This window comes from Chiloscyllium punctatum, chromosome 16 (assembly GCF_047496795.1).
Source record: "Chiloscyllium punctatum isolate Juve2018m chromosome 16, sChiPun1.3, whole genome shotgun sequence".
In the NCBI taxonomy this organism is placed as follows: Eukaryota; Metazoa; Chordata; class Chondrichthyes; order Orectolobiformes; family Hemiscylliidae; genus Chiloscyllium; species Chiloscyllium punctatum.
The window spans coordinates 46,626,833-46,698,921 of NC_092754.1; the positions used below are offsets into that span (position 1 = coordinate 46,626,833).

Below are 72,089 nucleotides of genomic sequence, written 5' to 3' on the forward strand. Positions count from 1 at the left end.
AACAATTAAACAACTCACTGGAGGAGGCAGTACAAAAATCCCCACTCTTACTGATGGAGGAGCATAACCCATTCATGCAAAAGTTAAGACTACAGCAGCTGCAACAATCTTCAGCCAGATTCATCCACAGAGCCTTCTATAGAGGGCCCTAACATCACAGATGCCAGTCTTCAGCCAATTCAATCAAATAATATCAAGAAATGGACAATTAGTGCAAAGGCTATGAGCCCTGCCAACATTCTGGCAATAGTACTGATGACTTGTACTCCAGAACTTGTTGCCCACCAAGCCAAGAACTGCTCCAGCACTAGCATCTACCGGCACTGTGGAACATTGCCCAGGTATGTTCAACACAAAAACATAGAACAAATCCAACCCAGACAATTTTCCTCCATCAGTCCACACTCGAACAGCAGTAAAGTGATGGAAGGCATCATCAACAGTGATGTTAAGCAGCACCTGCTCAGCAATAACCTGCTTAGTGACGTCCAGTTTCACCAGGGCCACTCAGTTCCTGGCCTTGTCACACACATGATTCACAAACTGACAAACAACTGAATTGTAGAGGTGATGGTGACAGCCCAGTCCCACACCAAAACTTAATTATCCAACACAGCCTCCCATGTTCAACCTCCCTGTAATCTCAAGAATATCTCAAACTCTGCTGCCCAAGTGCTCACTTCTGCCAAAACTTGTTCATCCATCAAAAACAAAAGGCTTTTATTTTAAGCAACATCTAAAAATTTGCAACCTTGATTTAATTCCTGGTTGTGATCATCCCCATCTCCCCACGCCACACAGCCTTTGAGACCTCAACAAATCATTTTGTTTCAGTCTCCAGCAATGCATTTATTCATTGCTTCACCTGTGTGGCTGCTTCAACAATTGTCAAGGCAACATGGTCTCAAATTCCCACCCAAAACACCTCAGGTCTGCTTTCCTCCTTTTAAGGTATTCCTGATAAGCTGCTTATTTGGCAATGCTTTTTGTCACCTGAGCTAATATGTCATTTCTGTGGCCTTATGTCAAAAGTTCACAATAATATTTTGTGAAATTATAAACATGATACAAACTGTTGTTGATTTGGACATATATTATCAACTCTTCACTATCGCTGGGTGAATTATCTGTAACTTCTTACCAAACTGCATGGCAGGAGCACCTTCACCACACGAACTGCAGCAATAAAAGAGTCAAACATCACCTTCTCCACGGGCTTTGGCAATGATCATTGGTATCTGTGGAGAAAGAAATACAGTTAATATTTCAATTACAGAGAATCAAAATGGTGCAGAATTTGACAGACAGAAATAGAAGAGAAAATGCACTCTCGCTGGAAAAAATAATTATTGGCTGAAAGTTATGTGGGAAATGAATCTGGTAAGAGAGCAGCATATGGTCAGGAGGCTAGGCAGCAGTGGAAAATTAATTTACAAAAGATCTGTGAAAATAATAGTAAAATACTAAACAGAGCTGCAGAACACCCATTGTTAGAGACTGAGGGAGTTAGATATTGACAAAGTGGCCATCAGAGAGCACAGTAGTGAATCAGACTGGTATTGGCTGTTATGGTCCCACAGTCTAGGAAAGAAATGCAGGAGGAACAAAGTTCTCCTGGTTTGACTTTGCTCCGTGTGTGAATCCCCCCCCTCCACCTCCACCACCACCTCCACCACTCTCTATTCAGCATCATCAGGGAAGGCTGAGTCAACGTCCCACTTGCAGCTTTCGCTCCGCCCCAGCTCCAAACAAAACGAGCGGCCGCACACATGTCCCACGAGTCATTCGAGTTTCAAATTCGTGTTTTCCACGTGTACTAATTTTTTGTAAAACCTCTCGGCTGATATGAATACCAGATTAGTGGTGCTGGAAGAGCACAGCAGTTCAGGCAGCATCCAACGAGCAGCAAAATGATTCACTCAACCTCAACCTGAGCTACAAACCTTCTCAAAATTCGCTAGTGACAGATCTTGTATCTGTAGGCTTACAAAACGTCACTGATTTCTACCAAACTGCTCCGAGGTAGCGTTGGGACAATGTAGTGATGCTGCAACAGGAGGGAGGACAGTGAGCGCCACACAAAGTTCTCCCCATTTCACCTTCAAACCGAGGGAGACCCAGGCACAGCGTCTCTATCTCGCACCATGACACCCTATCTCACAATGGCTGTGTCTGCACCCACAGAGACCCAGGCACAGCGTCTCTATCTCGCACCATGACACCCTATCTCACAATGGCTGTGTCTGCACCCACAGAGACCCAGGCACAGCGTCTCTATCTCCCACCATGACACCCTATCTCACAATGGCTGTGTCTGCACCCACAGAGACCCAGGCACAGCGTCTCTATCTCCCACCATGACACCCTATCTCACAATGGCTGTGTCTGCACCCACAGAAGTAGAAGCGGCACAATCTTTACTGGGTCTTTCTGAGCCTCTGACGTTCCGAGCTAAGACCAACAACATTTGAACAGTGAAACTGACAGGATGCACCAAGTAGAAGCAATAGGAAGCAGCTGAACTACAAACTGTAATTGTTCAAATGTGCGTGTGCATTATTTGGGGGGGGGGGGGGGGGGGTTGTTGATAAAATATTTCATTTCCTTTTTAAATAGATGTATGAAATGGAAGGATTGGAATTACTTCTGTTCTAACATCCCTAGGGACAGCTCACCCTGCCACTGGTTCACTGGTTTCATGCTGCAACTTTACTAGGTAAACAGGAAGACATGTTTTAACATTTAATTTGACAAAGCTGTCATTAGAATTTTGCACTTGCAGTACAATCGATAAATAAAACTTGGAAATTACGGCACAGTGGCTCAGTGGTTAGCACTGCTGCCCCACAGCGCCACTGACCCGGGTTCAATTAGAGTCATAGAGTCATAGAGATGTACAGCATGGAAACAGACCCTTCGGTCCAACCCGTCCGTGCCGACCAGATATCCCAACCCAATTAGTCCCACCTGCCAGCACCCAGCCCATATCCCTTCAAACCCTTCCTATTCATATACCCATCCAAATGCCTCTTAAATGTTGCAATTGTACCAGCCTCCACCACATCCTCCGGCAGCTCATTCCATACAAGTACCACCCGCTGCGTGAAAAAGTTGCCCCTTAGGTCTCTTTTATATCTTTCCCCTCTCACCCTAAACCTATGCCCTCTAGTTCTGGACTCCCCGACCCCAGGGAAAAGACATTGCCTATTTATCCTATCCATGCCCCTCATAATTTTGTAAACCTCTATAAGGACTCCAGGGAAAACAGCCCCAGCCTGTTCAGCCTCTCCCTGTAGCTCAGATCCTCCAACCCTGGCAACATCCTTGTAAATATTTTCTGAACCCTTTCAAGATTCACAACATCTTTCCGATAGGAAGGAGACCAGAATTGTATGCAATGTTCCAACAGTGGCCTAACCAATGTCCTGTACAGCTGCAACATGACTTCCCAACTCCTGTACTTAATACTCTGACCAATAAAGGAAACCATACCAAACGCCTTCTTCACTAGTCTATCTACCTGCAATTCCACTTTCATGGAGCTATGAACCTGCACTCCAAAGACTCTTTTTTCAGCAACACTCCCTAGGACCTTACCATTAAGTGTATAAGTCCTGCTAAGATTTGCTTTCCCAAAATGCAGCACCTCACATTTGTCTGAATTAAACACCATCTGCCACTTCTCAGCCCATTGGCTGATCTAGTCCAGATCCTGTTGTAATCTGAGGTAACCCTCTTCACTGTCCACTACACCTCCAATTTTGGTGTCATCTGCAAACTTACTAACTGTACCTCTAATGCTCGCATCCAATCATTTATGTAAATGACAAAAAGTAGAGGGCCTGGCACTGGTCCTTGTTGCACTCCACTGATCACAGGCCTCCAGTCTGAAAAGCAACCCTCCACCACCACCCTCTGTCTTCTACCTTTGAGCCAGTTCTGTATCCAAATGTCCCTTTATTCCATTGCTAATCAGTCTCCCATGGGGAACCTTGTCGAACGCCTTACTGAATTCTATATACTGCTCTGCCCTCATCAATCTTCTTTGTTACTTCATTAAAAAAACTCAATCAAGTTTGTGAGACATGATTTCCCACGCACAAAGCCATGTTGACTATCCCAAATCAGTCCTTGCCTTTCCAAATACATGTACATCCTGTCCCTCAGGATTCCCTCCAACCACTTGCCCACCACCGAGGTCAGGCTCACCGGTCTAAAGTTCCCTGGCTTGTCCTTACCACCTTTCTTAAACAGTGGCACCATGTTTGCCAACCTCCAGTCTTCCGGCAACTCACCTGTAACTATCGGTGATACAAATATCTCAGCAAGAGGCCCAGCAATCACTTCTCTATCTTCCCACAGAGTTCTCGGGTACACCTGATCAGGTCCTGCTGATTTATCCACCTTTAACCGTTTCAAGACATCCAGCACTTCCTCTTCTGTAATCTGGACATTTTGCAAGATGTCACCATCTATTTCCCTACAGTCTATATCTTCCATATCCTTTTCCACACTAAATACTGATATTCATTTAGTATCTCCCCCATTTTCTGTGGCTCCACACAAATGATGCCTTGCGGATCTTTGAGGGGTGAAAAATGTGTTGCTGGAAAAGCGCAGCAGGTCAGGCAGCATCCAAGGAGCAGGAGAATCGACATTTCGGGTATAAACCCTTTGATCTTTGAGGGGCCCTATTCTCTCCCTAGTTACCTTTTTGTCCTTAATATATTTGTAAAACCCCTTTAGATTCTCCTTAATTCTATTTGCCAACGCTATCTCATGTCCCCGTTTAGCCCTCCTGATTTCCCTCTTAAGTATATTCCTTTTTTTATACTCTTCTAAGGATTCACTCGATCTATCCTGTCTACCTGACAAAAGCTTCCCTTTCACCCTGAGAGGAATATACTTTCTCTGGATTCTTGTTATCTCATTTCTGAAGGCTTCCCATTTTCCAGCCGTCCCTTTACCTGCGAACATCTGCCTCCAATCAGCTTTGAAAGTTCTTGCCTAATACCCTCAAAATTGACCTTTCTCCAATTTAGAACTTCAACTTTTAGATCTGGTCTATCCTTTTCTATCACTATTTTAAAGCAAATAGAATTATGGTCACTGGCCCCAAGTGCTCCCCCACTGACACCTCAGTCACCTGCCCTGCCTTATTTCCCAAGAGTAGGTCAAGTTTTGCACCTTCTCTAGTAGATACATCCACATACTGAATAAGAAAATTGTCTTGAACACACTTAAGAAATTCCTCTCCATCTAAACCTTTAACACTATGGCAGTCCCAGTCGATGTTTGGAAAGTTAAAATCCCCTACCATAACCACCCTATTATTCTTACAGATAGCTGAGATCTCCTTACAAGTTTGCTTCTCAATTTCCCTCTGACTATTGGGGGGTCTATAATACAATCCCAATAAGGTGATCATCCCTTTCTTATTTCTCAGTTCCACCCAAATAACTTGCCTGGATGTATTTCCGGGAATATCCTCCCTTAGCACAGCTGTAATGCTATCCTTTATCAAAAATGCCACTCTCCCTCCCTTTCTATCCTTTCTGTAGCATTTGCATCCTGGAACATTCAGCTGTCAGTCCTCCCCATCCCTGAGCCATGTTTCCGTAATTGCTATGATATCCCAGTCCCATGTTCCTGACCATGCCCTGAGTTCATCTGCCTTCCTTGTTAGGCCCCTTGCATTGAAATAAATGCAATTTAGTTTATTAGTCCTACCTTGTCCCTGCCTGCCCTGACTGACTCACTTCTGTTCTCAGCTGTACCCATCTCAGATCGATCTCTTTCCTCACAATCTCCCTGGGTCCCACTTCCAAGCCTCCCACCCCCCAAGCAGTTCTCGCAAATTTCCCTGCCAGTATATTAGTCCCCTTCCAATTTGGGTGCAATCCATCCTTCTTGTACAGGTCACTTCTACCCCAAAAGAGATTCCAATGATCCAAAAATGTGAATCCTTCTCCCATACACCAGCTCCTCAGCCATGCATTCATCTGCTCTATCCTCCTATTCCTGCCCTCGCTATCTCGTAACACTGGGAGTAATCCAGATATTACTACCCTTGAGGACCTCCTTTTTAAATTTCTACCTAACTCTCTGTAATCTCCCTTCAGAGTCTTAACCTTTTCCCTTCCAATGTCATTGGTTCCAATGTGGACAATGACCTCTTGCTGGCCCCTCTCCCCTGTGAGAACATTCTGCACCCTCTCTGAGCCATCCTTGATCCTGGCACCAGGGAAGCAACACACCATTCTGCTTTTTCTCTGCTGGCCACAGAAATGTCTGTCTGTACCTCGGACTACAGAATACCCTAACACAATTGATCTCTTGGAAGCCAACGTACCCCTCATTGCATTAGAGCCAGTCTCAATACCAGAAACTTGGCTGTTTGTGCTATGTTCCCCTGAGAATCCATCACCCCCTCCATTTTCCAAAACAGCATACCTGTTTGAAATGGGTATATCCACAAAAGACTCCTGCTGTAGCTGCCTACCTCTCTTATCCTTCCTGGAGTTAACCCATCTATGTGACTGTTTCTGAGACTTTCCCCCCTTCATATAATTGCCATCCATCACATACTGTTGCTGTTGCAAATTCCTCATCGCTTCTATTTGTCTTTCCAACCGATCCACTCAATCTGATAAAATTCACATCCAACAGCATTTATGGCAGATATAATCTGCAGTAACCCTTAAACTCTCTTTAGACTCTCACACAGTGGTTAGCACTGCTGCCTCGCAGCGCCGGAGACCCGGGTTCAATTCCCGCCTCAGGCGACTGACTGTGTGGAGTTTGCACGTTCTCCCCGTGTCTGCGTGGGTTTCCTCCGGGTGCTCCGGTTTCCTCCCACAGTCCAAAGATGTGCAGGTCAGGTGAATTGGCCATGCTAAATTGCCCGTAGTGTTAGGTAAGGGGTTGATGTAGATGTAGGGGTATGGGTGGGTTACGCTTCGGCGGGGCGGTGTGGACTTGTTGGGCCGGAGGGCCTGTTTCCACACTGTAAGTAATCTAATCTAATCTAATCTAATCTAATCTAATCTAATCTAATCTGACAAGAAGTACATATCACTGCAAAGGCCATTTTTGCTCCTTCACAATCCACAGACCCAGAAAATAACACCGTCTTATTCCTCTACAAACACTGCCCCACGTTAAATTAATAGCTATGGCTTATATTTTAAGTTTAATCAAGAGACTTACCTCCAAAAACATATAATCAAGAAAGAATCCACTACACTCACTACTGCAGCCTTTCTCTTGGACAGACTTAAAACAACAATTAACTTATCTGATTCTGTGATGTGAACGTCACTCAACAGTTCCTCCAAGATTAGTTGTGAATTTCCTGTCTGTGTGGAGTGCACATTCTCCCTGTGTCTGCATGGATTTCCTCCAGGTGCTCCGGTTTCCTCCCACAGTCCAAAATATGTGCAGGTTAGGTGAATTGGCCATGCTAAATTGCCCATAGTGTTAGGTGCATCAGTCAGGGGTAAATGGAGGGGAGTGGGTCTGAGTCGGTTGCTGTTTGGAGGGTCGGTGTGGACTTGTTGGGCCGAAGGGCTTGTCTCCACAATGTAGGGAATCGAATCTAATCTCGATCGGAAAGATGCCAAGTTAAAGATCCTGGGATTGCAAGTTGGGTTTGAAGATGCAGTTAAAAGCTAAAGACAACTCTTGAACCTGTTTTGTCAGCAATTTAGAGAAATGTTGGTGAAATAAATAACAATTGCAGCCCTCAGGGAAGAGGAAATCAGAATAGTGATGACTATGCAGAATATAATGTAGTTATGTGAGGTGAGTGTTGTTCATGCAGACTGTTACTGGGCACAGGGAAGGTTCATCAGAAAAGATCAAAGATAGAAAAGATCTTCAAGAAAGGTTTATGCAATGGAAAGCAATCAGAATCAGAAGATGAAGGGCCAAGAGAGAGAAAAAAACTTGAAGACCAAAGCTGCAAAAACTATGAAAAGTCGTTTTGCTGTTGTACTGTCCAGTTATCGACATAAGCAGTGTAACCTGCATTCAAATGGAAATAGCTGTCTGGGTTTATCACTGTATTTTTTTTGACAACAGATAAACTTCTCCACACTTTGTCTAAATAAAGTTGTTAATTGATTGACAATCCAGCTCTGTTGCCAAATGTACTCCAGCCTGAAAAGGGCTATTCCTGATGAAGGGCTTTTGCCCGAAACGTTGATTTCGCTGCTCGTTGGATGCTGCCTGAACTGCTGTGCTCTTCCAGCACCACTAATCCAGTATTTGGTTTTCAGCATCTGCAGTCATTGTTTTTACCACACATAAAATCAGACAATGCTGAATCCATGCTGGGAGCTATTGGGTGGATAAGAAGGAATGTTCAGTTCACAGGGAGGGGGATTTACTGTTGGGAAGTTTTCATTCTGAAGACTCCCACATGAAACAATGACCACTAATTTACTATTTTCTCACGATGTGCAACCTGCTATGCTTTCCCCATTTTTGGTTCTTCAGTTCAAATTGTGGAGGTTTGCTCAGTGTTCAGATCATAAAACCATAATCAGGCCACTCAATCCATTGGGTTTCCTTCACCATTCAGTCATAGCTGATATGTCTATCACCCCCATTCTCCTGCCTTCTCCTTATAACTCTTAATCCCCTTATGAATCAAAACTCAATGACAGCCTCCACAGTCTACTGCAGAAAACAGTTCCACGGACTAACTACACACTGGTTGAAGAAATCCCTTCTCATTTCAGTTCAAAAGAGTCATCCCCTCACTCTGAGGCTGTGCCTAGGACCCAAGCCTCCCCTACTTGTGGCAACATCATCTCCATGCCCACTCTATCCAGCCCCTCAGTATCCTTTCAGTTTCAATGAGATTCCCACTCATCTTTCTAAACTCTGTTGAGTACAGACCCAGAGTCCTGAAATGTTCTCACATGACAAGACCTTCATCCCTGGGATCATTCTTGTAAACCTCCTCTGGACCCCCTCCAATGCCACCACATCCTTCCTTACATACAGGGCCTAAAACCCAATCTTAATATTCCAAATGCAATCTGACAAGAGATTTATATGGCCTCAGCACTAGACCTCTGCTCTCCTATCTAGTCCTTTTGAAATTCATGTTAACGTTGCATTTGCCCACCTGACTGCTAAGTGAATTTACATGTTAATCTTAACCAAATCTTGAACTAGGACTCTAACATCACTTTGTGCTTCAGGTTTCCAAAACCTTTCCCCATTTAGAAAATATTTCACACCTCTATTCTTCTTATCGAAGTGTGAAACTTCAGTTTCCCCACACTGTACTGCACCTGCCACTTCTTTGCCCAACCAGCTGTGTTCTTTCTTCCAGATTATTAATATAATAACATTAATGGTTGTGGTTCCAAACACTGACCCTCTCATCTGATCTCGACTTGTCACCAGCTGCCATACTGAAAAAAAAACACCTTTATCCCCACTCTGCCTTCTGTCAATCAGCCAATCCTCTACCCATTTCAATACCTGGCCTCAAACACCATTTGTTATTTAGCAGCTTCCTGCATGATGCCTTGTCATAGGCCTTATGGAAATCCAAATAGCTGACATCCCCTCGCTCTTCCTTCTCAATCTCACTCATTACCTCCCCAAAGATGCTGACAGATTTGTCAGGTATGACCTCTCCTGGACAAAGCCATGTTGATTCAGTCTTATTTTAACATAAGGTAATGCTAATTGGCTTTTTAAATTCTCATGTTCTACCTTCCTCTCTTCTTAAACATGGGGATTACATTTGTCATTTTCCAGTCCTCGGGGAACCTCCCTCAATCCAGTGATTCCTGAAAGATCACCACCAGTGATTCTACAATGGCTGCAGCTATCTCCTTCGGAATCCTGGGGTGTACTCCATCCAGTCCATGTGATTTATCCACCTTCAGTTTCCCCAGCAACTTCTCCTTAGTGATGGCCACTACCTCATCTCTGTCCCAAACTCTGTTCATGTTCTGGCATGCTTCTGGTGTCTTCCACTGTGAAGTCTGATACAAAGTCCCTATTCTTTTCTTCTGTCATTTCTTTGTTCCCCATTACTATTTCTCCATCCTCATTTTCCAGTGGTCCAATGCCTCTCTCAACTCTTGCCTCTCTCAACTTTTTATGTACCTATATCTCTTGCAATATTATTTTGTGCTACTAGCTCACTTCAATCTTAATTTTCATTTTCTCCCCCCACTTATTGCTTGTTTAAGTCACAATCTGCTGTTTCTTTTAAAGGACTCTCAATCCTCTGGCTTCCCACCAGTTTTCACCACTGTATCACTTTCCTTTAGTTTTTGTGCTGTCCCTGACTTTCCTTGTCAGACTCTGTTGTCTTGTCCTCCCCTTAGTAGATTTCTTCTTCCTTGGGATGAATTTCTTCTAAGTCTCCTGAATTACTCCCAGAATTCCCTGCCATTGTTGCTCCATTGTCTTCCTTGCTAAGTTCCCCTTCCAATGAACTCTGGCCAGCTCATCCTTCCTGTATTTGCTCAAATGTAATGCTGTTACAGCTAATTCAAGCTTCCCCTTGTCAAACTGCAGAATGAATTCCATTGTATTATAGTCACTGTCCCCAAGGGTTCTTTCACCTTAACTTCCCTAATCAAGTCTACAGCTCCATAGATCAAGTCCAGACTTGCCTGTTTCCTCGTGTGCTTGACAAGCTGCTCCAAAAATAAATCTCATAGACATTCACAAATTCATTTTTGTTGTATCTACTACCCAACATAATTTTCCCTGTCTACCTGCATATTCAGGTCCCCCGTGATTATTGTAGTAGTATCTTTCTTGTGTGTCTTTTCTACCTTCCGATTTATTTTCAGCTCCACATCCAGACTACTGCTGGAAGGCCTATACATCTGAATGTCATTGATCTTTGTGGAATGAAGAAAGGTTTGTCTGTTCTGTCTTTGGTAAAATAGCTCAGGTATAGGTCTGAGCATAAAAGCATTGAGATATTCATTATCCTAGATCAACCACCCCTGGTATTCAGTATTGGCACCACACCTGAGGAAGGATAGTCTGTATTGGTCACAAGTGAATGCAGAGCAGATTTATCTGAACGATTCCTCGAAACTGGGCAGGGTAAGATTAAGAAGAATCGTTCATAAATGATTCATAAATTCCTTTTGTCAAGAGGCCTTTTCACTCTTCAAACCCATGTTAGCTCTCTGTACAACAATTTATCTTGTGTCATGAACTGAAAATATTGAAATCAGGCCCAAGACGTTGAGGCTTGGTCAGTAACATATATATCAGGAAAAGATAACACGCAGTTCCTTTAGATCCCTTCCACCTGACAAAAAAACAGTCATTAACCAGTCATCTGTTTCCTCTCAGTCAGTCTATTTCAAATCCATGTTGTTTGTGTCCCTTCAAATCCATGGGAACTAATGTTTGTGCACAATTCTCTCATGTGGTATCTTATTAAGTTTGACTTTTTCATTTCAATTCCCTTTCTTACAATATCCATTCAACAAATGTACTCAATGAAATACTAGTTGATGAGAAAGCATTGCACAGCCAGTGTACTGCTCTGTTGTGCCAATGATGATTCAGTGGGATGTATTTGGAGACAGGGTGTTCCCATTTCTCAGCCTATTTTTCCAGCTGATCAAGGTCCTGCTGCGATTTCTGATAACCATAAGACCATAAGACATAGGAGTGGAAGTAAGGCTGTTTGGCCCATCGGGTCCACTCCACCATTTCATCATGGCTGATGGGCATTTCAACTCCACTTACTCGCACTCTCCCTTAATTCCTTGTGAGATCAAGAATTTATTAATCTCTGTCTTGAAGACATTTAACATTCCAGCCTCCACTACATTTTGTGGCAACGAATTCCAGGGGCCCACCACTCTCTGGTTGAAGAAATGCTTCCTCATTTCCGTTCTCAATTGACGCCCTCAATTGACCTGTGCCCACAGGTCCTAGTCTCCCCGTCTAACGGAAACAACTTCCCAGCATCCACCCTTTCGAAGCCATGTATTATCTTGTAAGTTTCTGTCAGATCTCCCCTCAACCTTAACCATACCACCTATTTTCTTGTCATCAGCAAACTTACTATTCATGCTTTGTTCCATCTACTAACAATTTGATTCCTCTGCACCTTATCCTTCATTCCTGTTTACATTTTTTTTCAATTTAGGAAATCTATCGCATTTTTATGTTTGTGGTTAATTTCCCTCGATTTATTACCTTTCCATTTGAATGAAAGAATGGTGATGGGTGAACAAGACTTGGTATGAGTTCACAGACGGACATCAGTGTTTTAGATGAGCTCAAGTTTACAAGGAGGTTGAATGTGGGTGGCTGGATAGGAATGTGTCATAACAGTTAAGTCTAGACGTAACAAATGAATAGGTGAGCGTTTCAGCAACAGATAAGCTGAGTCTAGGGTGGGGCTGGGTGATGTTACTGAGGTGGACAATGGATATCGTGGTGTTGAACTATTTCCCGATGGTTGTGAACAGTCTGGTTCAACCTCAAAGTTATCAATAGGATGATGAGATGAAGTCACTGCTGAGGTTGTGGAGACCAGAGATAATGGCTTCAAGCTTCCCAATATTTAATTGGGAGGAAATGTCTACTCACCCAGTACTGAATATTGGACAAGTCGCCGTGACTGGGATGTCATTGAGTTCACTTGGTCCTTCTTGTTGGCAAAGGTAAAGGTTTGGGAGAATTTTGTCAAAAACATAGTTGAGTTGTTGAAATAAAAACTTTTAGAAACAATCATTTGGAACATTATTGACATCTACATGGACAATTACTGTTTCATTAAGGGAAGTTAGCATTAATTTCTTCAGGCAAAATCATGTTCAACTAATTTGTTGGAGAGCTTTGAAGAGCTAACAGATTGTGTTGGAGTGAGTGCTAATATGGTGCACTTTAACTTACAAAATTGCATGCCCAACCTCTTCACCACCACAACCACCACAATATTAATTTCTCTCTGTCCTTCCATTGAGGTTCCTGCCTTCTGTAAATCCAGACCATGTGGCATCTTCATTGCTGGAAGGATATTCATGAACTAGTTGGGTTTTACTCTAAGCCAACAGCTTGTATTACCATGTTTTCCCAATTTCAGCACCACAAATTACTTGATTCATTCAGCTCAGCTTCACAACCTGTCATTATGTCTTTATGGATTCTATCTGACTGCCTTCTGTTCCATTTTCGTTTCATTTCACATGATATAAGAAGAGGTAGATTTGCAATCAGGAAACTGAAATCAAACATCACATAAGTACCTAGCAGAGCTGCCCAATTTTATGTGAACAGAATATCATCAGATTTTCAATAATGAATGGGAAAAAAAACACTGTTCCCAGTAGGCAGAAACCGTACATGTGGTGTGTGTGGATGAGAATTCAGCTGACCATCTGATCTGTCAAAACACAAACTCAGTCACCAACTGGAAAATCCATGGAAAAGCAGGGACTATGGGAATGGATTAAATTCCCCATTGAATCCAGAAATTCATCTGTGTATTCACACTGAGGAGAGACCATTTATCCACTCCAAGTGTGGGAAGAGATTCACTCAGGCATCCACCCTAATGGGCACACCAGCATATTCACACTGAGGAGACAGCACTCAAGTGCTCTCACTGTGACACTGGGTTCAAGGTCTCATCTCACCACACTATAAACCTGAGGGTTCACACTGGGGAGTGGCCATTCAACTGCTCCTCACATGGGAAGGGACATACTTAGTCAGCCCACCTGCAAATTCACAAATAACCACAGTGATTGGACACTTAATTGCTGGGTTTATCATTTATTATTAGGAGGTATTGGATAGGTTGTCCATCCTTTCATAAGGCACTGACTGGTTGAGATGCAGCCCAACTGAGGAAAGGGGGAGCTGAAATTGCACGTTATGTTTGTCATAATATATCAATGTTCTTTCATTTCAGAGTGGTGTTGGAGAATTGAAGGATTGAAAAACATTATGCCTTAGTTGTGAAATAATAGTGCAAAGATTAACCTCGCTGCTACAAGCCAGTCAGGTTCACTTGGGTTGAGAAACTTTTAGAAACACACAATAATTCCAAACATTACTAACACCCGCATGGACAATTGCAGTTTAATTAAGGGAATTTATTTCGGCAAAATCAATTTCATCTAATTTGCTTGAGCGCTTTGAAGAGCTAACAGAAAGTGTTGCAGTGAGTACCAATGTGGCACATACCAGCTTCCAAAAAGCATGAGACAGTGCCACACAACAGACTTGTGAACAAGGTCAGAATTCCTGAAACAAAAGAGACAGCAACAACATAAATATAGAAGTGACTGAATGACAGGAAGAAGTCAAAAATTGATGTTTTACAGGTGGAAGAATATTTGTCGTGGAGTCTTCTGGAAATCAGCATTGGTGCAGTTCCTTTCTGCATATACACTGTCAAAAATAGATCGTAAAAAAAATTAATACAGAGATACTCAGTGATTGTTGAACATTATATCATCATATATGTCTTCTATAATTATAGGACTGGACCTAATGACAACTTTTCAGAAATGTTTTTCTGAAGTTAAAGTTAGCTGGAATACCTACATCTCATGTACCTGCCAAAGGGACTGGAATGTTGAACTATTGTGTTGTAAACTGCCACAGACAGATGGTCAAGTTTTAATGGCTCCATTCCCGCTAACCACACTGACCAAAAAGCAAACTTTTTCACGACTCCAATAGTGTTGACCTCAACTCCCTTCAACAATTTTGAAATAGCTCATGGTTAAATGGACAATGAGACTTCAAACAACAACTGCAGTTGAAATCTAAATCTCTAACTCCAAGCAATGACCATGAAGCTTCTTGCCTGTAAACAGCAGCAGGAAATCTGTACAAGCAATCAACATCCTTTCATGGAAACAGTAAAATTGAATGCATATTTCTCAGATGTCATTCGAGGGAAATTTAATGGGACTCCCACAAAGGAATTCCAGACTGCTAACTCCAGTTTTGTAATTTTGAACACTACATCAAAAGCACAGACGTTTTGAAACTGATGGTCTTGCAAATTGAATAATGGTTTCATTCTTTAGATTTGTATTTATTCTGGCATATATATGAGTGTACCTTCAATTTAAACAATTCCTTCAGTATCTAAGAGTGTGTTGCATGAACCACATTTCTAGGTTAACTTTACAAGTGTCATTGCAGTCCTGACAAAGTCAGTGCCTACAAACAGAGAGAAAGGGGAATTACAAGGAATTTCATCAGCATTTTCTGACTGGAGATTTTAAACTGCTACAGATCCAGAAGATTAAACTCCAGCCTAGTGATAGGAATCATTAGCATCAGTAGAAAGTAACCCCCCCGATGGCCGGGATTCGTATTGTCATGCCTAGCATACTGAGAGAGTTCCTGGCGCTGTGAATCTGCCCGTTAATTCTGGCCATCACACTGTCCATTGTCAGTCTGGAGGCAGTAGGATCAATAGGGAAATGACTCAGGAACAATGGAGGAGGTCACCAGCTCCCAAGGAGGCCTGGGGCAGACAGCATGTCCTGCAATCCAACACCATGACCAAAAATTAAATGAAGCAATAAAACAGAAACCATGCTCCATCACTCACCCCATCATTTTGCCTGCACTTCATCCATGTCATGCAATACCTAATTGATTTTAACCCTCTCCCTACCCACATTCACCCTCACCTGCTACACTAATGTAATGCTTACATCCATTTAGCATCATTTCCCCATCACGCACCATGCCAGCTCATCTAGTATTCACAAATACCCCCATGCACACAACAGAAAACAAATTCAGTTCAATTACTCAAGGTTCAACATTGCAGATGGCACACTGTTGAAGAAAGTGCTCTCATTGATAGAAACACTTCTTGATAGGTCTTGGCATGTTTGCAGGATTTGACAGTTGTAAGTATTTTGTGCATCTTTTATATACAGTACTATCTTCTTCATGGTGAGCAATTCCATGTGGTATCTTACCCTCCTATCAACAGCAGAATCCAGTGCTGAGTGTCACTGGTGAGCTCGCTGGTGTCTCCGCAGGTGGGATGAAGTAGTGAATCCCTTCCAACACATGGAGCAGATGAATGGCCTCTCCCCAGTGTGGACTCGTTGGTGTGTCAACAGGGTACCTAACTGACTGAATCCCTTTCCACAGTCAGAGCAAGAGAATGGCCTCTCTCCAGTGTGAACTCGCTGGTGTGTAATCAGGCTGTCAGAATGCTTGAAATTCTTTCCACACTCACTGCAGATGAATGGTTTCTCATCTGTGTGAACTCGCTGGTGTGTCAGTAGATGACCTAATTGAGTGAATCCTTTCCAACAATGGGAGCATTTAAAAGGTCTCTCCCCAGTGTGAACTCGCTGATGTGTCAGTAGGTGAGGTAACTGGGTAAATCCCTTCCCACACTTGGAGCAGGTGAATGGCCTCTCCCCAGTGTGACTGCGCTGATGAATTTCCAGCTTCGACGGGGAAGTGAATCCCTTCCCACAGTCCTTACATTTCCATGGCTTCTCCATTTTAGTGCCTGAGAGGTCAGAAGATTGGCTGGAGCTTTTTCCCCATGTACAGTTTCTCTCCACTGTGAACAGTGCTCTTTCCTATCACATTCAAAACCCAATGATGATCACATCTCAATATGCTTCCTGGTTCCATCAGATACCGATGTAATGCTTGGTTTGGAGATTTGTGACTGTCAATCCTCTCATTCTAAATTCCTGTGGAATTGATACCAAACAGAAAAAATGGGAATGAGTGCGAACCTACAAAAACATGGGTGGCAGGTTGTGAAATTAAGGTAAGTGAATCTTAAAATGTGTGGGGCTGATACTTTCAAAAAGCAACCATAGAAGTGGTTTGATTATCAGAATATCCAACTGGGACACTGCTGTTTGATATAGACAGGGTCCTGCCACTGCCTCCATCTCTCTCTCCCTAATAAATGTCGAAACTGAATCAGACTGTTCATAACCATGGCAAAGTTTTTCAACAAAGTCAAGCATCCAATCACATAACTTCATCATCACCAAGACCGACTATTTTCACCTCAGTAACTTCATCTGACTCCACCTTCATCTCAGCTCACCTGCTGCTGAAACTCTCATCCATTCCTGTGTTATCTCTATACATTAATATTATAACACAGTCCTGGCTCACCTCCCCCATTTAACTGCTGTGTAATCTTGGAGTCATACAAACCTCTTCTTCCTCAGTCTTCAGTTTTATCTCTTACATTGTTTTACTGGACAGCCTCATCATTGAGGATGGGGATATTGGTGGAACCTGAACTAAGTTGTTTAAATTGTCCATCACAATTCACGACTAGATGTGACTGGTCTGAGGAGCTTAGGTCAGTTTCATTGAGTGAGGGTTTTGTCACTTCACCAGGTTGACACCTCATTTTTAGGAATGCTCAATGTTGCTCCTGGTATACCCACCTGCACTTTAAGGCAAATCTTTGATCTGATAATAATTGTCACATGTACTGAGATACAGCAAAAGGATTGTATCACATGCTAACCAAATAGTATCTTTCATCAGGGTCAGGGTAACAAAACAGAATGTATAATAGCATTACAGGTACAGAAACAATGCAAACAAATACAAACTCAAATATATGAGAGATTGGTTTGTTGAGAATCTGTTGGTACAAGTCCTCAAACTTCTGTACCTATACCTCCACATCAGCACAATTGATCCTGATGGGGGGGTGTCCTCTACTCCCTTTCCTGAATCAATGACTAGCTTCTTCATTTTGCTGACTAGAGGGAAATATAGTGGCATTGTGTAAAGACAATAAAACTGTCTATACTCTGTCATTTTTGTTTGAGATCCATCCCACTATGGTGGTGTCATCAGCAAATTTGGAAATGGAGTTAAGGCTGAATTTGGCTACACAGTCAGGAGTGTACAAGGACTATAGTCAAGGGCTTGATACACAGCCTTGCAGGATTCCAGTGTTCAGGATTAGTGTGGATGAGGTGTTGTCACCTATAGTTCAGTCAGGAAATCAAAGGATCCAGGTACAGAGGGGGAAGCAGAATTTTGGAATTTTTTCTTGTAAAGTTTTCTAATCCCTTCACGATTTTGCCTTCTCCATCTGCATGTATGAAAAAAAATCTTACACAAAGAAATGGGGAAACAAACCTGAAACTTCTACACAAAAGGTGTAGGATATTCGAAAGTGATGAATCGAGTGGTCCCCGAATGAGATGTGTTTCTGAGTTTCCTGTCTGCAAATCTTCCGCTTTTAATGTGCTGCAAACAATTTGTATTTAAAAAATCCTTTCCAGTCAATGAAGGCAAGCATGCAGGTACAGCAGGTCGTGAAGAAGGCTAATAGCATGCTGGCCTTCATAACAAGAGGAATTGAGTATAGAAGCAAAGAGGTGCTTCTGCAGCTGTACAGGGCCCTGGTGATAAGTCTCCGGGACCTGATGGCCTGCATCCCAGGGTACTGAAGGAGGTGGCTCGGGAAATCGTGGATGCGCTGGTGATTATTTTCCAGAGTTCAATAGAATCGGGGTCGGTTCCTGAGGATTGCAGGGCAGCTAATGTTGTGCCACTTTTTAAGAAGGGTGGGCGGGAGAAAGCAGGAAATTATAGACCAGTTAGTCTGACCTCAGTGGTGGGAAAGATGCTGGAGTCTATTATAAAGGATGAAATTACGACACATCTGGATAATAGTAACAGGATAGGACAGAGTCAGCATGGATTTATGAAGGGGAAATCATGCTTGACTAATCTTCTTGAATTTTTTGAGGATGTAACTCGGAAGATGGACGAAGGAGATCCAGTGGATGTAGTGTATCTGGACTTTCAGAAAGCTTTTGATAAAGTCCCACACAAGAGGTTAGTGAGTAAAATTATGGCGCACGGTATTGGGGGCAAAGTACTAGATTAGATAGAGAATTGGTTGGCTAATAGGAAACAAAGGGTAGTGATTAATGGCTCCATTTCGGAATGGCAGGCAGTGACCAGTGGGGTACCGCAGGGATCCATGCTGGGACCGCAGCTTTTTACAATATATGTAAATGATAGAGAAGATGGTATCAGCAATAACATTAGCAAATTTGCTGATGATACAAAGCTGGGTGGGAGGGTGAAATGTGATGAGGATGTTAGGAGATTACAGGGTGACCTGGACAAGTTGGGTGAGTGGGCAGATGCATGGCAGATGCAGTTTAATGTGGATAAATGTCTGGTTATCCACTTTGGTGGCAAGAACAGGAAGGCAGATTACTACCTCAATGGTATCAAATTAGGTAAAGGGGCTGTTCAGAGAGATCTGGGTGTTCTTGTCCACCAGTCAATGAAGGCAAGCATGCAGGTACAGCAGGTCGTGAAGAAGGCTAATAGCATGCTGGCCTTCATAACAAGAGGAATTGAGTATAGAAGCAAAGAGGTGCTTCTGCAGCTGTACAGGGCCCTGGTGAGACCACACCTGGAGTACTATGTACAGTTCTGGTCTCCAAATTTGAGGAAAGACATTCTGGCTATTGAGGGAGTGCAGCGTAGGTTCACGAGGTCAATTCCTGGAATGGCAGGATTGCCTTACACGGAAAGACTGAAGCGACTGGGCTTGTATACCCTTGAGTTTAGAAGACTGAGAGGGGATCTGATTGAAACTTATAGGATTATGAAAGGATTGGACACTCTGGCAGGAGGAAACATATTTCCGCTGATGGGGGAGTGCCGAACCAGAGGACACAACTTAAAAATACGGGGTAGACCATTTAGGACAGAGATGAGGAGAAACTACTTCACCCAGAGAGTGGTGGCTGTGTGGAATGCTCTGCCCCAGAGGGCAGTGGAGGCCCAGTCTCTGGATTCATTTAAGAAAGAATTGGATAGAGCTCTTAAAGATAGTGGAGTCAAGGGTTATGGAGATAAGGCTGGAACAGGATACTGATTGGGAATGATCAGCCATGATCATATTGAATGGCGGTGCAGGCTCGAAGGGCTGAATGGCCGACTCCTGCATCTATTGTCTATTGTCTAAATCCATTACTGTCAGTGCAGATTACAAAACCAAAGGGGTATGATATTCCCCTTGGTTTGAATTTGCTGTGTGCAAATGTTTTTCTGTAGCAGCATGCTTCCTGCAGAACATTGTCCCCAGGAGATGACATGGCCCGCAGCCATGTTCCCGTATGCTGTAAATGTGGGACCGCAATGTTGACATTTTGAGACAGTACCTGAGATGGGGTGTTTATAAAAACTGATCACTCAATAAAGGTTCAATTTCACCATCTCCTTCAGCTGCAACAGACTACTCTCAGATGGGGTTGTAGGGAGACGGGGGCAGGGAAAGGAAACATGACAGTCTAGATTAGAGTGGTGCTGGAAAAGCACAGCAGGTCAGGCAACATCGAAGGAGCAGGAAAATCGACGTTTCGGGCAAAAGCCCTTCATCAGGAATAGAGCAACATTTATTCAATTCAAATTCCACCATCTGTCGGAGCAGGATTTGATCCTGGGTCCCCGGAATATTGCTTGAGTGTCTTGGTTAAGAATCCAGCGATAAAAACTTTAGGCCACCACTCTACATGAACAATGTGCAAACTACACACAGTCACCCGAGGCTGGAATCCAACCCGGGTCCCTGCCACTGTGAGGCAACAGTGCTAACCACTGAGCCAGGGCTTTTGCCCAAAACGTCGATTTTCCTGCTCCTCGGATGCTGCATGAACTGCTGCGCTTTTCCAGCACCTTTTCTAGACTCTGGTTTCTAGCATCTTCAGTCCTTGTTTTTACCTAGGACACATGAAAGTTATGTCCACCCCTCTCTCACGCCCATTCGCTGTGAAGCCCGCTCCTCACTCACTCCCATTGGTTGCAGAACAGACCCACCCCCTCACCCCCATTGGATGCTGGGGAGGCCCACCCCGACATTGGTTTCTGAACAGATCCGACCCTCGTTCACTCCCATTGGTTGCAAGGCCCGTCCAAGCCCGAAATTCACTTCTATTAATTGTTGGACACACCCTCCCCTTTTTCATTCCCATTGCATGCTGAACAGACCCACCACCTTATTGATTCCCATTGGTTGTTGGACAGATCCGACCCTCATTCACTCCAAATGGCTGCTGAGCCCTCCCCGCCCCTCATATAATCCCATTGGCTACCAGTCCCACCGCGCCCCTTAGTTCGTTCCCACTGGCTGCTGGACGGAGCCGCCCCGTTCCTGGTCAGTCAGAAGAGTACGTGACCGCAGGTTCTGGTCCCAGCAGTTTATTGACAATCACCAGCTTTCCCAGCGCTCATCCTTCGTCAAACCAACCAATTTTGTCGCACAACTCTGTTCTGAACTGAACTGGTGTGCTTTCTGTAGGAAATAAACTTCCTTTTGTCAAACCAGCAGTTTAGAAATTACATTTCAGTAAAATTCCTCAGAGTAGCTCCGTTTTTAAATTTTAAAGAAATTAAACTGGCTACTGCCCTTAAGTATTTGCCTTTGTTGCAAAGTGGCAGATTTGCCACATCAACAAGCTGCACTGTAAGAAATCCAAACTCCTTTGACAGTATGTTCCAAACCGTGACCCCCACCACAAGGACAATGGCAACAAACACGTAAACTTTCCGACAAACCACACACAAGTAATTAGATCAACATTCCTTTAGTGTTACTAGGTCAAAATCCGGGCACCCCTTCCCAACAGTTTGTGGGTATTTCTACAATCTAACGACTACAACATTTCAAGAAGGTACTTCAACATCACCTCCTCCAGAACAACTGGGGACCAGCAATAAATGCTGACCCAACCAGTGACAGATAACACGAATGAATAAATCAAGAACCTCCATTCAACCCAATATCTTAAATTATATCCAAATGTTAACCCCAGAACTGGAAACAATACTGCAGCTCTGGTAGCATGTTTTACAATTTCAACTTAAGTCGAAACTTAGGCAAAAGTCCCACAGCTTCAAATGAATCCCCCCTTCTCCCCATCCCTCTCAACACACACGTGTACAAACTCAATTTAAAAAGTGAGAAATTAATGGTCACTGTTTTGAGTGTAGTGTGAGGCAAGAAATTGCAGCTTGGGAGAATAAAAGAGGAAAAAAAGATATTCCACAACACTGAGGGTCGCTTGCTCTAAATTTCTATTATTTACTTTCAGTTAAGTGTTTCAATCCCCACCCTGCTCCAGTGGTGTGTAATAATGCATGTGAACAGACTGATAATAGGTAATGAAGAGTTAAGTCTTTGCGGTTCAGTAGCAGCACTCTTAGCTCTTATCCAATGAGTGAATGGGAACTTTTTTTCTACTTTATTTCAATGTATCATAAATGTCATTCACATCAGTCAAATTTCTCCGACATTCCTTGCTGAATCCATACTGATAAATCTCTTCTGTCACTATACAAAAACTTCACATATTTCCTGATTATTTGGGGCCAGAAATTGATGCAATCAACCTTTGGCCAAACCAAAGTTTTCTAAATGTTCGCTAAGTCTTCTTGCTGTTATTCTCAAAACAACTGTTTATGAAACCCACGATCTAGATTATTTTACTCAACAACTCCCTTAATCTGTCCTATCACCCCCAAAGTTCTTTGCAAATATGATAATAAGGTGTGTCAATGGCATGTGAATATTGAGGAAGTTTTTTATAGTATTAAAGACTATTGTATACTTGTTCACTGTTGTTATTGATCCTAGCTGTGGCATGACACCTTTGCTATGCCATACTGAACTCCAATATAAAGAGAAAATGCTAGTGAAACTCCATAGGTCGGACAGAGAGTTACATCGGACTCAAAATGTTAACTTTATTTCTGTCCCCAAAGATACTTCCTGACCTGCTGAGTTTCTCCAGTATTTCGTCTCTTTAACACATTTTTCCAACATCAAGAGTATTTTATCTTCTATTAACCTGAAAGCAATGTGTGCAGTGCCATCAGGGAGACGATTTCCACCTCTGATTGTGGAAAGGCATTCTGACACATCCTATCAACTGAAGAAGTAGCACAGTGACCCCTCAGATATATGTGTGAAAGTATTACATTTTCCAGCTCCAAATACACCAACTTGGCATGTTTAAATTAGTGGAATGTATATTGCACACGTTTCCAGTGTTGATTTTTTAAAAGAGTTCTGTGTGTTTGCTGCGGTTCCTTCGTTCTTATCAAACCCTGGGACACTGATTTTATCAAAGACTCAAGATTGCAGATTCTGTTCTGTTGTAAATGCTTAATTCTACAGCAGTTCTGATTCTCCTTCTTGTAAGACGTGAATAGCCATACAAATTGGGGAATTGCAGTAAAATTGGGGATTTGCACAGTTTGTTTTTAAATTTGAGAATCTCGTCCAAACCGTCACTGAGAAGTAACAACAACCAAATGCATGGTGGTCTGCTTACCCAGCATTCACCATAGTTCGGTATGTCTCCTATCCACACAACAGGAGAGTAGTGGGCTAGCGCAGTGCCGATCACTGTAGGGAACATGCGCTGAACGGCTCATGGTGATGGACCAACCATCTTTTCTCGGATCCGCAAACGGTGAGATGATGCGGGGGCGGATGGAGTGATGGATTTGCAGGTTGGAGAAGGAGGCTTCGTGGTCACCTTGTGTAAACCATTAACCTCATAATCTACTATTTGCTCCAAACGGACAAAGTTTCTGGGCTTCTTTTTAGTGGTCGGCCCTGAGACACTTTCTCATTGGGCGCGCAGCAAGATGCATGTGTGGACTCTTACGTTGTAAAGGGAAATCATTAGGATGGCTGGAAGGAGCTTGCTTCAGAATGGAGACAACTTGTTCATTGAGCTGCACATGTTATTGATAAGGTAGAGAAGAGAAATGACTCTTCTGAGGTTTCACACTCCAACTGACAGTAATGACGTGTAAAAGAAAAGACCGATTCTGAAACAAAGGTTATAAAATGCTGCAGAAATTAAGCAGGTCTGGCCACATTCATAGAGAGAAAAAAAGTTAACGTATAAATTCCAGTGACCATTGTCAGAGTTTTTGACAACTAAGTTTCATAAACTTCTGTTCATCCAGCCACTTCTTATTTTCCTCCAAGTTTATATATTTGTTTATGTCCTGAAACAGAGTTGGTGTCACAGACTCGAATGGTGTGCACTCATCATTGTGGCTGTTAGATGTTCCACTAAATGTCCTTTTCTGCAATTCATTCAAGGTCTGTCCATCTTCTGTACCCTTGTTTATGCTGAGATGGCTTTGGAGAGGGAGCAAGTGATGTGCACCTTTACACTTAATCTCTTCCACATCAGTCAGTATTTAAGATGGCACAGTCTCATATAAACATGAAGAACAGGTTTTTTTTTGCTTTACTTGTTGATTCTCTTTTTAGTTGGAATTCACCTTGTGTTTGGGGAAACCAGCAAGATAAGAATGTTCCAGCAAAATAAAACAAATTCAGTCTGAATGTCTGTCCTGCACTTTCAATGATAATTTTCTGAACTTCATTATCCAGACAGATGGGAAATTTAAATCAGACATCAAGATCTGATAGAGACCATCAGTTCATTATGGCCTGAACATCATCAGCTTTTTACTGTTGAAGCAGAAATAATTATCTATTCTGTCTAAGGGGAAACATAATCAAACATCACCATGACTAGAAAGACATCAAGACACAGTCACATCTGGGTGAAAGTGTGACTGATTCAGAGTGTTCCAGTGAAGAGTTTTAACTAGTTATAGAGCGTGATTGAGAGTGTTGCAGTGAATTGGCTGTGGATAGAACATTAAACAATTACATGGACTGAGTGACTGTTTAAGTGAATTGTTAGTGAAATGAGGTTTAAGCACTTCCAGAGTCAGTAGAACATAAAATAGTAGTCCTATTCCAAACAGGGAAAAATAATGTACCCATTCTGTATGTTTGCTTAAGGTTTCAATTGATATTCAACCTGAAGTGACACAAGGATAGGTAAAAACAAGGACTGCAGATGCTGGAAACCAGAGTCTAGATTAGAGTGGTGCTGGAAAAGCACAGCAGGTCAGGCGGCATCTGAGGAGCAAGAAAATTGACATTTCGAGCAAAAGCCCTTCATCAGGAACAGAGGATTCCTCTATTCCTGATGAAGGGCTTTTGCCCAAAACATCGATTTTCTTGCTCCTTGCATGCTGCCTGACCTGCTGTGCTTTTCCAGCACCACACTAACCATGATACAAGGATACCCTCACTATAGAGAAACCCTGAAAATGTGGGGATTGTGGGAAGGGATTCATTTATCCATTCTTGCTAGAAATGCATCACTGGGGTAAGACCATTCACTTGCTCTGTTTGTGGGAAGGGATTCACTCAGTCACCTAATCTGCAGAAACATCAGCAAGATCACATTGCTGACAGGCTGTTTAATCGTTTGGACAATACAGACAGTCTTAAAATCTCTATAGATCTGGTCAAGCCCCAGACTGGCAGACACTTCAGTTGTTCTTACAGTGGGAAACTAAACACTCACACAGTTTTATTAAACATGAACACAAAAAGACTAGGAGAAGCCATTCACTTGCATTGTCTGTAGGGGTCTGAAGGGGTTCACACATGGCTACTCTGATAAAAGATGTTTCAAATGTTCTGGATGTCTTGGTAGTGTGGATGTGCAGAGGGATTTTGGAGTCCATTTACATAGATCCCTGGAAGTTGCCACACAAGTTGACAGTGCTGTTAAGAAGGTATACGGTGTGTTAGGTTTCACTGGTAGAGGGATTGAGTTCCGGAGCCACAATATCATGCGCAACTATACAAGACGCTAGTGCGGCCACACTTGGAATATTGTGTACAGTTCTGGTCTCCATATTTCGGCAAGGCCGTGGAAGCATTGGAAAAGGTGCAGAGGAAATTTACCAGGATGCCTGGCCTGGTGGGAAGGTCTTATGAGGAAAGGCTGAGAGACTTGGGTCTGTTCTCACTGGAAAGAAGAAGGCTAAGAGGGGATTTGACAGAGACACACAACATGATCAGAGGATTAGATAGAGTAGACAGTGAGAGTCTTTTTCCTAGAATGACGACGTCAGCTTGTACGAGGGGGCATTACTACAAACCAAGGGGTGATAGACTTAAGACAGTTGCCAGAGGCAGGTTCTTCACTCAGAGAGTGGTAAGGGCGTGGAATGCCCTACCTGCCAATGTAGTTAACTTAGCCACATTATGGAGATTTAACCAATCCTTGAATAAGCACATGGATGATGATGAGATAGTGCAGGGGGACGAGCTGAGAATAGTTCACAGGTCGGCGCAGCATTAAGGGTCGAAGGACCTGTTCTGCGCTGCAATGTTCTATGTTTTATAAAACCAGGAGTGAACTAGTAAGAGACCAGCGAGTTCACACAGGAGAGAGGCTGTTCACCTGCTCATTGTGTATAAAAATCTTAACTTGATCCTCCAACTTCTCCAAACACCAAATCATTCATTCTAATAAAAGGTTTTTCAAATGTTGTGAATGAAAGAAAAGTTATAAGACCACAAGTGACCTGCTGACATACCCGTGGGTTCACCATCAGGAGAGGCCATTCAGATGCTATGTGTGTGGAAAGGGATTCATCATGTCATCTACCCTAGTGACACCCTAGCATGTTCACAGTGGGAAAAGACCATTCACCTGCTGTCAGTGTGGGAAGGCATTCATTCACTCATCCCATCTTTTGAGACATCAGCAAGTTCACAGGTGATGACCAATATTGGATTCTGCTGCTTTTGTTGCTGTCGGTCATGTCAAGACTGAGCCATGGTTATGCCGACAAATTGAGTGTGCTCATTCTGATGTTAGTAATCCAGTAACTGAGCTCAGATTTAACATTAAGGGACCTGTCAAAGAAACGGACTTTGTTTCACCCACTCAACTGAGATCTTGACATCACCAGGGAAGGAGCAGACAAATTGCTATACCGTTAGTGACTGTTCCATTTTTGGATTTTTAATGACAAATCATAGATGATATAATTTCTCTTGGCTTTTCTCTGGATGAATGAACTATTCTTCTGTATTATTAGAGCTGAGAGGTCTGAATCATCTCTCTTCTCGTGGTAGGATGGATATCAAACAACGATGAGTCACAATACAGAAGGAAATAGAGTGCTTGTTTATGTGGTGCAATGATAACAGACTCTCAATGTTGGAAAAACTAAAGAACTTATCACTGACTTCAGAAAGAAAGGAGGAGAACATGCCCTCATCTACATCAATGGAGCAGAGGTTGAGAGGGGACATCGCATCAAGTTCCTCAGTGACAATAACCAACAATCTGTCATGGACTGCCCATGTAGATATGACAGTTAAGAAGGTATAATAGTGCCATTTCTTCCTCAGATGGCTCAGGAAATTTGACATATTCATAAAGACCCTCACCAACTTCTACAGATGCCCCAATGAAAGCATACTGTCTGGGTGCACAACAGCCTGGTATGGCAACTGCTCTGCTCAAGACTTAAGAAACTACAGAAGGTGGTTGTACACAGCCCAGACTATCACAGAAACCAACTTTCCATCCATGGAGTCCACTGCCACGTATTACCGCAAAAAGGCTGCCAACATCTTCAAAGACCTGTCCCACCCCAGTAATGATCGCCTAAAATCTCTTCTGTCAGGCAGAAGATACAGAAGCTTGAACACATTCAATAGGCAGGTTCAAGAACAGCTTCTCTGCTGTTATTAGACTGATAAATGCATTCTCTAACTTCAAATAATTTTGATGTTGCTAATAATGATCTTGCTTACTGCCATTACTGTATAACGTAAACAGTTTTGTATGTCTCAGTATTATTTTCCACCCTATGATCTGTATGTCCTTGCTTACTACGATCTGCCTGTACTGCACTTAAAAAAAAGCTTTTCATTCTATTTAGGTACACATGACAATAAATCAAATCTAATCAAATTTAATCTGATTGGTATCCATGCTTTGTTCATGAAGTCAGCAAACAGCAATGTGTTATTGTGAGTTTCGTTATCTAGTGTTAAAACCACAAGATGCAATATTTAAAGCCAAGATGGAAACACGTCAAGGCTGAAAGCCCCGACTTAATATTCATCAAAAGCTTTTCTCCATCACCTCAGGTGGACTATGTAAAAGAGGATCACATCAAAAACTAAGTAAAACTTGTCACATCATTTGTAAGTATTTTTCAAATACTGACAGGTTAGAACTGTCAGTCTTCATAACATTGAAGCCAATGGGAGGTTAGAGAGCAGTTATTCTTGATCTGTAACAAAAACGCTGGCAGGAAGGATGTGACTGTATGAGAGTGCACAGTGGAGATTTATCAGGATGAAGTTCACAGTGAAGAGTTTTAACAATCTGGAAAATTTGGATAGGCTTGAGCTGATTTCACTGGAACAGAGGCGGTCATAAAGTTATGATGGCCCTAGACCAACAGGAGAGCAATAACCTAATTCATTGACAGAGAGGTCAGTCACCAGGACGTAGAGATCCAAAGTAATGGGAAGGCTTAGCGTAAAAATTGAGTAATGACTTCACTCAGAGAGTGTTTGGTTCTGGAACTCACTGTCTGAAAGGGAAGCAATAGCAGAAATGTATGTCACATTTCAAAATTACTCCATTATACAGTGGAGCTATTGTAATTCCCAGCATAACAGGACAAGTGGCTGGAACTTGGGATTAGACTGGAGAGCTTTCTTTCAGCACTGCAGAACTACCTACTCTGTTCTGCAATTTTTCATGATTCAGTGACAATATGTGGTCCTCATCCTTTCAATCAAGACAGGATTCAGGCCAGTCATCAACTGATGATGTGCTCGTTCAGTGAGTGATGCTGGATATAATTTTCAGTTGCCACAGGAGAGGTGCCAGAGGACTGGAGGACACCCAATGTGACACGGTAATTTAATAAGGGAGCAAGGGATAAACCAGGGAACTGCAGGCCTGTCATATTAATATCAATGGTGGGGAAGCTATTGGAAGCATTCCCAAGGTACAGAATGTATCTGGATTTGGAAAGGCAGGGATTATTCAAAAACATTCAGCGGAGTTTAGTTTAAGGAAAGTCACGTATGACCACTTGATTAAATTTTTTGAAGAGGTAAGTAGGTGCGTAGATGACATCAATGTATTTCATATAATCTACGTGAACTTCAGCAAAGCTCTTGAAAGGGTCCCATGAACTAAAGGGAAGAACACTTGAGATCCAAGGAAATATGGCAAATATGATCCAGAACTAACTGAATGGCAGAAAACAAAGGATGATGGTTGAGAACTGTTTTTGTGATGATACATCTGGTTCCACAGGGGTTAGTATTGGTTGGTCAGATAGGGTGATCGGAGCAAACAAAATTCAATCAACGTAAATGTGAGGTGATGCATTTGGGAAGGTCAAACAAGGCAAGGAGGTACATAACTAACAGTAGAACCATAGAAAGCACTGAGGATTACAGAGACCTTCGTGTGCGTTTCCACTGGTCCCTGAGGTATCAAGGAGATAAACTGGTTAAAAAGGCATGTGGGGTACATGCCTTTATTAGCTGAGGCATAGATTCTAAAAGTGGGAGTTTAGGCTGGAAGTGTATGAAAATTTCATGAGGCCACAATGAAGATATTGTTCTGGAAGGAGGAACATTATGATTGCACTGGAGATGATGCAGAGATTTACCAGGATGTTACCTGCCTGGGGAGACTGAAAAGAGAGGTTGGAAAGACTGTGGTTGTCTTCCTTGGAACATCATGTACACTGAAGGTGTACATGATTGCAACGAATGAAAGTGTGAGGGGCACAGAGAGAGTATAGAGTAAAAAAACTTTTCCTGTTTTCACCACAAGAATGACAAGGACAGATGAAACACCAGACTGGAAGGGTATTGAACGCAGCTTCTTCAGGGTCCACTTCCTGAGCCCACAAACTTCAGTGAGGTCAGTAAAAGAGTTCACAGCAGGTTTGATCCCAGATTGACTGTCAGAATCACATTCCTCCTGGATATTCCAGGATGTGAATCTTCATGTGTGAGGAAACCAGAGCACCTGGAGGAAGCCCATATAACCTATGGGGATAATGCACAAACTCCATGCAAAGTTGGAATCAAAACCAGGTCGCTGGCATCATGAGGCAGCAACGCTAAGCACTGTGCCACTGTCTGGAGAGCACATATCTGTTGTATAAGCCTACCAGCAGTTACTAAGCTCCTGTATAATCCTCCATCTGCAATTACAAGGCAGAGTTTAAACAATTTATTTAAATTTGAGAGAAGTAACATCTATTTTAAAATATGGCATGGCTCAGGACTACCAAACAGGTATATTACAGCTACACACATTATGTACTTCCTTACATCTTACATCAGACTGGAAACCTAAACCTCCCGTTTCACATTCAGTTAGACCCCAATCTCTGATTTGCCAGCCCCCGCATCATTCTCCATTGTACTTTCTGAATCTGAACCCAGTTGTAACGGAGCTTGTGTCCAGGGTCTAGGAGCTGTGAACCATGGAGGAGAGCGACTCAGACACTTTGTTCCCCATTTCAAGGTGAACTCTCAGAAGAACTTTCCTGTTAGTGAACAGAGAGGAGAAAGACCCAAGTCCTGTTTGTCATTCTTAGTGTCATCCTTGTGTTCAGGCTGACGTTCTATTTTTGTTGTACTGCCCCAGATTGGTCTGAGCTGCAATCAGGTGATGAACAATATTCAGGTGGAAAAAAAAACAGAAGCCAACAGTGGTGTCATTCATCCAAGGCTGATTTATTTGATACCTGTCTAACTTATTACACACCAGCCCAGTTACTGGGATTATTAATACAAGCAGATAGAAACACCAACCATCAGAATGAATATGATTCACACCTAGATGTGACAACAGTAGCAGTTACAACAGACTAGAGTCACTTGTGAACTCACTCAGTGTTATAGGTGAGATGACCAAGGCGAATCCTTTCCCCCTACAGAGAGTAATGAACGATCTCTCCATCGAGGTGAATCAGTTCATGCTGCAGATCTAGATTAGAACATAGAACATAGAACATAGAACATAGAAGAATACAGCGCAGTACAGGCCCTTCAGCCCTCGATGTTGCGCCGATCAAAGCCCACCTAACCTACACTAACCCACTATCCTCCATATACCTATCCAATGCCCGCTTAAATACCCATAAAGAGGGAGAGTCCACTACTGCTACTGACAGGGCATTCCATGAACTTACGACTCACTGAGTGAAGAACCTACCCCTAACATCAGTCCTATATCTACCCCCCCTTAATTTAAAGCTATGCCCCCTTGTAATAGCTGACTCCATACGTGGAAAAAGGTTCTCACTGTCAACCCTATCTAACCCCCTAATCATCTTGTACACCTCTATCAAATTACCCCTAAACCTTCTTTTCTCCAATGAAAACAACCCCAAGTGCCTCAGCCTTTCCTCATAGGATTTTCCTACCATACCAGGCAACATCCTGGTAAACTTCCTCTGCACCCGTTCCAGTGCCTCCACATCCTTCCTATAGTATGGCGACCAAAACTGCACACAATATTCCAGATGCGGCCGCACCAGAGTCTTATACAACTGCAGCATGACCTCAGGACTCCGGAACTCAATTCCTCTACCAATAAAAGCCAGTACGCCATATGCCTTCTTCACTGCACTATTTACCTGGGTGGCAACTTTCAGAGATCTGTGTACATGGACACCAAGATCCCTCTGCTCATCCACACTACCAAGTATCCGACCATTAGCCCAGTACCCCATCTTTTTATTACTCTTACCAAAGTGAATCACTTCACACTTAGCTACATTGAACTCCATTTGCCACCTTTCTGCCCAGCTCTGCAGCTTCTCTATATCCCGCTGTAACCTGCCATATCCTTCCTCACTGTCTACAACTCCTCCGACTTTCGTATCATCCGCAAACTTGCTCACCCAACCTTCTAACCCTTCCTCCAGGTCATTTATAAAAATGACAAACAGCAATGGTCCCAAAACAGATCCTTGCGGAACACCGCTAGTGACGGCACTCCAAGATGAACCTTTGCCATCAACTACTACCCTCTGTCTTCTTCCAGAGAGCCAATTCCTAATCCAAACCTCCAACTCACCCTCAATGCCATATCTCTGTATTTTCTGCAGTAGCCTACCATGGGGGACCTTATCAAACGCCTTACTAAAATCCATATATACCACATCTACCGCTTTCCCCTCATCTACCTCCTTAGTCACCTTCTCAAAGAATTCAATAAGGTTTGTGAGGCACGACCTGCCCTTCACAAAACCATGCTGACTATCCTTGATCACATCATTCTTATCCAGATGTGCATAAATCCTATCCCTTACAATTCTCTCTAAGACTTTGCCCACAACAGAAGTGAGACTCACTGGCCTATAGTTACTAGGATTATCCCTACTCCCCTTCTTGAACAAGGGAACCACGTTTGCTAGCCTCCAGTCCTCTGGCACTACTCCTGTAGACAAAGAGGACACAAAAATCAAGGCCAATGGCTCTGCAATCTCCTCCCTTGCTTCCCAGAGAATCCTAGGATAAATGCCATCAGGCCCAGGGGACTTATCTATTTTCACCCTTGCCAGAATTTCCAACACCTCTTCTCTACATATCTCAAAGCCATCCATTACATGACATTACAGTGTGGAAACAGGCCCTTCAGCCCAACAAGTCCACGCCGACCCACCGATACCCCTACATTTACCCCTTACCTAACACTACAGGCAATTTAGCATGGCCAATTCACCTGACCTGCACATCTTTGGACTGTGGGAGGAAACCGGAGCACCTGGAGGAAACCCACGCAGACACGGGGAGAACGTGCAAACTCCACACAGTCAGTCGTCTGAGGCAGGAATTGAACCCGGGTCTCCGGCGCTGTGAGGCAGCAGTACTAACCACTGTGCCACCATGCCGCCCATCTATTTTGCTTTAAAACCATGAAGAGCTTTGAAGCAGGTTTTTATCACTGTGAATATGTTGCTGTGTGCTGAAATGGGAAGGAGTGACTGAATTTCATCCCACATTGGGAGCTGCTGAATGGCCTCTCCTCAGTGTGAGTGCTCTGGTGGACACTGTGTGTGAATTCAGGAATGTGCAAGTACATCTGATGAATTAGTGAATCCGGGCGAGTGACCTCTCCCCAGAGTGAACTCACTAGTGTTGCTTCAGCTCAATGGAATGGAACCACAGTGACTGTGAATTTAATAATTGCCATAGGCAAAGTATTGCCACGACCTCTCTTCAGTATCAACTTGCTGGTCTACAGAGTCTGGACGGTAAAAGGTGAAAATTCATACCGCCAGCATGGGGGACAATGAGAGACAGTTTCACTTGGTAGACAGGAAAAGGGTAACAGCCAATCTTGTCAATCTCAGTGAGAAAGACACTCCAGGAGCTCTTCACACGGATCGTTGGAGGGGAGGATGAAGAATACATGGGAAAGGGAGAGCATTTCAGAAGGACTAAACTGGTTAGAATTTGAAAAACATTCAGTGCGCTGGTTTATAGAAAGCTGATTGATTGGAATTTTATATGGAAGATTAACATCTAAAACTGAGTTCGAGTTAAGGATTGTGATGAGAATATCACTGGACAACTGATCATCCAAATGTTAATGCTCAAGGGACACAGGATCAAAACAACACAGTGGCTTGTGGAATTTAGATACCATTCATAAGACGGGATTTGAAAGCTAGACTCTCTGGTCAAGCCATAAAACTACCAATGACAACAGGAACAACTGATCTGGTTCAGCGAGTCCTTGACATAAAGAAATTGTCATTCATACCTTGTTTGGCCTACATATGATTCCAAACCTACAGTAATGCGTGTGACTCCTAACTGCCCTCTAAAATGGCTCAGTGAGCCCCTTTTTTGGACAACAAGTAACATAGAACAACACAGCGCAGTACAGGCCCTTCGGACCTCGATGTTGCGCTGCCCTGTCATACTAATCTGAGGCCTATCTAACCTACACTATTCCATGTACGTCCATATGCCTGTCCAATGACGACTTAAATGCACTTAAACTTGGTGAATCTACTACTGTTGCAGGCAAAGCATTCCATACCCTTACTACTCAGATTAAAGAAACTACCTCTGACATCTGTCTTATCTCCCCTCACTTTAAAGTTGTGTCTCCTTGTGTTTGCCGTTCTCTGGCATCACGTTCCACACAATCACCACATTCTGAGTGAAAAACTTGTCTTGCAGATCTCTTTTAAACCCCCCCCCCAGCTTGCACCCTGAACCAGTGTCCTCTAGCAACTGACTCCTCCACCCTGGGAAAAAGCCTCTATTTTCCACTCTATTCATGCCATTCACAATCTTATAAATTTCTCTCAGGTCACCCCTCAAACTACTGCGTTCCAGTGAAAACAAATCCAGTCAATCCAACCTTCCTTCATAGCTAAAAACCCCCAGACCAAACAACATCCCGGTAAACCTTTCTGTAGCCTCTCCGAAGCATCCACATCCTTCTGGCAGTGTGGTGATCAGAACTGTACACAATACTCCATATATGTCCACTTTAAATAAAGTTCTATAAAGCTGCAATATAACTTATCTATCCTTATACTCTATACCCCTTCCAATGAAGGCAAGTATGCAGTGAGCCTTTTTTACTACCTTGTCTAGTCATGCAGCCACCTTCGGTGTCTGTGGACCTGCACATCCAGATCACTCTGCATATTATTACTCGTAAAGGTTTTTTGTATATACTGTATATAATTTCCACTTGCATTTGACCTTCCAAAATGCATCACCTCATATTTGCCTGGAATTAGGTTCCTTTTGCCATGTTTCTGCCCATGCCTCCAACTGATACATATCCCAGTGCATCCTCTGACAATCCTCCTCACTATCTGCAACTCCACCAATCTTTATATTGTCTGAAAATTTAATAATTAAATCACCGACATTTTCCCCCAAATCATTTATGTAGATCACTATTACAGATTGAACCAGACCCCTCAAAACATTTTTAAGCAGGTAGCCCAGACCATAACTTTATTATTTGTTTAGCTGGGAGCACAGTGGATATTCCCAGAGTAAATTAGCTGGGTCGACTGCCTAGTTTTAAATAAACAAAATTTATTTCCAAATTACGGACTGAAACACAAATAAATGAAAACAGAATATCGGATAACTTATTCTATCCAAACCCACGTGAATGATGCTGTTCCGGAAAAACCTTGCAACAGTCCCAATGCACACATCCCTTAGCACAAACAGTAAACAATGGCACAGGCAACTTACACTTCAAAATCATAATGGCAGAAGGACAGAGAGAAAGCTTCCAGTTTCCCCTGTGACTCTTACTCAACTCACTCCTGAACTGAATTGAACTGCACAGCTGGGGAGCTGGCCATGCCCGTTTGACTATACTCGTCTTTCAAAAGACCTTTTAAGCTTTTAGCTTGTTAGGATAAACAATAAGGTCCCAATGAACCATTCAAACTTCTGACACAATGGAGCCTGGCCAATTACCCCCTCTCTGAAAAAATACTCAAAGGCAAAGTAACTTTGTACCAGACCAGCAATGTGATGATCATAAACAGCAGCGGTTCCAGCACTAAACCCGGTGAGACACCACGAGTCACAGCCCTCCATTCTGAAAGACATCCTTCCACTGCTATTCTCTGCCTCCTATGACTAAGCCAGCTCTCTATCCATTTTGTCAACTCACCCCTGACACCATGTGAATTCACCTTTTGTACCAGTCTGCCATGAGGGACGTTGCCAAAGGCTTTACTCAAGTCCACATAGACAACATCAATCACTTTTCCCTCATCTATCCTCTTCGTCACATCCTCAAAAAACCCAATCAAGTTAGTGAGGCACAACTTCCCTGCACAAAACCATGCTGTCTATCACTAATAAGTCCATTTGCTTCAAAATGCAGATAGATGTTGTTCCTAGTTCATAAAATAGAAAAGTACAGCACAGAACAGGCTGTTTGGCCCACAAGGTTGTGCCAAGGATTAATCCTAATCTAAAATCAAATAACTTAACCTACGCCCCCTCAATTCACTGTTGTCCATGTGCATGCCCAGCAGTCGCTTCAATGCCCCTAATGACTCTGCTTCTACCACCACCACTGGCAACATATTCCATGCGTTCACAACTTTCTGTGTAAAGAACCTACCTCCAACGTCTCCTCTGTCTTCCTCCTAACACCTTAAAATTATGAACCCCTCATGGCAGTCAATCCTGCCCTGGGGAAAAGTCTCTGGTTTTTGACTCCATCTATGCCTCTCATTACCTTGTACACCTCGATCAGGTCACCTCTCCATCATCTCTCCACAGAGAAAAGTCCAAGCTTAGTCAATCTCTCTTCATAAGACAAGCTCTCCAGTCCAGGCAGCATCCTGGTAAACATTCCTTGCACCCTTTCCAAAGCCTCCACATTTTCCCTTCAATAGGGCAACCAGAACTGGACACAATATTACAAGCGTGGCCTCACTGGGGTTTTGTAGAGCTGCAGCAAAACCTCGCAGCTCTTAAACTCGATTCTGCCGTTAATGAAAGCCAAAACAACCCTATCCACTTGGGTGGCAACTTTGAGGGATCAATGCACTTGAACACCAAGATCCCTCTGTTCCTCCACATTACCAAGAATCCTGTCTTTAATCCTATATTCAGCTTTCAAGTTCGACCTCCCAAAATGCATCATTTCTCATTTATCCAGGTTGAACTCCATCTGCCATTTCTCAGCCCAGCTCTGCATCCTATCAATGGCACGCTGCAGTCTACAACAGCCCTCAATACAACCTTTGTGTCAGCCAAAAATTTACTAACCCACCCCTCGACCTCCTCATTCAAATCATTTATAAAAACTACAAAGAGCAGAGGCCAGAGAACAAAGAAACTTGATCCTGAGAATCTTTTCCAATAATTTCTCTACCACTGATGTGAAATTCACAAGCCTGCAATTTCCAGGATTATCTCTGTTACCCTTCTTAAACAATGGAACAAAATTGGCTTTTTCTCCAGTCCTCTGAAACCTCATCTGTGGCCAAACAGGATACAAAGATGTCTGTCAACGCTCCAGCAATTTGTTCTCTTGCCCCTCTCAAATTCTAGGATAGATTCCAACAGGATCTGGGGACATATCTATGTAATACTGTTTAAGATGCACAATACCTCTTCCTCTTTAATAGCATCATACAAGCAGCCACACCGAGCCATACTCAAAAGATCCTAGTTTCCTAAAATCTGCAGAAACAGACCAATAAACATGATCCACTTCTGGAGGACATTAACAGCATTTACTTGTGAACTCGTTGGTGTCTCATCAGATTGGATGAGTGAGCAAATCCTTTCCCACACTCAGAACAGGTGAATGGCTTCTCCCCAGTATGAACTCGCTGGTGGACAGTGAGTTGAGATGATCGCTTGAACCCAGTGCCACAGTGAGAGCACCTGAATGGTCTCTCACCAGTGTGAATTCGTTGATGGGTCATCAATTCCCAGGAAGTTTTATAGCACTTCCCACAGTCTGGGCATTTGAAAGGTCTCTCTCCAGTGTGAACTCGCTGGTGTATTAACAGGTGGGATGACAAAATGAATCCTTTCCCACACTCAGAGCAGGTGAATGGTCTTTCCCCAGTGTGAACTTGCTGGTGTCTCAGTAGAGCAGATGAATCAGTGAATCTCATTTCACACTCAGAGCAGGAGAATGGTCTCTCCTCAGTGTGAATTCGCTGGTGTCTCAACAGATAACGTGACTGACTGAATCCCTTCCCACACTCAGAGCAGGTGAACGGTCTCTCGCCAGTGTGAATTTGCTGGTGTACAATGAGTCGAGATGAGTGCCTGAAACCGCTCCCACACTGAGAGCATCTGAATAGTCTCTCCTCAGTGTGAACACATTGATGGGACATCAGCTCTCTGGAACTTTCAAAGCAATTCTGACAGTCTGGGCATTTAAAACGTACATCCACAGTGTGAACTCGCTTGTGTGTAAGTAAGCTGGATGATCGAGTGAACCCCTTCCCACACTCGGAACAGACGTATGGTCTTTCTCCAGTATGCACTCTCTGGTGTACAATGAGTCGAGAGGAGTATCTGAACGCAGTCCCACAGTGAGAGCACTTGAATGGTCTCTGGTCAGTGTGAACACGTTGATGAGACATTAGTTCCTTGGAACGTGTAAAGCATTTCCCACAGTTTGGACATTCAAGTGCAATCTCCCCAATATGAATTTGCTGGTGTTTCAGAAGGTGGGATAACTGAATGAATCCCTTTCCACATTTGGAACAGGGGAATGGTCTCTCCCCGGTGTGACTTCGCCGATGTCTTTCCAGATCAGAGGGGGATTTGAAATTTTTCTCACAGTCTCCACATTTCCATGGTTTCTCTCCAATGTGACTGCATTTATGTTCTGCGAGTCCAGATGATTGTCTGAATCCTGCTCCAAACGCAGAACATGTGCATGTTTTCTCCCCACAGTAATTGGTGCTTTTACCTTCCATGATGATAGTCAAGTTAGAATAAATTGTGTGACACCATCAGATCCTGATGAGGTGTTTGATGTAATTTCCCAACTGCAAAGCTTCCCCCTCCAATACCCTGTGAAACTGATTTAAAACAGAATAAAGATAATGAAAAAGTTGCAAACACAAAATTTGGGAATTGACTTGGTGAGATTCTACTAAAGCTTTGTATGAATGCATGGGGTGCCTATAAAAGTGACCATGAAGGCTGCAGGTTTGTCATCAAATCAGTGAAGGGCAAGGGCAGTAAGCACAGGGAACCCCGGATGTCAAGGGATATCGAGAATTTGAAAAACAAAAGTGCATATGTTTGATACAGCGCAATAAAAACAGGGTAGGTCTTTCAGAAGCACAGTTTGTGTGAGGGGCACAATGCTTAAAAAATAAATTAGATGGATAAAGAGTGGCCACGAAATATCTTTGGCAGATACAATCATAGCATTTTACGGGTATATTTAGAATAAGGGTATTGTAAACAAAGGAGTGGGACCTATTAGAAACCAGAGGGACAACCTGTGTGTTGAGTCAGAGCTTGTGGGTAAGATGTGAAATCTCTGTCTATGTCTATTGTCTATGTTGAGAAAGTCTATAGCCTTAGAACTTGTCTTTAAACATTTAGACTAAAATGTAATGCTGAATTATAGAACACTAGAAAATAGACAGGCAAGAAGGCTCAGAAAAAGGGGAGAACTCGAAGAATTCAGAAGATAGGGTCGTCTGGGCTCACCAAGTGATAACAGGATGCTGATAGGCAATTAAGAACATTTGCCTTAGCATCGACATTCACAGCATTTCCCTTGTGAAATTGATTCTGTAAATGAAATTTGGTACTATCAAAAACTTTGTAATTAACGATCAGATGCTGCCAATTATAATGGGTCCTTATTACCCCTTGCAAGCAGGGCAGACACAGAGAGAAAAAAAACCTTTGCTGACTTGAAAGTTCAAAAGGACACTAGAGAGAGAGAGACCAGTTTAGTGTTGGAGCCAGTAGAAAATTAACTCTTAGTAGTGGTTATCTGCTATGGATTGAATTTAATTGCATTTTGGGATTTTATGATGATATTGAGTAGCCATTACCAGTTATTAAATACAAACTCTGTAAAAAGTAATATTAATGAAGCTTTAACTTACTGGTTGTTCTTGCAGACCATTCTACAGACCTTACAGACTGCACACTGTCAATTCTAACTAATCAGATCTTATGTCTTATTTGAATTTGAATCAATCCCTGAAAAGAAAGCATGTTAATTCAAAGACCAATGAGTCAGTTTAAATGCAACATCTCAGCCTCAGGTACAGAATGATGCAGTGCTTAAAAAGCAGGAGTCTGCTCCGAGCTTAGAAACTATTCTAAGCCTAACATTGAAGAGATTCTGGCACTAATGTGTCAGGAAGCCATTTTATGGTCAAAAGTTTGCCCTCCTTGCTAAGAAGCTATTTTGTGAAACAATTGTATCTGCCATGTGAGCTGTGCGAGGTTACCTTATGAACTCTCCAATGAGCTCAGAATGGTACCTTTTTATCTTAGGAATTTATCTCGCCAACAGGGGCCTAACTTGGCTGGGTATGTTTTTCCCACCTGGCTTAGGGACTGTAGGAATGATTAGTCAAGCGTACACAAACCTAAAATTAACTTTTCTTCCTTTCAATAGAAGGGTGCTGGAAAAGCACAGCAGTTCAGGCAGCATCCAAGGAGCAGTAAAATTGACGCTTCGGGCAAAAGCCCTTCATCAGGAATTCCTTTCAATTATGGTCTTTCACTGCATGTTCTTAATTAGACCAATAACAATGTTTTTGTAAACTTTTGTCTATAGGAAGCCACTTTGTATCAGTACATCGGAGTAGCCTGCTGGGGCACTGGAAGAGCTGGTACCTATTCTCCTAGGTTATTAGAACCTAGTTAGTTTAACTTGTAGTTATCAGTGTTATGTTGTAACAGTCATGCTATTGGTGAATAAAAGGGGATGACTAAAATTAAATAAACTGTCTGTAAGAGGTTTTTATTCCAGACTTCCAAAGATTACGATCTCCAGGATGAACCAAGAGAGAGGTTTACAGGTTTGAATTCATAAGGGATTCCCTGGGCCATCTCAAATCTCAACTTTAACAATGTAGCTGAACATTCCAGTCAAGACACGGGGAGAATGTGCAAACTCCACACAGACAGTCACCTGAGTCGGGAATTGAACCCGGGTCTCTGGCGCTGTGAGGCAGCAGTGCTAACCACAGCGCCGCCATGCCGCACACTACACACATTCCTGTCCATCTAAATCCTTAGCACTATGGCAGTCCCAGTCAATGTTTGGAAAGTTCAAATCTCCTGCCATAACCACCATATTAATCTTACAGATAACTGAGATCGCCTACAAATTTGTTTCTCAGTTTGCCATTGACTATTAGGGAGTCGAGAATACAATCCCAATATGATGATCATCCTTTTCTTATTTCACAGTTCAACCCAAATAACCTCCCTGGATGTATTTCCAGGAATATCCTCCCTCAGTATAGCTGTAATACTATCCCTTATCAAAAACGCCACTCCTCCTCTTCTCTTGCCTCCCTTCCTGTCCTTCCTGTAGAATTTCATCCTGGAACATTTAAGCTGCCAGTCCTCTCTATCCCTGAACCACATTTCAGTAATTGCTATGATGTCACAGTCCCATGTTCCAAACCATGCCCTGAGCTCATCTGCCTTCCCTGTTAGGCCTCTTGCATTGAAATAAATGCAGTTTAAATTATCGGTCCTACGATGTTCTCCGCTTTGTTCTCCTACCCTGACTGTTTGACTTGCTTCTTTTTTCAACTGTACCAGTCTCAGATTGATCTCTTTCCTCACGATCTCCTGGGTCCCACACCTCCACCTTACTATTTTAAATTCTCCCGAGCAGCTCTAGCAAATCTCCCTGCCAGTATAATAGTCCCCTTCCAACTCAGGAGCAATCTGTCCTTCTTGTACAGGTTATTTCTACCCCAGAAGAGATTCCAATGATCCACTTAACGCACTGACCAACTAAGGCAAGCATACCAACCACCTTCACCATTCTGTCTCCTGGCAATTCCACTTTCAAGGAACAATGAACCTGCACTCCAAGGTCTCTTTGGTCAGCAACACACCCCAGACTTTATAAGTCCTGCCCTGATTTGCCTTTCTAACATGCAGCACTTCACACTTGTCTTAAATTAAACTCCATCTTCTAACCTTGGCTCATCCTCCCATTTGATCAATGTCCCATTATACTCTGATGTAGCCTTCTTCAATGTCTCGTATACCACCAATTTTGATGCCATCATCTGCTAACTTATTCAGCATCCGTCCTATATTCCCATCCAAATATTTCTATAAATGATAAAAAGCAGTGGACCCAGCACTAATCCTTGCAGCACACCACTGATTCCAAGCCGCCAGTCTGAAAAGTAATCGTCTGTCTCCTCCCTTCAGGTCAATGCTGTATCCAAATGGCTAGCTCACCTTTGATTCCATGATATCTAATGGAGCAAACTCTCCCAAGCTGCAATGGGAGGCAAGGGAGGAGATTGCTGTGGCCTTGGCAGAGATATCTCATGGTTCACTGGCTATAGGTGAAGTGCCAGATGGCTGGAAGATAACTAGTGTGGTTTCTTTGTTCAAGGAGGCAGCAGGGATCAGCCAGATAATTCCAGACCAGTTAGTTTGATGTCAGTGGCAGGGAAATTATTGGGAAAAACTCTGAAGGGCTGAAAATCTGTTGCTGGAAAAGCGCAGCAGGTCAGGCAGCATCCAAGAAGCAGGAGAATCGATGTTTCGGGCTTCAGGATTCGTCGATTCTCCTGCTCCTTGGATGCTGCCTGACATGCTGCGCTTTTCCAGCCACACATTTTCAGCTCTGATCTCCAGCATCTGCAGTCCTCACTTTCTCCGAAAAACTCTGAAGGACAAGATTATGGAAAGGCAAGGATTGGTCGGAGATAGTCAGCAAGGATTTGTTAGTCATCCTGTCTGACTAACTGAATTGATATTTTTGAAAAGGGGACAACATATATTGGTAAAGGTTGTGCTGTTGATGTGGTCTTCACTGAGGAGCCCACAAAATGTAAGACAAGGCAGCAAACTGGATCCCAAACTAGCTTACAAATGGGAGGGAAAGAACGATGGTGGAGGGAATTTTTGTATTTGGAAGTCTGTGATGAAGTCTGTGAACAATGGTGTACCATGGGGATTGATGCTGGGACCCTTGTTGTTTGTGTGTACATGCATGACTTAGATGTGAATGTAGAAGGTACAATTACTAAGTTTGCAGATGACAAAAAAATTAGTGCTGTTGATAGCGAGAAGGATGGTCTTAGGCTACAGTCCAAAAATGATCAGCTGGTAAATTGGGCAGAGCAAGAGCAGATAGAATTTAATCCCAAGAGATGTATGTTTGGTGGTTTACAAAGAATATGCAGCATAAATGGTCAGTCCTGAGGGAGTACTGAGGAATAAAGGGGCTGTAGTGGAGAGGTCCATCGATCCCTAACGGCAACAAAAGTAGACAGGGTGGTGTAGAATACAGAGGCAAGGAAGTCATGTTACAAATTTATAAACCAATGGTTAGGCCACAGGTGGAATACGATGCGCAGTTCTGGTTGTCACACTATCGGAAAGATGTGATTGCACTGGAGAGGATGCAGAGGAGGTTCACCAGGATGTTACCTGGGATGGGGAGTCTCAATTATGAACAGTGACTGGACAGACTGGGTTTGTTTGCCTTGGAGCAGAGGAAATTGATAAGGGGTCTGATTGAGGTATACACTATTTTGACCGGCATTAGACAGGATAGATCATGACAGTCTCTTTGCCATGTCAAACGTGCTTAGACCAGAGGGCATTGTGGAAAGGAACAAGATCTGAGTAAAAACTTCACTCAGGAGGAGGTAGATGGAGACATTGTGCTGCCCGAGTGACCGGTGGACACAGGTACTATCAGAACATTTAAGACATATCTGGATGAGTGCTTAAAATGCCAGGCCATAGTTAGCTATGGACCAAGAGAAGGTAAATACGATTAGTGCAATCTGGTGTTTGTTGGTCAGTATAAATATGGTGGGCTGAAGGGCCTGGTACTATGCTGTATGAATGTATTAAGGTAAACTGATTCACTAAGGTCCTTGAGGGAGGGACCTTGCTAGCGGGTCTGGGCCTTTACAAGGCTCTGGTTTCTATAGGGGAACAGAGCAAGAAATGGAAGCGACAGGAAGGAAAGGGATTTTAAATATTTACAACTCATCCAGAACTGTCAGAATTTCCCAGCCGCCACTCTTCCAAAATCTCAACCTCCACCATTTAAAGGACAACTATCATAACTCAGTCACACACCACCCTCACTTACCTAACACCCAGTAGTGAGTGAGCAGAATTCACCTTTATTTAGATTGTGTGAAGACCGAAGGCATTGGCTTCACTTTCTGTTACAAACCCCACTCCCACCTCACTGGACCCTTCCCTCTCCCTGATAACTGTCTAAAGCTGAACCACCCTGTTCTCTAGCACCATGAAATATTTCATCCTATGTTGAGCATCCAACCACATATCCCCATCATTACCAACGTCGCCTCTTTCCACCTCAGTAACATCACCCGACTTCACCTTCGTCTAAGTTCACCTCATACTGAAACTCTCATCCATTTCTTTTTTAGCTCTAAAAATAACTAGCCTTGCACACTCCTGGCACATTCAACATCCCAGTAAGCTTAAGGTCATGCAAAACTCCCATGTGATTACTCAGACCCTGCCTTCACGCTGACCTCTCCATTTTCTGGATGGCAAAGCACGAAGAATATTGAAATCCTTATCCGTATTTTCAAATTTCTACACAGCACCTCCCACTCCAGCCTCACAACTCTGAGATACAGTTTACCTTAAATTCCAATCTTCTAAGCATTCCTGATTTTAAGGGTCCCATCTTTATCACCAGACTTTCAAATTCCAGGGCCATAACTCTTGCATTACTCCCTAAACCACTGATTTTCATCCTTACTTTCTTTCATTCACTTTGCTCCTTAAAACCGACTTCTTTAGCCGAATTTCTCATTACCTGCCCTCATATCTCCATATGGTCTGATGTCAAACATCGTTTTATGAATACCTTGTGTAATATCGCATCATTTTATTACATCACAAATGAGCAAAAATAAAACTGTTGTTAACTTGGACATAAACCCTGGTCCTTCACGATCATTTGGTAAATATTTACCGAACAGCACAGTCACCACAGGGACTGCTGTGGTTCAAGGGGGTCAAACACCATCTTCTGCATGAGTAACTGGGGACTGACAATATATTTACTAACATGAATGGAGGGAGGGGGAGAGAGAGAGAGAGAGAGTTAATGTTTCAGGCCATACTAAAGGAACTACAGAGAATATACACGGTGTAATATTTGATACTGAACATAAGCTCACAAACAGAAAAGGACTGCAATACAGGAAGGAAGAAACTGTGGGAAAGCTTGTATGTCCACAGTTTATGGTCGGGAGATCACCAGAACATAAACTTGAGAGGATGCAGAAAAGACTTACAAAAATGTTGCTGTGCTTGGAGGATTTGAGCTAGAGGCTGAATAGTCTAGGGCAACGTACCCTGAAACATTGGTGCCTACGGGTTGATCTTATAGAGGTCTTGTAAAATTATGAAGCATGTGGATTGGGTGAATAACTTAGGCCTTTTTCCCAGGGTAGGGGAGTCAAAATTTGAGGGCACAGGATAAAGTGAGAGGGGAAAGATATAAAAAGGAGGAGATGGTAGAGGAAAGCTGCCAGAGGAAATGGTGCAGGCTGGTAAAACTACAAACATTTAAAAAGCATATAGATGGATACATGAAAATTAAAGCCAAAGAGGGATATAGGCCAAAAGCTGGGAAATGGGACTAGATCAGATTAGGATATCTGGTCAGTGAAGACGAGTTGGACTGAAGTGTCTGTTTCCAAGCTGTATGACTCTAAAGATATGGGAGAAACCTCATCTGACACAGATGGCAAAACTAACATGCGCTGAGGGAGGGCAAAAGTAAAACAGGGCAATACATTGAAATGAATTCAGATCCACACGAACACCAGAGCCACAGGAACTCCTGCAGGTAACAAGCAAAGTACTAACAGGTCAACATTGTTGATGAATAAACAAAAAATACACAACAGTTTCACTATATTCAATCTGAAACTCTCATCCAGGAGCCTACAGCTGGAATGATATCTGAAACACTGGAGTCAGAGAAAAATTGAGAAAATCCCCTGGGTGAGAGTGATGTCACCGTGTAATTATTGCCGCGTGATGATATCATCCACAGGAACACAAAGCATATGGGTCTCTGCAAATCAGAGATCCCAACACATCAGGAAAGATGGCAGGGTCCCAGAAAGGGGGCAGACTGGTACATCATCAGAATGTTTCAGGACTGAGGGATTTGTGATGCGAAGCTAAAGGGAGATTTGACAGAGCTGTAAGGGTTTATGATTGCTTTAGGCAAGGCACATATTCCTGTCAGCTGATAGGAAGTAGCCAATGGGATATAAATTTAAAATCTTGGACATTTGTGGGAGAGAGGATGTGATAGAGAAATCATATACAATTCATGGTAATGAGTGGGAAGACAACACTTACACTCAAACACCAATCATATCCAGTAGCTGATGAAGCTACTCATCCTGTCAGATTTGTATGTGATGTATGGTTGGAGCTTCCTGTCCCCTTCAAATATTCTGCAAAAGAAGTTTAGAAAAGACATTGTCAAGCAAGGTTACAATACGCGTTCCAGCATGCGCATGCGCACTGCTCCCTGTGCTGCAGATAGAAGACCCACAGAACCCCACGGAATTCTGGGTAGTTGCTCCGCCGTGCGTCTTTATTTCCTCCTCAGATTCTCAGTGTTGCTGAAACGTCTCTTGAGGGGAAGCGGGGGTATTTTTGGTGGACGATCAATTTAGAGACCTAGGTAATGTTCATGGGACCGAGATCGAATCCTGCTGCAGCAGATTTAGGAATTTGAATTCAATTGAGACCATTGTTGATTGTCGGAATAATCCACCTGCTTCAGTCATGTTCTAGGTAAAAACAATAACTGCATATGCTGGAAACCAAATACTGGATTAGTGGTGCTGGAAGAGCACAGCAGTTCAGGCAGCATCCAAGGAGCTTCATGTTCTAGTCATCCTTACCCGGTTTGACCGACATGCGAGTCCAGATTCGCAGCAGTGTGGTTGATTCTGGCAATGAATATTGTCCGAGCCAATAGTGTCCTCATCCTGTCAATGTTTTTTTTAAATCCTCTGTCAAAACATTTTCTCGTCTGGAGAAAACACAATGCACTTTAGGGTGCTTTGCATCACCAACACATTATGCAGAGGAAGAACAACAAATTAAATGAATGTCTTGGTGAATCCTGAGGGTTTGATGAGCTGCAGCTTCTGACTTTGTTTTTCCTTTCAATCCTCATTCAAGTTCGAATGCATCCTTTACGTTCCTATGATCTTAAAATGAGAAAATCAGTCCTGGTCACTCCCGGTTCTGACGAAGGGTCACTCGACCCGAAACATTAACTCTGCCATATCTGCTGAGCTTTGCCAGCAATTTCTGTTTTGCTTACGATTTACAGCATTCACAGTTCTTTTGGTTATTAAGTCCTTCTTGGTGTTTATGTGAAGCACTAGTTAACATTCTCTTTCAAGTACAGTGTTTTAAAAATATGTTTGAAGATTACATATTTATATTCAATCCCGTAGTGTGAAAGGGATAGCACCTCAGTATTGTGGAAGTGCCTTTAGGAATATGTTTAGTCCGGAATAGACAGCAAATGCAGAAAGAGATTAGCAGTTGTGGTCTTCGCCTTTTTTTTGGTTCTGGAATGAAGATGGTCTGATGAAATGTGGAGTCATTTTTTACCCGCACAAGGGTTGCCTCCATGATGCTGAACAGAGCCTAAGCATACCTGCCCTATTTCCCACAGCGCTACCCTTACCATATTTTTCCATCTCGGAGCCATTATCGGGTTCCTTTGACATCACTTCCCTCACAACCAGGCTAACTTCTCTTGCTGCTAATTCCAAAATGCTGCCACAACAAAGCAAATTCCCCTCCCAATCTGGACAGAGGAAAAAACAATTGAACGAATGAATCAAAGTTAATTCGTTGATTAACAAATACAGTTTGATTTGTTGAATGAATGAACACAGTTTGATTCATTGATTGACTGAATGCACCTCGTTTCAGTGAATGATCAGGAGCACTTTGATCCATTGAATGAATGAAAAAGTTTGATTCATTGAATGAATTAATACAAGGTAATTCGTTGAATAAATGAAGGCAATTTGAATCCCTAAATGAATGAACAAAGGTTGATTCTCCTCATGAATAAATGCCATTTGATTCAATGATGATTCATTGAAAGTATGAATGAAGTTTAGTTCATTGCATGATGAATGAAGTTTGATTCATTGATTAAATGAATACCGTTGAATTCGTGGAATGAATTAATATCATGTGATTCAATGAATGAACAGATTACGTTTGATTTACTGAATGAATGAATGCAGTTTGATTCATAAAATGAATGGATGAAGTTTGATTCATTAATTGAATGAATTCACTTTGGTTCATTGCAGAAATACATGAAGTTTGATTCATTGAATGAGTGAATGCAGTTCGAAAATTTGATTGAATGAGTGAAGTTGGATGTAATGTCTGATTTATTGAATGAAGGAATGCAAATTGATTATGTGAAAGAATCAATTCGGTTAGATTCATTGAAATAATGAATGAAGTTTGTTCCATTATAAGAATGAAAGGGGTTTGATTCATTTAATGAATGAATGCAATTTGATTTATTGAATGGATGAACACAGTTTTATACATGGAATGAATGAATGCCATGTGATTCATTGAAAGAATGAATGAAGTTTAATTTATTGAATGAATGAATACAGTTTAGTGCATTGATTGACTGATTGCAGTTCAATTTATTGAATGAACAAATGTAGTTTGTTCCATTGAATTAAAGAACTTAGTTTGATTTGTTGAATGAATGAATGAGGTTTGATTCAATGAATGACTAAGTTAAGATATATTCATTGAATGAATTAAGTTTGATGCATTGAATGAATACATGGACTTTGATTCATTGAATGAATGAATGAAGTTTGATTCATTGATTGAATGATACAGGTTAATTCATTGAATGAATGAATGCAGTTTGATTCCTTGAATGAATGATACAGGTTAATTCGTTGAATGAATGAATGCAGTTTGATTCCTTGAATGAATGAATAAATGAGGTTCATTTCATTGCAAGAATGTATGATGTTTGATTCATTGAATGAATGAATGTGAATTGATTCACATCACGAATCAAGAGCACGTGGATGGATTCATTGAATGAATTAATTAAGGTTGATGCATTGCAGGAATGGATCAACATTGATTCATTTCATGAATGAATGCTCTTTGATTTATTGAATGAACGCATGCAGTTGGACATGATAATGATTGAATGCACTTTGATTCGTACAATGAACGAATGAAGTTTGATTCATTGAATGAATGAATCAAGCTTGATTCATTGAATAAATGATTGAGGTTTCATTCAATGACTGATGCAGTTTGATATATTGAATGAATGAATGCAGTTTTATTTGTAGAATGAATGAATTAAGATTGAATCATTGAACGAATCAATGAATTAAGTTTGCTGCATTCCAGAATGAATCAAGCTTCATTCGTTGCATGAATTACTACTCTTTGGTTTATTGAATGAATGAATGCAAGTTAATTCATTGACTGATTGAATGCATGTTCATTAATTGAATGAAACATTACAGTTTGATTCATTGATTGACTGAATGCAATTCGTTCCGTTGAATGAATGAATGCTGTTTGTTTCATTGAGTTAATTAATTAATTTTTGTTCTTTGAATGAATTAATATAATTTTATTCCTTGAATTAATGAATAAAGTTTGATTATTTTAATGCATAGATGCAGCTTGATTCATTAACTGAATACATGAAGTTTGTTTCTTTCATTCAATGAATACACTTTTATTTATGGAATGATTGAATACCGTTTGATTCATTGAATGAATGAAGTCTGATTTATTGAATACATAAAGGCTAATTTGATGACCAAATGAATGCAGTTTGATTCATTAAATAAATGTAAGTAGTTAGATTCATTTATTGACTGAGTGGAGATCATTTCGTTGAATGAACAAATGCATTTTTTTGTTTAATTAATGAGTGAATTCTCATTTCTTGAATGAATTAATGCACCTTGATTCCTTGAAAGATTGAATAAAGTTTGATTCTTTTAATCAATAAATACTGTTTGATTTTTTTGAAGAATGAATGCATTTTGATTCATTACAAGAATGAATGCAGTTATTCCGGTGCATGAATGAATGAATTTTGATTCATTAATTGGAGGAATACAATTTAATTTGTGGAATGAATGAATGAAGTTTCATTCATTGAATGAATATTTTCAGGTTAAGTCATTAAATGAGTGAATGCAGCTTCAGTCAATGAATGAATGAATGAAGCTTGTTACATTACAAGAATGAATGAAGATTGATTAATTAAATGGACAAATACAGTTTCATTCATTGAATAAATTCATGCAGTTCGATGCATTGAATAAATGAATGCATGCTAAATCATTGAATGAATGAAGGAAGTTTTATTCATGAATGAATGAGTGAAGCTTGATTCATTGAGCAATCAATGCGGTTTGATTCAGCGAAATAATTAATGATGTTTTAAAATTTCAATAATGAAATAAGTTTTATCTGTTGAATGAATGCAATTTGATCATTTGACTGAAAGCAGTCATTGAATGGATGAATGAAGTTTGTTTCATTGCAAGAATGAAGGAAGTTTGTTTAATTGATTGAATGAATGCTGTTTCATTCATTGAATGAATGAATAAAGTTTGATTCATTGAAAGGAAGAATGTGAACTGAATCGTTGAATGAAGGAAGGAAGCTTGATTCAATGAATAAATGAACGCAGTTTGATTCATTGAATGAATGAAGTTTGATTCATGAATGAACAAATGCAGTTTGATTTGCTGAATGAATGAATAAAGTTTGGTTTACACATGAATGAATTAAGCTTGATTCATTGAGCAATCAATGCAGTTTGATTTAGTGAAATAATCAAAGATATTTTACAATTTTAAATTATGAATGCACTTTGATCCATTGAATAAATGCAATTTGAATCATTGAATGTTTGAAAGGAGTTTCGTTCTTTCAGTGGATGAATGAAGTTTGTTTCATTACAATAATGAAGGAAGTTTGATTAATTGATTGAATGAATGCAGTTTCATTCATTGAATGCAGTTTGATACATTGAATAGAAAAATGTGGACTGAATAATTGAATAAAAGAAGCAAGCTTGATTCAATGAATAAGTGAATGCAGTTTGATTCATTGAATGAATGAACGAATTTTGAGTCATGAATGAATGAATGCAGTTTAAGTCAATGTTTAAATGAATGCAGTTTGTTTCATTGAATGACTGAAGGAAGTTTGATTCATTGAATGGACGAATAAAGCTTCAATCATTGAATGACTGTATAATGTTTAATTGATTGAATAGATGAATGAAGTTTGATTAATTAAATGAATGATTGCAGTTTTAAACATTGAATGAATGAATGCAGTTGGATTCAATGACAAAATGAATGAAGTTTGAGTCATTGACTGAACGAATAATTGCATTTTGATTTATTGCAGGAGTGCATAATGTTTGATTCATTGAATGATTAAATGAATGAGTTTCATTCATTGAATGAATGAGTGTGGTTTGTTACGTTGAATGAGTGAACACAGTTTGAATCTTTGAATGAATGAATGATGCTTGAAACATTGAACGATTATGTTGTTTGAAACATTGAATGGATGAATGAGGTTTGAATCGTTGACTGAATATATGCAAAGAGATTCATTGAAAGAATCGATGTGATTGCATTCATTGAATGAAAGAATGAAGTCCATTTCATTGCAAGAATGAATGATGTTTGATTCAAATAGTGAGCGAATGCTTTTTGATACACTGAATGATTAAAAAAATAAAGCTTGATTCATTGAATGAAAGAAGTTGCATTCATTGAAAGGACAAATGCAGTTTGATTATTGGAAGAATCAATGCAGTTCAGTTCATTGAATACAGGAATGAAGTTTGTTTCATTGCAAGAATGAAAGAAGTTTGATTCATTTAATGAATGAATGAAGTTTGATTCATTGAATTCCTGAATGCAGTTTCATTCATTGAATGAATGCAGCTGAATCATTCAAGTTATGAAGGAGGTTCTAATCATTGTATTTATGCAGTCACTTTGATAGATTGATTGAATGAAAGTAGTGTGAAACCTTGAATGAATGGATGAAGTTTAATTCATTGAATGAATATGTATATTTTGATCTATTGAAAGAATGAAGGTGGTTTGTTTCATTGCATGAATGATTGAAGGTTGCTTCATTGATTGAATCAATGCAGTTTAATTCATGGAATGAATTATTCCAGTTTGATTCATTGAGTGAATGAATGAAGTTTGATTTATTGATTAAATGAATACAGCTTTTTCGTTGATTCACTGAATAAACTTTAAATGCTTGAATGATCGAATAATTTTGTTTCATTGAACGAAAAAAGGTAGATTGATTCATTGAATGAATGTGTGAATTCATGCAGTTTGGTTCATTGAATGAAAGAATACAGGTTAATTCGTTGAATGAATGAACATATTTTGGTTAATTGAATGAATGAATGAAGTTTGATTCAATGCACAAACAAAGTTTCATTCATTGATTGAATGAGGCAGTGTAATTCTAGATTAGAGTGGTGCTGGAAAAGCACAGCAGTTCAGGCAGCATCTGAGGAGCAGAAAAATCGATGTTTTGGGTAAAAACCCTTATGCAGGAATAGAGGCAGAGTGCCTGCAGGCTGGAGAGATAAATGAGTGGAAGATGGGGGGTAGGGAGAAAGTAGCATAGAGTACAATAGGTGAATGGGGGTGGGGATGGAGGTGATAGGTCAGGGAGGACGGTGGAGGAAGGTAGCAAAGACCCTCCTCCCTGACTTATCACATCCATCCCCACCTATTGTACTCTATGCTACTTCCTCCACACCCTCACCCTCTTCTCATTTATCTCTCTAGCCTGCAGGCACTCTGCCTCTATTTCTGATGAAGGGTTTTTGCCCGAAAAGTCGATATTCCTGCTCCTTGGATGCTGCCTGAACTGCTGTGCTTTTCCAGCACCACTCTAATCTAGAATTTGGTTTCCAGCATCTGCAGTCCTTGTTTTTTTCCTGAATGCAGTGTAATTCATGGAATGAAAGATTATAGTTTGACACTTTGAATAGATGAATGCAGATTGAATCATTGATGAAAGGAGGAAGTTTTATTGCTTGAATGACTAAATGCAGTTTTATCGTTTGCATGAATGAATGAGGATTAATTCATTCAATGAATAACTGAAGTTTGATTCATTTAACAATTCAATGTAGTTTGAATCATTGCATGAATGAATGCAGTTTGATGTGTTGATTGAATACAGTTTGATTCTTGCAATGAATGAAGAAAGTTTAATTGATTGAATGAATAAAGCTTGAATCATTGAAAGACTGAATGAAATTTGATTCATTGAATGAAGGCATAAAGTTTGATTCATTGAATGAATGAATGAAGTTTGATACAATGAAGGAATAAATGAAGTTAGATTCTTTGAATGAATGACAGAGGTTTGATTCAATGAATAGATGAAAGAGGTTTGATTCATTGAATGGATGAATGAAGTTTGATTTATTAAATGAATGAATGCAAACTGATTCATTAAAAGAATCAATGTGGTTTGATTTATTGATTGAATGAAGTTTATTTCATTTAAATTAATCATTGCAGTTTGATTAATTGAATGAATGAACGCAGTTTGATTCATTGCATCAATGAATAACATTGATTCATTGAATAAATATTTGAAATTTGATTCATTCAATGAATGAATGCATGTCCGTTCATTGCAGGAATGCATAACATTTGAAATGAAATTTGATTCACTGATTGTATGAATGCAGTTTGGTTCCATGAATGAAGGAATCCTGTTTGATACATTTAAAGAATGAATGCAGTTTTATTTGTTGAATCATTGAAGGTTGATTCACTAAATGAATGAATGCATTTTGGTTCGTTGCAGTTTCATTCATTGGAGTTTCATTCATTGAATGAATGAATACAGTCTCACTCATTGAACAAATGAAGGTAGTTTGGTATGTTTAGTGAGTTATTCCCAATTGAATCATCAACTGAATCAATCTGGTTTGTTCGTTCAATGAATGAATGAAGGTCGTTTCATTGAATGAACGAATCAAGTTTGATTCATTGAATGAATAATTGTAGCTTGATTCATTAAATGAATGTGTGCAGGTTTAGTCATTGAATTAATGATGAATTTGATTCATTGAATTAATTAGAACAGGTTTATTTGCTGAAATAATGAATTCAGTTTGATTCATTGAATGAATGAATGAAGTTGGATTCATTGAATAAACAAACAGATTGATACTTTGAATGAGTGCACTTTGGATCGCTGAATTAATGAAGGAAGTTTGATACATTGACTGAATTAATGCAGTCTGATATTGTCACAAAGTTGGTGTCTTTTTTCTAAAAGCTGTTCCTTTCTTAAAGGATGCTGCAACCTTGATTTTTTTTCAGAGGGGTCATAAATGTGCCAGGCTCCAATTACACCAGTTTGGTACAGAGATGAAAAGGATTTTGAGAGGCGTTTTGCTTATATGCAAACAGATGACACTTCAGGCAAACGTAGTCATGTTTTAGAAGGGACCTGCGTAATGAAAGGGGAGTGGTCAGCTCTCTAGCTGAGCAGCTCAGCCGAGCACTAGTTGGGAGTTCAGCAGTGGACTGTGTGAACAGGCTTTCTCTTCTTCTGCCCTTCTAAATTCAACCTGTAAGCATTTGTTCCATTTGTACTGTGTTTTAAAGGGGATTTGCTTGATGGGACTGTTGTGTATATTCGGAAGAGCATAATTAAGTCTAGTTTGGGTAGATTGTATTCCATAGGGGTTCTTTATTCTGTTCTTTGTTTTTCATTGTGCAATTTTGTGAATACATTTTTTTTCTGTTTTAGCTCAGCATTTAATCTTGCTGGAGAAACCATCAGAATCTGTTCGAGGCAAGAGATAAGGAAATGGCAGCAGAAATGAAACCGTTTGAGTTACGGTTAAAAGCAGAACAGAAAGAAAAAGAAAGAGCTTTTGAACATCAGAAACTGATACTTAAAATGAAAGTCAGCTTAAAGGGTGGAGATGAAGGCTGAAGGCAAGTCTACTGAGGAAGAGAGTGGGGATGAGCAAACCCACGGTGGGCAAAAGCCTGACAAGAAACTTTAAGTATGTTCAAGCATTGCCTAAATTTGATGAGAAGGATGTGGAAGACTTTTTCATCTCATTTTAAAAATTGTTTGAGCAGATGCGGTAGCCAATGGCAATGTGGGTTTTGTTGATCCAAACTAAACTTGTCGGTCGGGCTGGTGAGGTATTTGCATCAATGTCAGAGGATGTAACTGGGAAGTATGAGGAGGTGAAAAAGACACCATTTTAAAGTGCATATGAACTTGTACCAGAAGCCTGTAGACAACATTTCAGGAATCTAAGGAGGGACTCAGTTCAAACCTACATTAAATTCGTAAGGATCAAACAGAGCAATTTTGGTAGATGCGTAAGAGTCTTAAAAATCGAACAAATAGAACAAACCCTTAGAGAGGTAATTCTTTTGGAGGAATTCAAAAATTCACTGCATGAAGTAGTGCAAACTCATGTGGAAGAGCAGAGAGTTAAAACAGCAAGGTTAGCAGCTGAAATTGCTGATGATTATGAGCTGGTCCATAAAACGTGCGTTTGGCTTCCAGAATCAATTTCAGTTCTATCACGGATAGAAATTGGGGCAAAGAGAAATCGTCAGGTGGAAAGGGAAAGGCATAACCTAGTGAAGATAATAAGGATAACTGGGTAAAAAAAAACCTTGAGGGGTGTCAAAGAAATTAAAAATCTCCAGTGTTTTCATTGTAATAAAGTGGGCCACACAAAATTAGAGTGTTGGTGGGCTAGGAGAAAGCTGGACAAGCCTGGGAGTTTTGTTGGAATCATAACAAAAAGCACAGGGGAAGTTAGGGAACTGCCTCAGAGTGTACAAGATCGTTAGAGATTGATTCAAGAGAAAGTGCCAGATCTGCTTAAAAAATATACATGCAAGGGTAAAGTTTATTCACATAGGCCAGGAGTAGCAGGGAAGAGGATACAATATTAGGGGACACAGGATACTCTCAATCTGTAATGCTGAAGAATAGGAGATATGTACTCCTGAGGGACAATTACCAGAAAAGATACTGCTAACAAGAATTCACGGTGAGATGAAAAGCACTCAATAATGTAAAGTGAGGTTAGAGATTGCAGAAAAGAGTGGAGAATGTGTGGTAGGAGTACGAGACAAAGTCTCAGCTCCATGAATACAATTTGTCCTTGCAAATGATACTGCTGATTCACTGGTCGGGATGCTGCTTACTCTAGTTGAGAGCAGACTGACTCCACTGTGTCTGTATCACTGACCCCGGGGAGAGTAGACTGATTAAATGGAGCTGTTTGTGAAGTGACTGTGATTGATGTCAGTCTCCATGGATTCTAATTATGTCACTAGAGGCTTTCCCTTTCCTATTAGGAAGGGACTTCTCCCAATATGTTGTCTCATTATAGCAGCAGATACATCAATTCGAACACTAACAGGGATCACCAGCTGCAGGGAGTGGGGAGATCAGAATCTGAGAACAATGGACTGAAATATTCAAACAAATGGATCATAATCTGAGAATAATAGATTGGAATGTTTCAGCAATTGACAGGGCTTTATCCTGGGGTCTTTACATCATTTACTGGCCTGGTGCAACATTATCAGATTGGATATTAGGTGTGCTGCTGATTATTCAGTCGGATTACTATCCCATCCTCGCCATTATTGGCATTCCTCTCTATCTGCATCCATGTTTTAATTCCATAAACTATGTTAAACTTAATTGCTATTTCTGTTGTCTATATTTGGCAAAGGACGGAAAATATTGTCTTCAGTTTCAATTACAAACTCTGATCATGATTCATGAATTTCAGACCCCTCCCTCACAAATATTTGAGAACAATACTGCTCACAACCTCGAGGGCCCTTTTTGTCCTGAACTGATTGATGTTTCGATATTGTCTCCATCACCAACTCTGTCTATTACCAGCTCCACAATACCTCGTCTCCACCACTGCATCAGCACTGTTGGTGAATGAACCATTATCCATGCCCTGATAAAATTTGGACTTTACTGTTCTAGCTGTCTTCTGGCCATTCTTCCAGTTACAAATATTTTGATTACAAACTTGTTCTTTTCTCTAAAGTAATAGGGACACCGTGTCAGAGTATTAATGCTGCTGGACAGCTAATATGGGGTACAGGTTTCAAATTCTGCCACAGCTGATGGCAGACCATAAGTTCAAATGAAAAGAATTGAAAAACAAAACAAATTTCAGCAACATTTTATCTGAAATCCTATCTGTTTTACTGATGTCCATCAGTTAACCAATCTAACATTATGACCTGGTCTGGATTAAGAGTCAATGCAATTGGCTGTACGCTGCCTTGTGGCATGGTCACAGTCAAGGGCAATTAGTGACGGTCTTCAAATTATGCCCTTGCCAGTGATGCTGACATCCCGTAAATAGCAATATTAAAGGTTAAAGCAAACAAAGAAAGATGGTGGAGATCTGAAATAAAAAGAAATAAAACGTGCTGGGAAACTGAACAGGTTTGACAGACTCTGAATAGAGAAAAACAGCATTTCGAGTTCATTGAGTACACATTAGAACTGAAAGCAGCTAGGAAATAGTGTGATCAATGTTGGTGACAGGGATGTCTGTTTTGAAGAGGAGAAGGAATGAGTTGAACAGATGGAGAAAGAGAGACATTGTAAAAAATCAAAGCTATTGTTGATGACCAGCTGGAATTAAAATAAAATGTAAGATTAATCTAAATTATTTTTTGCCTTTTCCCAAATTCCTAAATATTATGTCCATGGAGGTATCCATCTAAGTCCTTGATTGAAGTAAGTTATGTCTCCTGTGTCACTCTTCTGAGAGTGTGGTCATCTTTGTTTATCCACTAATGGGATGTGCAAGTTATCGTGACTGAGGTTCAAAAATTGTGCATGTAAACTGTTAACTACTTTTGCAGAGGATGGATCTGTTAATATTTCCGATCACTGGGACTGTTCAGGGATGTAGTGGTTTATCAAACAAGAAAAGAAACTGAGGAGAGGAAGTCAGTTTCAACATTGCCATGTAAATACGAGTTTGACTTGTTTCTCTCGTTGGAAGATCAGACAAGGTTCAGTGGAAGGTTTTCTCAATTTTGAGTTGTCAGTTGTTGCATTCATTCCGGGACTCCTGTGGGTCTGGTGACCCCACTCTAGATGAGGAATGGGGACTGTATTTATAGTGTATCTGGATCTGCAACTTGGTTAATAAATGGTGCAGAGGCTGCATAGAAAAGGGAAGCTCTGTAAGCAACGAGGAGCAGCATACTGCACTCTTCTCTCTGGGATTTCCATGAATGTTTTCTACTGTTGTCCCTATTCCAGATTCAAAGTGTGAAGTCAGTCGCATTAGCAATGATGAGGGCAAAGACCTCTGTCATCTTTTTCAGCATAGCTGTAGTCTCACACCAGGGAGAGGACTGTGCTGTCACTGGCCATAAAACAAATTGGTTTGATTCTGGACCTTCTGGGCAGAAGTGAGTGACATACCCATCGTGTACCAGAGTGCTGTCCTCTGATGTATTCATGAGTTGACAGAGACAATCTCTGTCTGGTGAGGTGAATATGTTGATTCTGTCTCCACAGAGGAAGGAAAAGAATATCATCTAGAAATATTAGGGAACAGTGAAAATTAGAACTGCAGGAAATTCAAATTAAAAAAGAGATGGCACTTGGGAAAACTCATTGTATTGAATTTTGTTAAGTTGCTGCAATAAATGTGGCCATTTGTTACCAGAAGCTGAAAAGTAAATATTGCAGTGAGAAAATGGCTGCTATCGTTTTGGGGACAGTGACTGTGCTGAGCTGTTCAAAGAACATTTTCTGGTATTTTATGCTCACATCTCAGTATTGGTTGGGAAACGACCCCTGGTTTTGTGAGGGAAAAAACAACACCCTATTCTTTAACACCTGGGTCACAATCGAGTTTCTCCATTACATTCTAACCCCGGGTCTCCCATTTCTCCTGATTCTGCTGCTCAATGTTTTCACCATCAGACACATTTTAGTGACCAACAAAGTCCACAGGAGTCTTTGTACTCACACTAATGGAGATGGTCAGTGTGACACAGAAATACAAAACCGAAAAAAAATCCATCACTTTACTGTTTGTGATCTTCATCAATTTCATTCTGTTGTGGTCAACGTTAATGGTATATTCTATATGGTACAGAATGCATGTCTTGGTATATCGGTTTGTGAAACTGGATTGGTTTGCATGGGAATTGGGTTTCATGCTGCATCTCCTCAGTTGTTGTACAAACACCGCGATTTATGTTATGACCCAGACTATGTTCAGACAGCAGCTGAAGAATGTGCTGAAATATCCCTTTATCCAAATTCATCAATAAAACGAATTCACTCATTAATCACTCCATCCATGATTTTCTCATTTCAATTCAATGTTTCAGCAATGAAGCAGCCGAATGCTTTGTTAACAGAGTAAGGGTAGTGTTGGTTGTAGAGTCATGGAGAAATACAGCACGGAAACAGACCCTTCGCTCCAAATCTTCTATGCCGACGAGATATCACAACCCAATCTAGTCCCACCTTCCAGCACCAGATATCCCTGTAAACCCTTCCGATTCATATACCCATCCATATGCGATTTAAATTTTGCAATTATACCAGCCTCCACCATTTCCTCTGACAGCCCATTCCACATACACCACACCCTGCATAAAAACATCGTTCCCCTCTCACTATAAACCTATGCCCTCTAGTTCTGGAGTCCCCCACCCCAGGGAGAAGACCTTGTCTAGTTACTCTATCCTTGTCCCTCATGATTTTATAAATCACTATACGGTCACCCCTCAGCCTCCGATGCTCCAGGGAAAACAGCCCAAGCCTATGCCCCCATCTCACTTTGCCCCCATCTCTCTTTATATCTCTGTCCCTGTCTCTCTGTGTCCCGCTCTCTCTCTCTCTCTCTCTCTCTCTCTCTGGCTACTCGGTCTGTCTGTCTCCCACTTTCTCTCTCTCTTCCTCTGTCCCCGAATCTTTCTCTGTCCCTCCTTATTTGAAAAGCAGACTCACCCTGCTGGAATGGCATCAATTCACTGGTGAGAGCAGACTCACCCCAATGTGAGCTTATCACTCACCCCAGGGACGGCAGAGTGACCCCAATGTGAGCTTATCACTCACCCCAGGGACAGCAGACTGATCCCACTGTGTGTATCACTGACACCGGGGAGAGCAGACTGACCCCACTGACCCCACTGTGTATATCACTGACTCTGGGGAGAGCAGCCTGACCCCACTGTATATATCACTGACTCTGGGGAGACAGATTGACCCCACTGTGTGTATATCACTGACACCAGGGAGAGCATATCGACAGCAATGTGAGTGCATCATAGGCCCCAGATAGAAAGACTGACCCCATGATATGTATATCATTGGCCCCAGCCAGAGCACACAGATGCCACTGTGTATGCATCAATGTCCCTGAGGAGTGTTAACTGACCCTACTCTGTGTGTATTGTTGCCCTTGGGGCAAGAGACTGACCCCACTGTGCCTGTATCAGTGACACAGGCACTGATATATCTATCACTGACCCCAGTGGGAGCAGAGCAGAGAGTGTGCTGCTGGAAAAACACAGCAGGTCAGTCAGCATCCGAGGAGCAGGAAAATTGACGTGTCAGGCCGGAGCCCTTCATCAGATATTGTTAATTTTTCTGCTCCTTGGATGCTGTACTTTTCAGCAATGCACTGTCTACTCTGATCTCCAGCATTTGCAGACCTCACTGTTTCCCAGGGGAGCAGACTGACCCGACTGTGGGTATCAATGACCCATGGGTGGGTAGGTTGACCCCAAGGTACCTGTATCACTGTCCTTGGTGTGAGCAGACTGATACAACAGTTTCTGTATCGCTGACCCCAAGGAGGAGAGACCCCAAGGAGGAGAGCAGGCTTCCCACTTCCCAGGCGTCCCTTACCTGCAAACATCCGCCCAGTAAACTTTTAACATTTCTTGCCTAATATCATTTGAATTGGCATTCATCTAATTTAGCACTCCAGCTATTACATCAGATCCATCCTTTCCACAATCATTTCACAATTAATAGAATATGATCACTGGCCCAAAGTTCTCCCCCCACTTACACTTGAATCATTTGCCCTGACTTATTTCACAAGAGAATGTCCAGTTTCTCTCAGAGATACATCCATATAGTGAATCAGATTTTTGTTTGTCCACACTGAGAAAATTCCTCTTCATCCAAACCCTAATACTATGGCAGTCACAAACTATGTTCGGAGAGTTAAAATCTCCAACCATGACCACTGTATTATTCTTACACATAACTGAGTTGTCTTTATAAATTTGTTTCTCAATTCCCCACTGACTACTGGAAGGGGTAGAGGTGGGTGGCTACAGTGCAATCCCAATGAGGTGAGTATCCCTTTCATATTTGTCAGTTCTACTCAAATAACTTCACTCCCCAGAACAGCTCTCATGTTATCCCTCATCAAAAAAGCCACTCCCCTCCTCTCTTGTCCCCCTTTCTATCTTTCCTGCAATGTGGAAGTGCCAATGTAGCACTGGGGTGGGCAAAGTGAGAAATCACACAACACCAGGTTATAGTCGAACAGGTGTATATGAAATCATAAGCTTTTCGAGCTTAGCAACTTTATCATGTGAAATGAGAGAAAAGCACAGAATTTATGGGCAGAGAGAGATCAAGGGCAGAAGTATCAAAAATCATACAAATGGTGTGAGTGAAGTGTCGAATTCTCAGTTTCTGTACGTGACCAAGAGTGCTAGTTGGTGTGAATAAAGTGTCCGTAACAAGCTGAATAACAAGCAAGGGGATAACCGCTATAATATGGTTTAATGAGACAGAGAGATAATTACAAAAACTAAAAATAATGTGATGCTGGAGACAAACCAAATGACTGGAATAACATGATTGGTATAAGAGTCACATGCCAAGGTTCTAACCAAAATCATAAGAAATTCACAACTATGCAAACTAATTAAGGTAGAGAGATCATAACAATTTATCAAGGTGATTGTGCCTGTTTTGATGAAGTCAAACTTATGGTTTCAAATAGACTTGATGTCTTGTGTCTTCTGACTTTATCTTTCCTTTTGCATCAGTTCTCAGGAACATTAAGCTGCCACTCCTGTCCATCCCAGAGCCACATCGTTTCACGTGTTATGATCTACCAGTCCTAGATTCACAACCATGCTTCGAGTTCATCAGATCAGTCAGACCTCTTGTATTGATAAATGCGGTTTAATTTATCAGTCCTATTTCATTCTCTGCTTTTCTCCAGATTGTCATAACTATTTGACTTGCTTCTTTTCCCAGCTGCACCAGCGTCAGGCTAATCCCTTCTCTCTCTGGGTCCCACCCACTTACTAGTTTGATCCTCCCAGATGGCTCCAGCAAATCTCCCCACCAGTATACTAGTCCCCTACGAATTCAGGTGCACCTATCTTCCTTATACAGGTCACTTCTAACCCAGATGAGATTCTAATGATCCATAAATGTGTATCCTTCTTCCGTGCACTAACTCCTCAGCCACGAAGTCATCTGTCCTATCCTCCTATTCCTATTCTCACTAGCATGTTGCACTGAAGTAATACAGATATTCCTCTCTACCCTCTACCCCTTTCTACCTTCTACTCTAATTTCCACATTCCCTTCTCAGAACATCACCCTTTTCTCCACTGCTGTATTCACAGTGAATGAAAGGCAGTTCATGCTTAACTAATTTACTTGAATTCTATGAAGACATTATGAGCACGGTGGACAATGGAGACCCAGTAGATGTGATATATCTAGATTTACAAAAAAGCATTAGATAAGGTGCCGTACTAAACGCTGTTGCATAAGATGAAATGCATGGCTTTACGTGCAATGCATTAGCATTGATAGAGGTTTTGTTAACTAACAGGAAGCAAAGAATGGGGATAAATGAGTTTTTTTTCTGATTGGCGATTAGGGATTATTTTTATGCCAGGGATCACTGTTTGGACCGCAATTAATCTCAATTTTCATCAATGATTTGGAGTTGAGGACTATGTGTCATGTGTCAAAGTTTGTGGATGACACAGAGATGAGTGGTAGAGCAAAGTGTGGACTGTGAAACTTTGCAGAAGTACATATATATTTTTAAGTGAGTGAGCAAAACTCTGATATAGGGAGCACAATGTTAATAAATGTGAAGTCATCCACTTTGGTAGGAATAATAGAACAAAGGATTATTATTTGAATAATGAAAAACACAGCATGCTGTGTGCAGAGGAATGTCTGTGTACATAAATCACAGCTGGTTGGTCTGCAGGTCGAAGTGGTCTTTTTCCAGTAATTCAGAAGGCAACTGGACTTTTGTCCTTTCTTGCTAAAGGGATTGAGTTTAAAAGCAGGGAGGTTATGTTGCAGCTGTATAGGGTGCTGTAAGGCCACACCTGAAATACTGTGTGCAGTGTTTGTCTCCCTACTTGAGAAAGGATGTACTGGCACTAGAGGGAAGACAGAGGACATTCATGGGGTTGATTCTGGCATTGACAGGATTGGCTTATGAGAGACACTGAGTAGGCTGGGATTATATTCATTGGAACTTAGAAAAATGAAGGGAAACTTTATAGAAACAAATATATTTATGAATTTAATAGATAAGATAGTAGAGAAGATGTTTCCACTGGATGATGAAATTAGGGCAAGAGTGCATAGACTCAAAATCTTCACTCAGACGGTTGTGAATCGGTGAAATTCCGTGCACAATAAAGTAGTTGAGGCTTCCTCATTGAATGTTTTAATAGCTAAGATAGCTATTTTTTGAACAGTAAAGGAACTACTGGTTATGGTGAGAGGGCGGGTCAGTGGAGCTGAGGCCACAAAAAGATCAGTCATGATCTTATTGAATGGTGTAGCTGGGTCTAAGGGCCAGATGGTTGACTCCTGATCATTTTACTCATGTTCTTATCTTCTCATGAATCAGGGTCTAAAACATGACCAAAAAATGGAGACAAGGGAACTTCAATAAAGAGAGAGGAGGGGTTTGTTTCACAATGGTATCCATTTTCTTTTGCAAGAACATATTCCAACCCATACTGTGTGACAGTCTTGAGGGGATGAATGATCTCCTCTGTTTCTGTGTGCAAGGTGCCAAGAGCAAGTGGCTTCCAAGTGCTCTTGTGCAGCAGATTTAAGGGATGAATAGAACATTGGAAGACAGGATTAAAGAGCAGGAGTGAGTCATTTGATGCGTTGACCCTGCTCCACCAGGCACCAAGATTGTGGTTGATCCAGTTGTCATCTCAGCTGCACTTTACTGTCAGTAGTTCATTATCATTGACTCACTAACTCAGTTTTAAATAAATATAAACTCACAGGTACCACAAATTTCTGGTGAAAAGAGTTCCAACTCATGACAAATTTTACATGTAACCAGTATGCTGACATAATCAATTATACAGATCTCAGACTGGGTTAGGTTCAGTGTTAGGGACAATTCAGGCTTAAAGTTGCTAAAGTTACTAATCTGCTACCAAAGCAAAGTTACTCAAGCTATGATGAAAAGATTAAAGACAAACAAATTTTTCAATGAAAATATGCTGAGACACACAGAAACACTCATGCATAGAAACACACACACACATAGATACACACAAAGCCATATACATACACACTCAAAGGTGCAGAGTTGCACACTTCAACACACACGTCGGCACATGTATGGCTGAAGGCAAACAGAAAAAATGCTGCTGATTATCAACTCAAAAGAGCTTTGTCCAAATAATAGTTAAATACATGCCAAGCAAAAAAAAAGATTTTATCAAATGTTAGTAGTCTGCGTCTGAAATTATTCTGTTTACACATGCTCCTTGCAAATGGGTTTTGTCCTTTTGCTTTCGGCAATGGGGAGATTCCAATGAATCTTCAACAGGAATCTTTCATGAGTGGTAAAGATGATTGTTGGTTTGCAGCTGTGGGAAATAGAACCCACTCACTTCAATAATTTCAGTCCGAGACAAGATCTGAAGTAGCAGTATCGTTTATTATACGCTTGCAAGTATCGTGCCTAAAATAGACACACAGAGTTCAGCAAGTACATATCTTATATAGGATTCGTTTCTCCTTCCCTCCTCCCATTACTCTAAACCTATTACTATTGTTTATCTCTTGCCTTATCCAGCCTTGTGCATAACGAAGTACAAGTTTTACTTGGCCATTTCACCACATCCTGCTGTAGTCCATTGTTAGGTATATCCTCCTTCACTACCATCTGTTTCCCTTACTTGTAACATTTCCTCCCATTCCTCATCCATATTGATCCTTATGACTTTTTAATTAAGGTTTGTTTTTGTTTTTGCAAAAGTGGGAAACAGATGCTTATAACTACTGTTTGTACAAGCATATCTGGCTTAACCTACATCCTCACAGCACCTTAACTATTTGTCTGTAACATCCACCATTGTTTGCAGGCACATTTCATTCTTGTATGCACATTTTAGCTAATACAAAAAACAATTATATATTTCCTTCACATAGTTTTCATTCTTGTTGACTCAGCTCTTGGTTGAAACAATTATACACTGGTGTGAGTGCATTAACCTTGCATAAGTAATTATGATTGCAGAATTAAAAATCACACAACACCAGGTTATAGTCCAACAGGTTTAATTGGAAGCACACTAGCTTTCGGAGCGACGCTCCTTCAAGGATTTTTAACTTTGTACACCCCAGTCCAACACCGGTATCTCCAAATCATGATTGCAGAAGTAACACTACTTTACCTATATCCCACACAGCTCTCACACATTGCTCGGAGGAAGAACAAAGAAAGAAAGAGAGGAAGCATGAGTCTGTAACTTCTCAGGCAGGATACATTCTATCCTTCTCTGAGTTGAAGCATCTAATAATGTTATTTGACTCCAAACTAGACCATATAAGATCTCCTTGAACATTCTCTGAACTGTATGAATCTATCCCTAATCCCTGTTTCATGTTGGAATGATTTATAATTGAAAGACATGTTCATCTGTGTCTGCATTTTTGTACAATGCACATCTCATAATATCTGCGTTAAAATGAATATATTGATTTCTTAAAATTGAATCCTCAGTATTAGTCTCCCATACAAGAGGAAAATCCCTCAGCTACACATTGATACACTCTCCTTAATATCTTAAATGGTTCAAACTGCACAACTCTCATCTCAGGCCTGAAATGTTATGACGTAGAGGCTTTTAAATCATGAGGGAAATGGACACAGTGAATAACCATTTTCCTAGGAGGGGCAGCCCAAAACTAGGGTGCTAAGCTGCAGAGCTGGGCTGAATGGTGGCAAATGCAGAAAAGTGTGAGGTGATTCACTTTGGAAAGAGTAACAGGAATAAAGAGTACTGGGATAATGATAAGATCCTTGGTAGTGTGGAAGAGCAGAGAGATCACCATGTCCATGTACATAGATTACTGAAAGCTGCCATCCAGGTTGATAGGGTTGTTAAGAAGGCACATGAATTTTTATTACTACAGGGATTGAGTTTCAGAGCCAGGATGTCATGTTGCTGCTGTACAAATCTCTGGTGCAGCCACACCTGGAATATTGTGTACAGTTCTGGTCACCACATTATTGGAAGTATGTGGAAACTTTGGAGAGGGTTCAGATGAGATTTGCTACCATGTTGCCTCATATGGTGGGAAGGTCTAATAAGGAAAGGCCGAGGGACTTGAGGCTGTTTTCATTAGAGGTGACATAATTGAGATATAAAAGATAATCAGATGGACAGTGAGAACCTTTTTCCTTGCATAGTGATGGCTAGCATGAGAGGACATAGCTTTAAATTGAGGAGTGATAGATAAAGGACAGATGTCAGAGGTAGTTCCTTTACTCAGCGAGTAGTGAGGCATGGAATGGACTGCCTGCAACAGTAGTAGACTCGCCAACTTTAAGGACATTTAAATGGTCATTGAGAAGACATATGTATGAAAATGGAATAGAGTAGGAAAGATGGGTTTCAGATTGGTTCTACAGGTCAGTGCAGCATCAAGGACCAAAGGGCCTGTATTGCACTGTAATGTTCTATGTTCTATTCAAGTCAGTGTGGAAACAGGCCCTTCAACCAACCAGTCCACACCAACCTTCTGAAGAGTAACCCACCCAGATCCATTTCCCTCTGACTAATGTCCCTAACACTGTGGGCAATTTAGCATGGCCAATTCACCTGACCTTAACATCTTTGGACTGTGGGAGGAAACCCACACAGACACTGGGAGAATGTGCAAACTCCACACAGACAGTCACCCAAGGCTAGAATCGAACCTGGGACCCTGGTGCTGTGAAGCAGCAGTGTTAACCACTAAGCCACTGTGCCGCTCAAATATTCCAGGGTAACTCCTTTCCTGACTGTATTCCACAGTGCCATCAGCACTGGTGGGTCTGTCTGCCAGTGGGACAGGATATACTCAGGAATGTGGATGGTGCTCCTGAAACATTACCCACCTGATATGAAGCTTGAGTATGATGATGTTGGACTGTTTCCTGATCGGTCAAAATACAGAAGATGTCAAGGAGCAGGGAATGATGGCTTAAAGAACTGAATGAAAGGAATTCCATTTCAATGTGTATTCTCAAATATGTTTGAAGAATTTAGTGCATTATTGAGGAAATGAATATTATTCAATACATTAGAGAGAAATGGCAGCAGGGTGACCGATATTGGGAACTGAATATCGAGAATATTTTACAGTTGAGAGTGTTATACAAAAATAAAAAGGAAGTGGGGGAGAATTCCAATAAGGGATGGTATCTATGTGATCATAAAAAAAGGATCTTACATCAAATCAAGATATTTTCTTAATCTTATTGTATCTGCATGTAAACTGCCAGGTGAGTCAAGTTTGGGGATAGATTTTCACCATGAGACTGAGTGGATCTCACCAACTGCAATAGACAGAAAGGTCTTTGTGATGTGGATTTTTATGACTCATTCAGATTCTAGACCTTCTCCACAATATTTTATAACTGACACTCCCAAGAATATCCCAAACCAAAGTTCTCCAGAACATTCTACATTCAGCATTTAATATCAATTAATTGAACAAAAGATAAGAGCCCGAGGGAAGAAATCACATTCTTTGAAGGGGACACAATTTCAAAATCCCCTCAAGAAGCTAAAGGGATCAATATGTTTTCTCTCTATCTACATATCTTTATGACAGAGGATCATCCATAATTTAGACCACAAGACAGAATTTCCAACTTCCATTTGTCTTCAAGGAACAAGAAGAGAATCTTTCAGGATGGTAACGATTTCGCCCTCCATATTAGGAACTTTAAAGAAGTGACCTGTGTCTGCTCTCGAGTCATCGAGTGTGTGGGTATGTTCTAGAAACCATCTGACAAGAGTGTGTCTGCATGTTTGGAGATTGAGTGTTTCTTGTGTTTTACGTCAGATTTCTCTAAGCAATTCAGAGCTTACCATTTATTATTTCAGCTCCAATTATTTCAGTGAATCTCTGCATACTGTGCTGCATTTGCAGATCTCACTCAGGCGTCAATCAAACTGGTAACTTTGCCGCCAAGTTGATGTATAATTTGTTTGTTTTCCTTCCTCACAGTTAGCATAGTGACAATCTATGTCCTGCTTTATAAATGATTCAGAGATGCTGGTGTTGGACTGGGGTGTACAAAGTTAAAAATCACACAACACCGTAAAATTCTGTGTTACGATCGAGCCCTCCACAATCACCTGATGAAGGAGTGTCACTCCGAAAACTAGTGTGCTTCCAATTAAACCTGTTGGACTATAACCTGGTGTTGTGTGATTTTTAACTCTGCTTTATAAAGATTGCGGATTATCTCCATGTGCCAGACGTTACCTGGGGACCATGACAGTGGCGGATCTACTGGTCATTATCCTCAACTTGATATTGAGGCACATTCCCATTGTTTATCCAGAACAGTTTTATTTCCTGAAGTCCATTCCCCTGTGCAATATCCACGCCGTCCTGCTTTATGCAGCCACTGACTGTTCTGTCTAGTTCACTGTCACTTTCACCTTTGATCGATTTGTAGCCATTTGTTGCCAGAAACTGAAAAGTAAATATTGCAATGAGAAAACGACGGCTGTTGTTCTGGGAACAGTGACCTTACTGAGCTGTTTAAAGAACATTTTCTGGTATTTTATGCTCACAGCTTGATACTGGTTGGTGAACAACCCCTTCTTTTGTCTCGTGTCTGGGTCACAATCGAGTTCCTTCATCACATTCTAAACCCAACTCTCCCATTTCTCCTGGTTCTGCTGTTCAACGTTTTTACCGTCAGACACATTTCAGTGACCAGCAGAGCCCCCAGAAGACTCCGGGCTCATGCCAATGGGGAGGGTCAGTGTGACACAGAAATGAAAAGTCGAAAAAAATCCATCATTTTACTGTTTGTCATCTCAGCCAATTTCATCCTGTTATGGTCAACTTTAATGGTGTATTCTATATGGAACCGGATGTGGCGGATTGGATATCACTCTGTGTATCTAGATTGGTTTGTTTGGGAATTGGGCTTCATGCTGCAGCTCCTCAGTTGCTGCACAAACACCGCGATTTATGCCGCGACCCATACTAAATTCAGACAGCAGCTAAAGAATGTGTTGGAGTATCCCTTTAGCCAAATTCATCAATTAATCAAATTCACTCATTAATCAATCCATCCAGGATTATCTTATTTCAGCACAATGTTTCAACAATGTAGCAGCCTGTCGTTATGGTAATAAACTGAAGGTAGTGCTGGTTTCTCTAACCATACCCCACAGTTACAGGAACACATTTCAATGTCTCTCTCAACTCAGGGGCCATTGAAAAAAGGCACCATTCTACTTCAATTTGTAAATAAGTAAAATGTTAATTATGAAATACCAAGCAGCAAATTGAACTATATTGTTCTTTGTCTTTTGTTGAAGAAGGTGGAGCCCCTCAGGGAAGGGGAGGGGACCAGGCCCGAGTTCAGGAGTTGGTTATAAGTCACTTTGTCCTTACTTTCAACTCTGGGTCACCCACCTGGACTTGGCCCTGGCACAATTCATCTCCTTTTCTCAATTCACCTCCCTCTCTTCCACTTCCCTCATGATTCCCATACCTCAAATCCTCTCTTCCTCAAATCCTCTCTTCCCTTCCATTTCTCGTGAACAATTTAGAGTGTAACACAACTCCCCGATTGTTGGAAGAACCTACCTTACTCAATAATGGCCTTTAGGGAGGAATTCTGCCTTTCTTGCCTTATCTCCTCACATGTAGAGAAATGTGAGGCTTTGTTCTTTCATTTTAGTCTTGAAAGTGATTCAGAGTATTGCAAGATATTTCAACAGATAAACCTCATCCTAGATCCAGAAGCAGCAAGAGGCCTTCCTCTCTATCTATTGCAATGGTTTCCATTCCCTCTGATCCTTCAGGAATACAAGCCTGGGTCTGAGACATTTCACTCCCTCACCATTGAACCCTTGCTATCCAGCTATCATTCTCATGAATCTATGCTGCACTCAGATAAACACAATTTCTCAAGTCCCCACTTTTCCTTGTATTTCCCTATTTATAAAGTCAATGTCAATGCCGTGCAAATATGAAATGGCTGCTGTGACCAAACCTGAAATGGCTTACTGACTGACACCTTTGGAATCTTTAATCTCGGTTTTGCAGCTTAAAACACACATCACACTTTGTATATTATCGTCACTCGGCCTCCTATAGACAGAATACAGTGGATGTGAACCAGTGCTATTTGGGTGTAAGGCTGCGGAAGAGAATATAAACTAAATTGTAAAATGTTAAACTCGGTGCAGGAGCAGAGAAAAGCTCAATTTTACTCAGGAGTTCTGTCAGCCCAGGAGAGTGGTAAATTCAAATAAAAAGCTGTTTTTCTTCATACATTGTGGTAATTTAGAAATGTTCAGCTTTACTTTGGAGAAGCAGGATATGGAGAATTCTATTAGAAAGAATCTGCAAGCTTCTATTGATTAAGATGCTCATTGCAGGATCTATTGAAAGCTATTGCCATTCGATAATTTCCAGCAGTGTCTATCTAACTTCCCAAACTTCAAAGAGGCAAATCAACAGCAATATACAAAAGGTGGCATGTCAGTCAGCTCCTGTCTTGCAGGTGTACAGCCTTGTTTAGAATATGCCTCAGAGTTTGACCTGCAGTCAGACTTGTTTTATCACGAAACAGGAAATTATCAAAGTCCAAATGGAATCAGCCTGGCTCAAGATGGAGATACAGACAGACAGACTCTAATCTCATACCTTTAATGCATTGTCTGAGCTGAAGTGTCACTTTTTTTTAATGTATAAAATCTTATGTTATCTCCAGAATGTGACTTACAAAAAGTTCTGGGATTTGCGTGTTAATGAACCGAAACCTGCAACCTATTCTATAAGATGAAAAACATAACAGCAATCTAGGTTTGCTCAATTTATCATGTCAGTTGCAGGATACTATAATATTTTGCTAAAAATTCTGTGTCTAATGATCCTGTTCCACAGCTACCTAATGAAGGAGCAGTGCTTTGAAAGCTTGTACTTCCAAATAAGCCTGTTGGACTATAACTTGGTGTTGTGTGACTTTTAACTTCATCCATCCCAGTCCAACACTGGCATCTCCATATCAAAAAACAACAACATGGGATTTGCAAGTTCACAAACCTCCTGGACATATAGGCCCATGTGAGGGAGTGATGGAGTTTTTGTGAAAAGGAGGGTGTGATAATGATATGGAGGGAGTTACTGTAAGGGGTTCAATGTGACAGTGAGTGGTTGAGTGTGAATACATGAGTGTAACTGTGAGCATGACAGTGGTGGAGTAAGAATGACAGTGGGGGAGTGTGTGTGACTGTGAGGGAGTGGCTGTGAGGGAGTGAGTGTGACAGTGAGGGAGTGACTGTGAGGGGATGCATGAGTGTGACAGTGATGGAGTAGGTGTGATAGTGAGGGGTGAGTTTGAGGGATTGGGTATGATAGTGGGAGAGTGTGTGCCACAGTGGGGGAGTGATGTGAAAGTGAGGAAGTGAGTGACACTGTAAGGAGATGAGTGCAACTGTGAGGGAGGGAGTGAGAGTGTGAGGGAATGTGTGTGACAGTGAGGGAGCAATAGTGACAGTGAGGCAGTGAGTGATACTGTGAAGATGTGAGTAAGGCAGTGAGGATTTGAGTGAGACTGTAAGGGGATGTGTGCAACTGTGAGGGAGTAAGTGTGAGTGTGAGAGTCAGAGAGTGAGTGTAAGCAAGTGAATAAGACTTTGAGGGAATGAGTGACAGTGAATGATTACGACTAACTGTGAGAGTGTGATTGAGACTGTGAGGGAGT

The 72,089-nt window shown here is 41.4% G+C and overlaps 1 protein-coding gene across 1 annotated transcript; it reads right to left on the minus strand.

Annotated features, from left to right (window-relative positions):
• Window positions 1-14,099: 14,099 nt before the first annotated feature.
• LOC140487260 (uncharacterized) lies at window positions 14,100-38,388 on the minus strand. Its single transcript, XM_072586886.1, has 3 exons — window positions 37,186-38,388; window positions 15,972-16,592; window positions 14,100-14,412 (listed from the first exon to the last, which is right to left on the minus strand). The coding sequence occupies exons 1-2, from the start codon at window positions 38,386-38,388 to the stop codon at window positions 16,005-16,007; spliced, it is 1,791 nt and encodes a 596-aa protein (XP_072442987.1). The 3' UTR covers window positions 14,100-14,412; window positions 15,972-16,004.
• Window positions 38,389-72,089: the final 33,701 nt, after the last annotated feature.

What these genes read in the sequence shown, in the direction of transcription:
- LOC140487260 (XM_072586886.1), bottom strand. Translation starts at nt 38,388, where the DNA reads ATGGAAGGTAAAAGCACCAATTACTGTGGGGAGAAAACATGCACATGT. An exon ending in GACACCAACGAGTTCACAAG is followed by an intron (nt 16,593 to 37,185) that starts TAAATGCTGTTA and finishes TGAATGTGATAG; the next exon opens with GAAAGAGCACTGTTCACAGT.